This window comes from Hordeum vulgare, chromosome 3H, assembly GCF_904849725.1.
Source record: "Hordeum vulgare subsp. vulgare chromosome 3H, MorexV3_pseudomolecules_assembly, whole genome shotgun sequence".
In the NCBI taxonomy this organism is placed as follows: Eukaryota; Viridiplantae; Streptophyta; class Magnoliopsida; order Poales; family Poaceae; genus Hordeum; species Hordeum vulgare.
This window is the reverse complement of record NC_058520.1, coordinates 15,933,234-16,005,322: the sequence shown is the minus strand read 5'-3', so window position 1 is coordinate 16,005,322 and position 72,089 is coordinate 15,933,234. Positions and strand designations below refer to the sequence as shown.

The 72,089-nt window shown below is 44.9% G+C and overlaps 2 protein-coding genes across 3 annotated transcripts; both read right to left on the bottom strand.

Annotated features, from left to right (window-relative positions):
- Positions 1-38,644: 38,644 nt before the first annotated feature.
- On the bottom strand, positions 38,645-39,459 carry LOC123439283. 2 transcript variants are annotated; one of them, XM_045116016.1, is made up of 2 exons: positions 38,901-39,459; positions 38,645-38,763 (listed from the first exon to the last, which is right to left on the bottom strand). In XM_045116016.1, the coding sequence occupies exons 1-2, from the start codon at positions 39,362-39,364 to the stop codon at positions 38,760-38,762; spliced, it is 468 nt and encodes a 155-aa protein (XP_044971951.1). In that variant the 5' UTR covers positions 39,365-39,459; the 3' UTR covers positions 38,645-38,759. The 2 variants fall into 2 exon arrangements, with proteins under 2 accessions (XP_044971951.1, XP_044971950.1); XM_045116015.1 differs by lacking the exon at positions 38,645-38,763 and having other exon boundaries at positions 38,780-39,459.
- Positions 39,460-62,313: 22,854 nt separating this feature from the next.
- LOC123439282 lies at positions 62,314-63,386 on the bottom strand. The gene is made up of 2 exons (XM_045116014.1): positions 62,585-63,386; positions 62,314-62,446 (listed from the first exon to the last, which is right to left on the bottom strand). Exon 1 carries the CDS (start codon positions 62,996-62,998, stop codon positions 62,585-62,587), a length of 414 nt encoding a protein of 137 aa, XP_044971949.1. The 5' UTR covers positions 62,999-63,386; the 3' UTR covers positions 62,314-62,446.
- Between the last annotated feature and the right edge of the window lie 8,703 nt (positions 63,387-72,089).

Here is a 72,089-nt window from a genome sequence, read left to right as displayed (position 1 = left end):
CTGATGATAGCCCGAGTAGGCATCAAGGAATGACAACCGCTCGCAACCCGCAGTCGAATCGACAATTTGATCGATGCGGGGGAGCGGAAAATGGTCTTTCGGGCAGACCTTATTGAGATGCTTGAAGTCGATGCACATTCGGAGCGACTTGTCTTTCTTGAGCACCATGACAACATTGGCGAGCCACTTGGAGTGGTGTACCTCGCGAATGAAGTTGGCTGCCAAAAGTTTAGCCACCTCTTCTCCGATTGCCTTCCTTTTGTGCGCGGCGGACCGACGCAGGCGTTCTCGGACAGGCCGAGCGGTGAGATCCACATGCAGTCAGTGCTCAGCCAACTCCCTGGGTACACCTGGCATGTCAGCGGGCTTCCATGCGAAGATGTCCTAGTTCTCACGGAGGAATTGGATGAGCTTGGCTTCCTATTTAGGATCGAGGGTGGTGGAGATGTTTGTCAGGGCAGCGGTGACGTCCGTCGGGTGGATGCTGACCTTCTTCGTTTCTCCCACCGACTGGAATGCGGACTCCGAAGCTGGCTTCTTCGAACGCATCAAGTCAGTGGGGTTGACTGTCTTCTTGTACTCGTCAAGCTCGAGGACAGCCATCTGCTGATCGGCGATCCTCGATCCCTGCTGCAGACACTCCTCGGCCCGCTCCCGATTGCCTGTGATAGTGATCACACCTTTTGGGCCTGGCATCTTTAGCTTCAGGTACACGTAACATGGGCGGGCCATGAAACGCGCATACGCCGGGCGGCCCAGAATTGCGTGGTACGCACTCTGGAAGTCCACCACCTCGAACGTCAGCTTTTCCTTGCGGAAATTCTTGTCGGAGCCGAAGACGACATCCAACGCGATCTGGCCGAGTGACTTGGCCTTTCGTCCAGGGACGACTCCATCCCCTTGAGAGTGTCAGCGTACATGATGTTCAAGCCACTACCGCCATCCATGAGGACTTTGCGCAGTCAAACTCCTTCCACCACCGGGTCGACGACCAGAGCCTGCCTCCCTGGGGTGGGTACGTGTGCTGGATGATCCGACTGGTCAAAGGTGATCGCAGTCTGAGACCATTTGAGGAACGTGGGGTTGGTCGGCGTGGCCATGTTCACCTGCCTGTTCACCAGCTTCAGTCGACTCTTGCTCTCAACGTTAGCAAAAACCATCAGTGTTGCATGGACTTGGGGGAACGGATCCTCCTTGTCCTCCTCATCCTGTTCATTGTCCTTTTCACTCGGTTGTCCTTCGCCGAACCCCTGGATCAGGAGGCGACATTGCCGAGTGGTATGCTTAGGATATATGGCGTTGCCCTCTTCATCCATCTTCGTGTGAATTGGACATGGCTGGTCCAGGATGGGGTTTCCGAACTGCTTCTTCTTGGGGGTGAACTGAGCCTTCCCCTTGACCTTGAACTTGGCATTGGTAACAGCTGCGGCATCTGCCTGCGGAGTAGACGGAGCTTTCTGCTTCTGCTTCCGAGTGCTATTCCCATCTCCATCGGCGACTGCTTTGTGCTTGCCGCTATGAATGCGGTCCTCTTCTTCGCCATTTGCATAGCGTGCCGCTATCTCCATCATCTTACTCATGGAGATGTCGCCTGTTCGACCGAACTTCAGGTACAGATATCTGTACCGCACGCCTGCCTTGAAGGCGCAGACTGCTTAGTGCTCTGTGACGTTCTCCACCGTGTGGTAGAGGGTCGTCCAACGCTGAATGAAATCGCGCAGGGGCTCATTCTGCTTCTGGACACAGTGCTGGAGCTCCACGAGACCAGCAGGGCGTTTGCACGTCCCTTCGAAGGTACTGATGAAGACTCGGGCCAGATCTGCCCAGTTGTAGATGCTTGAGGGAGCCAACTGGTTCAGCCACGCTCGTGCCGAGCCGTCGAGCATCAGAGGGAGGTGTTTCATGGCGACGTGGTCGTCCCCTCCTCCGATCTGGACTGCCACTCGGTAGTCGTCCAACCACGTTTCTGGCTTGGATTCTCCTGTAAACTTGCTGATCCCCGTCGCCAATGGGAAGTTGGAAGGGATGTCAGCCGAACGGATGGCTCGACTGAAACACTCGGTACCAGAGACGATGGTCCTGTTTCCACTCGGACGGTCCATATCGTGACCATCGCGGTGGGCTCGGCCCCTGTCGACCCTCCTCTGGGCGATATGCCCTCTCGCATCGGGCCTTGGATCATAAGTGTCACCGACTGAACGCCGATCATCATGATGTCGGGGCCCGTAGGGCCCACCCCACGGAGGGGTGCGTGAGCGGCGACGATCTTCGGGATTCATGGAATGGCTGCCTTCCCTGTGTCGCTGATGAGAACCGGGGCTGTGAACTGACCGATGCGTGTTCGCGTGAACAGAACTATTGTGAATCCTGTTGTGTGACTGGGAGACCGCCGAATTTTGCTGCTGTGCCGTGTGCAGCAGGGCACAGATTTGCTCGATCCCTGTGCCAGCCTCTGAATCAGTCGGCTGGAGAGAATCGGCTATCTTGGCGGCGGCAGCCAGGTTGAGGACGGGTGTGCGGAACACCTCCACGTTGCTCTGCAGAGTGTGCCGACTGGCAGAACGGCGGGGCTGACGGCGAGCGCCGGATGTTTCGCCGACCTCGTGCTCGTTCCGGCCAGTTTGGCGGGGACTTTCATGGGAGTTGGCCATGTGCACTTCAGCTGCAGGCCCACGACCCAAGTACTCGGAAGGAAACTCAGCCGGAACTGAGTCCAAGCGCTAGGACGGCGGCGCAACCACAACCGACTCTAGGACCGCCACTTGTGAGGACGCGTTCTGGCGCGCCTGGGCGTGTTGCACCCAACGCTGGAGCCGCGGACGGTGGGACCGCTTGTTGCGGCGCGCGACGGCGGCGTAGGTCGACACCGGAGCCAACTGCTAGAGAAGAAGAATACCGCGGGTGCCGGCACGGAAGTACGTAGCCCCGCGACTGGGGAGCGCCTCGACGTCGAGAGGGGCGTCCCGAAGGCATGCCGAATCGTCGACGATGAAGGAGAGAGCGCCGAAAAAGATCTCGTGACCCGTGCTCATATCTCCACCGGACGACATGATGAAAAGATGTAGTTGCAAACTCACCGAAAGTCGCTTAGACGCCTGCCCCAAGGTGGGTGCCAACTGTCGTTGGTATAAGTCTGACAGTAAATGTGTAGGGTACGAAAGGATGGACAGAGCCTTAGCTACGGCGATGTTGTATGAGTTCAGGCCCCTCTACGGTGGAGGTAAAAGCCCTACGTCTCAGTGCTCTTGGGAGCTTGTTGTCGAATGGAATATGGATTACAGTGAATTGCTAACCCCTGCACCAGTGGGGAAGGGCGGCTTATATAAAGTGCGCTACCCTTCACAACGGTTCGGTGCACAGGGGTGGAATAGTGGCGAATAAATGCCTACGTTACAGGTAATGTATGTCTTAAATGCTAATAAAGGTACGTGGAAACGTATGACCGTTGCCCTCCAGGGGGGTTACGATGTACAGAGTGGAATCCAGTCGGTAAGTTTGATACGCTCTGAATGCTCATCTCTGACTGGATGATGGAGGATTCGTCACCGACTGGATGATGGGAAGTCCTTAATTTAGTCGAAACTGACTAAGGGCCTTATCCCTTATGAAGGGTAGTCCTTGGGTAGGACCCATGGGGCAGGCCTATGACCCTACCCTAGGACTATAACCCCATGAGTGTACAAAACGAACAATCTCTCTCGAAGTACTAGGGTTTCGAACGAGAACTCATCTGTTACAAAGGGATTTCATTTTTTCGAACTTATTTGAACTCCATACTTTTTGTGTGTTCAAAATGCACCATTAAAAGGCATATCACAAAATTCCAACAATTTCTGACTTCATTTGTTATTTTTCGTGCATTTACTTATTTTTTTAAGCTAGTTGACCCTGAAATTGAAAAGCACCACTAATGAATTCTGAAAATGTTGAAAGTTGGAATGGTATCATCATTTTCACCCTCATAGCATGTCCTAAAAAGTTGAGAGTGTTTCGACAAAAACTGGATGCACTTCGTGTACAAAACGGACAATCTCTCTCGAAGTATGAGGGTTTCGAACGAGAACTCATCTGTTACATAGGGATTTCATTTTTTTGAACTTATTTGAACTCCATACTTTTTGTGTGTTCAAAATGCACCATTCAAAGGCACATCATAAATTTTCAACAATTTCTGACTTCATTTGGTATTTTTCGTGCATTTACTTATTTTATTTTGAGCTAGTTGACCTTGAAATTGAAAAGCACTACAAATGAACTTTAAAAATGTGAAAAGTTGACATGCTATTATCATTTCACCCACATTGCATGTGTTAAAAAGTTGAGAGGGTTTCGACAAAAACTGGATGCACTTCGTGTATAAAACGGACAATCTCTCTCAAGTATTTGTTTTCTTTTTCAACCAAATTTAACTTCTCGACAAGAATTTCTATGTGGGTTGGAATTTCCGGTTCACATACCTCCTAGATTAAAAAATATATATCAGGTTGGTCGTCATAATTGTCATAAACACTAAATAAAACAAATAGTTATAAAAGATAATATATACCACATCCGAATCATAGACACGACGAGGGCCGATGAAGGCGGATACCAAAACCATCGCACTATATAATATTTTTTTTAATGAAAGTAAGTAATTTATACAAGTATGTATTTAAATCAGACAAGTAAGAATTTTTTTCTTTTAAAAAGAAGATAGTAACAAGAGGCTCACCATGGTGGTGCTCGCGACGAGATCGGCGCGGGGCGATCGACGACGATGAGGACGGGCACGGGACGACACCCTACACATGTGCAGACTCTAAGAAGTTAGTTTGAGCATTTGAAATGAGCTAAACTAGCAGTGACAGATGAAAGGATGAAGTAGTTATTCTTTGAAAACACTTGTAGAGTTGGTGCACGTTCAAACCTAGACAAATATTAAGGAAAATGGAGCTTGGAGGTCGAGCTTGGAGAGGAGAAAGCTTAAGTAGTGTGGGTCGGGCATTTCATTGAACACCTCATGTGCATGAACTAGAGTGACAAGAGCATGGCATGACACACCTCAACAGCCAAAAAACAGAGAAGAGGGTGGGAGGGGCGATGGTTTATATAGGCAACACTTTAGTCCCGGTTTTTGCCTAAAACCGAGACTAATAGCCTACCGTTTAGTCCCGGTTTTTTTCACAAACCGGGACTAATGCTCCGCGGCACGCCACGTGACAGTCGCTGGATCTTTACTCCCGGGTTTTGCCCTGAACCGGGACTAATGAGGTGAACCAAACCGGAACCAATGCCCCGACAAACCGAGCCGGAACCAATGCCTGACATTGGTCCCAGTTTTCGTTTGAACCAGGACTAATGGTCTTTCAGCCCCCAGCCCTGCGGATGTCAACAAACGAAATACCTGCCCGGTTTGCCCGTGGTGGCAGCGGCCGCACATGCGGATGTCACTCCCTTCTTGAAGGCATTGTCAAGGCCCTCAGCTGATCCCCACCTCGTGCTCAGGGGAAACCCTAGGTTCCCCGAACGGGATGGCCATGGCGTCTCGACGTCGTCTTCGTATTTGAAGGCGCTATCTTGCTTGCCCGCAGTGTCCCTGACTTTGGCTCTACCAACATCACTGGTTCAGCGTTGCCGCTCTTGGTTTAGGTTTCGTAGGTCCAGCTGTGCTGCGTCCCTTGATTGGACCCAGTATCCCTTGTTTCCCTCCATGCACCATGTTCATGGCTGCCTAGGTTCGTGTCATGTGATGATGTATCCAATCCGTATTCATTATATTCCTTTTATCAATCAAATGATACGCAAGCTTTGCGTATTTGTGAAAAAGGAAAAAAACATAGTAGAAAAAGGGAGTTACCACACAAAGTAGTAAGGCAGAGGCAGTGTTTAGGGGGGTGGCTAATTGATGAACTGCCAACCTATCTAATCTAACGACTATCTAGTACCTTGCGAGAGTGGTAGTACGGTAGTGGTGGTGATCCACAACGTTAGTCAAACCGTCCAACTTTTGGCCGGTAGCCGCACATCCGTACGATTGAGACCCGCAGGCTTATTGGATCACGCCGGTTGCCTAGATTTATTTTCGTCCCCCAAAGCACATAGTGGGCGCATTCCCAAATGCACAACATGGTGACCCGTCTCTACGGCCCGCTGCCATATTCTATGGCCACCACTAGGGGGACGGGGTCTTTAGCCCCGATCGGTAAGGGGCTTTAGTCCCGGTTCACCAACCGGGACTAAAAGGGCGGGACTAAAGGTCTAACCTTTAGTCCCGGCCCTGTTCCAAGTTGGGACTAAAGGTGCTCCACGTGGACGTCTCGTAGCACGCTCAGGGGCAGGCCCTTTAGTCCCGGTTCGTTACACGGACCGGGATAAAGAGTTTCAGATTTTATTTATTTTTGGGTTTAGGGTTTTAGGGTTTATGTGTTCGGGAGATTAACGTGATGCCTCGTTTGGTGTTCGCGAATTAGTTTTCATATAATTTAAATAGAAATAATTATATATATATATATATATATATATATATATATAAGATTAACTTATCTTACAAGCGAGCATATATATACAATTATATGAAGATCTGAATTATCGGGACTAGAGCCCGTCTATTCGATTACATGGACGAACATCAGTAATGGCCCCTAGCTACACTAAATCGTCCTTTGTATTCTATAGCTTCCGTCCTCAGAAAGGTCGCAAGCTCCTCTGCAACAGCAATCGCGCGTTGCTCTGGTAGGACCTTCGTCCTCATGGCCGTGTACTATATAAGAAGAGGAGATGAATATGAATATCAATCATGATAACAAAGAATGACGGATTAAAATAGAGGTGTGAATGTTCATTGCTTACGTCGAATCTGTGATCCTTGTGCTCAGAGGTAAACATGCGAATGGTCTCGCAAACATAGTATCCGCATATATGCGTCCCCCGTGGCTGCTGGTCGCACTTTACGAGAATAGAATATATATGATCAAAATAATAATCTAGCATCATAAATATATTGAAAATAGAAGTATATCATACTACTACTTACCTGAGCCGCTCTAAAGGTCAGCTTCTCAGGCTCGATACCGGGAGTCACGCACTTGAACCGCTTCCAAACCCTGCCCGACAAGGATAATGATTTGCTAAGTTTTTTATTAATTGATATATCAGAAAGTCATCGAAAGAGACCGATAGAGCGCAAGAATGATTGAAATTACCCTTGGAGCATGTCCTGCAGGCTTTGGAACTGTTTCAAGGGTCTCGATAATGGGTCAAAGGCATCAACTCTTTCCTTATCAATTTGAATGTCCAACAGAATCCAATGGAAGCTGCACATGTATGTATATATATATATGTGTGTGTCAGTAACTTATCAATTACACTTACAATTGAATGGACACAACAGAGCAAAGACCCTCACCTAAAGTTGTATGGAAACAATATGTGGTCACAGAAATTTTGATCTGTTAGAAACCTAAGAAGGTTTTCCTCCGTCTCCTTGGGTTTATCAGTTAGCGTCGCTATATGTATTTTACCTGGGTCAATAAACCCAATATTTAGGATGTTCCTACTTTTACAATCCAGAATCTTCATTCTGCATAATAGAGTACAAGTTATATATAGACAATGAATTGAAATAACTAAACAAGTTATATGTAGACAACGAATTAAAAAACTTACACACAATAGCAACTCATAAGCGATTTGTCGAGGGCGTCGCCATTGTACATCTGGAAGATTTCATCAAAGTCGATATGGATTTCTTCGGGGCGGCCGTAGTACTCCCGTGGGACACTCACCACGATCATCGTTCTCACATTCTTTGATTCACTTAAGTACCATGTATGCATGTAATGCATATTTGTTGGGAGATCATCTTTGTTGACCAAAGGCGCTCCCATGACAAACTGTGGCTTAGGGGCTACCACAGCCTTGGGTAACCTGTCGTCTTGGGAAACCAGAATGTCTTCAACCGGGATACCCCATTCAGCCGCCCACTTCTTTGCTAATTCCAAATATTTCCCCTGCACCGAAGGGGGGACATTCTCGGTTAACACCCTGAGGGGTGGGATCGACTGTTTGGCCTGTTGTCCAAGCTGAGGAACGTCTGATTTTTTTTTGCTTGTAGTTGAACTTGATTTGCTCCCACTTGCACTTGCACGTGATCTGCTCTTTTTCATTTCCTTCTGCAATGTGCGTGTATAGTCATCAGGCTTATGGTGTAAGTCATACTATGATGGAAGAGTCGTGAAGTATTTTGCAAATGCTATTTGCTTCTCGGTGTATTCCGGGCGGGGCTCGGGTTCCTTCTTTTTCATCTGCGCATCATGATGTTCCTTTGCTATCCCGGCGTTTTCCTCGGGGGTACGATCATAAGGTCTGATAGGAAGATTAGCATGAGGTACCTTTGGGAGGGGCAACCGTTTGTGCTTTGGGGGGCTCCGTCGCTTAGAAATCGTCGGCGGAGCGTTCTTGCTGGCACGCTTCCGTTTAGTATCCGGAGCGGGCGGCGGCGGAGACGGACGACCCAAGTCCGGCGGCGTTGATAGAGATGGACTCGTGTTGTGCTGGCCGACGTCATGTGGAGGGCTTGGAGGTAATGGAGGTGTAGGTGACCTGCGACGACTCGGAGGCGGTGTTGTCCTTGGGGCCGAGCCTGGAAGCTTGATGTAGTTCTTGTTCCATAGGATGACTCCACCCAGTACTTCTCCGAGTGTCCTCTCATCTTCGGGTCCAGCTATGTCGAGCTCCATATCATGAAACCCCGCCATGATTTCATCCACCCCGACTTTAGCAAAGCCAGCTGGAATCTCACGGCCATGCCAGCGTGCATCAGGGCCAGAAGGTAAAGCTTGTCCGACGGTCATCTTCATGGATATGTTCTTGAATTTCTGATGGAGTTCACATGATGTTGACTCCTTGATTCCATCCACGGGGTAGCCGGGACCGCCCTCTATCATTCTTCGTGCATCGTCGGGTGGGGCCTCAGATTCAGCCACGCTGCTTTTCCGCTTAGATGGGGCGCCGGTAATATCAAATGCAGGATCTTCCTGGCGCGCTACTCCTCTAAGCTCATCAATCTGCTTCTGTTGCTCGTTAATCCTGGCAAGCAACTGGTTGAACTTGTCATTCTCCTCATCCTGCTTCCGCTTCTTTGCTCTCTCTCGGCTTCCGTAAGTGTCTTGGTCTCTCGCAAACCCAAGCCACCACGGGTAAGAAGGACCGAAGCCTCGCGTTCGTCCTCCATGTTCGTCATTGCCGAGGACCAGTGTGAGAAAATCTTTCTCTCTATCTGCAGTGAACTTTCTTTTTCCCTCCTTAATTTCTTTCACTATCCTTTTCCAATTCTCCCTGGGTATCCTAAGACCGTCACTGCAGATGAGGTCCCCTGTTTCTTCGTCGTACGAACCACCATGCGCAAGGAACCAATTTCTTGCTCTCAATTCCCACTCATCACGGAGTGGTTCAGGTACGATGCCTTTAGCTAGCAGATCTAGCTCTTTCTTATCCCACTTTGGGATGGCAGTCTCATAGCCCCCTGGCCCCAGCTTGTGGTGATATTTCTTCTTGTCGGCATTTATCTTGTTCTTTTCTGATAATGCCTGGGCATCTTCTGACTCCTTGTACTCTTGAAATGCCTTCCAGTGATTCGCCTGCTTGGTTAGATACCCCTCGAATACTGGCACTTTCTTTGTCTTCAGATAGTTTTTCCATAGCTTCTTCTTCCAGCTACGGAACAGTTCGGCCATCTTCTTTAGAGTCCACTGCTTGACTATGGCCCTCAGTTTGTCTGCGCCGTCTTCATTCTCACATTCTGGCAGGTTGAAATGTGACATGAGATCATTCCAAAGATTACCTTTGTACCTTTCGGCGACATAGTCACTATCGGCTGCCCCTTTGCGCTTGTTCCACTCCCGAACGCTGATCGGGACGTGATCCCTAACAAGAACTCCGCATTGCTTCTTGAATGTGTCAGCAGTATTCTTAGGAAGCTTGGGTCAACGACGGGCTGGCTCCTCACCAACCTACGCCCCCCGGAAGGTAGCACCTCCCAATACCAGCCGGGCGGAGCCCAGTCCCACACAGGGCCCCTCTGATCAAGCAGGTGTCCTCCGCCGAGTCGACGACGAGGATGCGGGATAGGCATCGTAAAATGAACTAAAAAAATAAACTAGTTCTATTAATTTTCTTGCTAAAAATAAACTATTAACACTTAAGCATATACAATAGCAAAATTAAACTATTAACACTTAAGCATATACAATAGCAAAATTAAGCAATAATCTAAGAAACACTATTAAAATTTAAGCATATACACTATACAATAGCAAAATTAAATGACAAAAAAAATATTTCTTCTTCTTGTAACCCTAAACTAATTTTTCCTCTTCTTCTATTTTTCCTCTTCTTCTACTTCTTCTTCTACTTCTACTTCTCCTCTTCTTCTACTACTTCTCCTCTTCTCTTCTTCTACTTCTCCACTCCTCCTCTTCTAATTTTTTCTCTTCTTCTACTTCTCCTCTTCTTCTGCTCTCCTCCTCTTCCTATTCTCCTTTTTCTTCTTTTCTTCTCCTCCTCTTCTTATTTTCCTTTTTCCTAATCTTATTTTCTTATTTTTGTTCATATTTCTTCTTCTTGTAACCCTAACCTAATTCTAAATATTACTAACCCTAATAATCTAGCACAAACCTAATAACAATAGGAATTAAATGACAAAAAAAATCTTTTTCTTTTTCTTCTTTTCTTCCCTTTTTCTTCTTTTCTTCTCCTTTTTCTTCCTTTCTTCTCCTTTTTTCTTCTTTTCTTCTCCTTTTTCTTCCTTTCTTCTCCTTTTTCTTCCTTTCTTCTCCTTTTTCTTCTTTTCTTCTCCTTTTTCTTCTTTTTCTTATCCTTCCCTTTTTCTTCTTTTCTTCTCCTTTTTCTTCTTTTCTTCTCCTTTTTCTTCCTTTCTTCTCCTTTTTCTTCCTTTCTTCTCCTTTTTCTTCCTTTCTTCTCCTTTTTCGTCTTTTCTTCTACAGGCCGGAGTGTTGGGGAGGAGGGGGCGGGGGGCTTACCGGCCGGAGGTGTCGACGGCGCGCGGCGAGGAGGGCGGCGCGCGGCGAGGAGGACGGCGGCGGCGAGGAGGACGACGGCGAGGGCGAGGAGGACGGCACGCGACGGCGAGGAGGACGACGGGCAGCCTGACGGCGTCGTCGAGGTCATCGGTGTGCCGCGCCGGGCAGGAGAACGAGAGGAAGAAGAAGAGAAACGAACGATTTGGGTTGGAATTTTTCTAACTCCCGCTTATATAGGTGGATCTTTAGTCCCGGTTCGTGGCTCGAACCGGGACTAAAGACCCCCTTTACTCCCGGGTGGAGCCACGACCGGGACTAAAGGCCTCTTTTCGGGCAAACCAGAAGGTGGGAAGCAGGGGCCTTTAGTCCCGGTGCGGAGCTCCAACCGGGACTAAAGGGGGTCTTTAGTCCCGGTTGGAGCCACGCACCGGGACTAAAGCCCCTCCTCGGCAGGCGGCAGGCGAGGGGCTTTAGTCCCGGGTCGTGGCTCCACCCGGGACTAAAGCCCCTCCTCGGCTGCACGATAAGTTTAGTCCCACCTCGCCCAGCGAGGGGGACTAACACTTGTTTATAAGCCCCGTCGTAGCTACTCCATCGAGCTCCTCTCTAAAGCAGGCTTACGGGCCTAAATTAAAAAATTGAAACTATATTTGAAATTGTGGAGAAACTTAAATCTGAATTCAAAGTGAGCTCACTTTGAATTAGGTTTAAGTTTCTTTACAAATTCTCATATAGTTTCAATTTTTTTCTATTTTCAATTAAAAACTATGTTTTATTAAAATTCTTATTGCATATTTGAGAATTTGACAAAACTATGATAATGAAAGTGTTTGAAATTGAATAAATAATTCTAAACTATTTTCTATTTTCAAAAGTAATTATTTTAACCATCCAAACTATTAACTATTTTGTTGTTTTCAATTAAAAACTATGTTTATTAAAATTCTTTTTGCATATTTGAGAATTTGACAAAACTATGATAATGAAAAGTGTTTGAAATTGAATAAATAATTCTAAACTATTTTCTATTTTCAAAAATTATTATTTTGACTATCCAAACTATTAACTATTTTGTTATTTTCAATTAAAAACTATGTTTATTAAAATTCTTTTTGCATATTTGAGAATTTGACAAAACTATGATAATGAAAGTGTTTGAAATTGAATAAATAATTCAAAACTATTTTCTATTTTCAAAAGTAATTATTTTGACTATCCAAACTATTAACTTATTTTTTTTGAGCTAGTTGACCCTGAAATTGAAAAGCACTACAAATGAACTCTGAAAATGTTGAAAGTTGGCATGCTATCATCATTTCACCCACATAACATGTGTTAAAAAGTTGAGAGGGCTACGACATAAACTGGATGTACTTCGTGTACAAAACGGACAATCTCTCTCGAAGTATCACGGTTTCGAACGAGAACTCATCTCTTACAAAGGGATTTCATTTTTTTGAACTTATTTGAACTCCATACTTTTTGTGTGTTCGAAATGCACCATTCAAAGGCACATCACAAAATTTCAACAATTTCTGACTTCATTTTAGTATTCTTCGTGCATTTACTTTTTTTTGAGCTAGTTGACCCTGAAATTGAAAAGCACTACAAATGAACTCTGAAAATGTTGAAAGTTGGCATGCTATCATCATTTCACCCACATAGCATGTGTTAAAAAGTTGAGAGGGCTACGACAAAAACTGGATGCACTTCGTGTACAAAACGGACAATCTCTCTCGAAGTATTAGGGTTTCGAACGAGAACTCATCTCTTACAAAGGGATTTCATTTTTTTGAACTTATTTTAACTCCATAATTTTTGTGTGTTCAAAATGCACCATTCAAAGGCACATCACAAAATTTCAACAATTTCTGACTTCATTTGGTATTCTTGGTGCATGTACTTATTTTTTTGAGCTAGTTGACCCTGAAATTAAAAAGCACTACAAATGAACTCTAAAAATGTTGAAAGTTGGCATGCTATCATCATTTCACCCACATAGCATGTGTTAAAAAGTTGAGAGGGCTACGACAAAAACTGGATGTACTTCGTGTACAAAACGGACAATCTCTCTCGAAGTATCAGCGTTTCGAACAGAACTCATCTCTTACAAAGGTTTATTAAAATTCTTTTTGCGTATTTGAGAATTTGACAAAACTATGAAAATGAAAAGTGTTTGAAATTTAGTACATTCCATACATGCATTACATAAAAGGTTTAATACATTATTACATTATTGCACCAATATTCCTATCTATTATTTCTGTTTTCTTCTGGGTCGTAGCCATGGAGAATCTTCATCATTCAGTAGGATGCTTGGGTCAGTTTTCACTTTGAAGGGCGGAATTTCATGAAACATATTATAATCTTCTGACATGTCTGTCTTGTCATCTACTCCCACGATGTTTCTTTTCCCTGAAAGAACTATGTGGCGTTTTGGCTCATCGGACGATATCTTCTTTTGCTGATTTCTTTTTCTCGTTTTTGTAGACATGTCCTTCACGTAGAAAACCTGAGCGACATCATTGGATAGGACAAATGGTTCGTCCATGTACGCAAGATTGTTGAGATCCACTGTTGTCATGTCATACTTTTGGTCTACAACTACCCCGCCTCCTGTGAGCTTCACCCATTTGCACCGAAACAAAGGGATCTTAAAAGTAGGTCCATAGTCAAGTTCCCATATCTCCTCAATGTACCCGTAATATGTTTCCAAGCAGTGCCCATTCTCATCTGTTGCATCAAAGCGGACACCACTATTTTGGTTGGTGCTCTTTTTATCTTGGGCAACCGTGTAAAATGTATTCCGATTTATCTCATATCCTTGGAAAGTACATATAGTCGAAGATGGTGGCCTGGCCAAACAGTACAGCTGATCTCCAACGGTGTCGTCATTCATGAGATGTGTCTGCAACCAACTGCCGAAAGTCTTCTCGTGTTCGCCTTTAATCCAAGAGTCAGCCTTCCCTGGGTTTTCGGAGCGTAGAATATTCTTGTGTCTCACGATATACGGAGCCACCACGGTGGAATTGTGTAGAACTGTGTAGTGTGCTTGAGAGAAAGAATGCTCGTCCATACATACTTTTGCTTTCCTTCCTAGTGTGCCTTTTCCTGTCAGCCTACCCTCATACCGAGATTTAGGAACACCAATCGGCTTAAGGTCAGGAAGAAAGTCCACACAAAACTCAATGACCTCCTCTGTTCCATAGCCCTTGGAGATGCTTCCTTCTGGCCTAGCACGGTTACGAACATATTTCTTTAAGACTCCCATGAACCTCTCGAAGGGGAACATATTGTGTAGAAACACAGGACCGAGAATTCTAATCTCTTCGACTAGGTGAACTAGGAGGTGTGTCATTATATTGAAGAAGGATGGCGGGAACAACAACTCAAAGCTGACCAGACATTGTACCACATCAATCTGTAACCCTGATAGACTTTCTCGATCGATTACCTTCTGAGAAATTGCATTGAGGAATGCACATACCTTCACAATTGTCAGGCGAACATTTTCCGGTAGAATTCCCCTCAATGCAATCGGAAGCAATTGCGTCATAAGCACGTGGCAGTCATGAGACTTTAGGTTTTGGAATCTTTTGTCTTTCATATTTACGATTCCCTTTACATTCGACGAGAAGCCAGTCGGGACCTTGATACTGAAAAGGACTTCAAAGAAGATTTCCTTCTCTTCCTTAGTAAGAGCGTAGCTGGCACGCCCTTGAAACTGCCCTGGATGCATGCCATCTCTTCCTTTATGACGTTCCTGGTCCTCCCGTGCTTCCGGTGTATCTTTTGACTTCCCATACAAGCCCAGGAAGCCTAGAATATTCACGCAGAGATTCTTCGTCAGGTGCATCACGTCGATTGCCGAGCGGACCTCATGGACTTCCGAGTAGGGTAGCTCCCAAATTATAGATTTCTTCTTCCACATGGGTACGCGCTTATCAGGGCCGTTAGGAACAGGTTGGCTGCCATGACCCTTTCCAAAGATTACTTTTAAATCTTTGACCATATCAAATACTTCAGCACCAGTACGGATGACAGGCTTCCCCCGGGGTTCTGCCTTGCCATCGAAATGCTTGCCTTTTTTCTTTAAGGGATGCTTGGGCGGAAGAAAACGACGATTGTACGGGTACACATTCTTCCTACATTTGTCCAGATATATACTTTCTGTCTGATCCAAACAGTGCATGCATGCATTGTATCCCTTGTTTGACAGTCCTGAAATGTTACTAAGAGCAGGCCAATCATTGATGGTTACGAAAAGCAACGCTCGAATGTCAAATTCCTCTTGTTTGTGCTCGTCCCACACACGTACACCTGGTTCGGCCCACAGCTGTAGAAGTTGATCAACTAATCGCCTTAGGTACACATCAATATCGTTGCCGGGTTGCTTTGGACCTTGGATAAGCACTGGCATCATAATGAACTTCCGCTTCATGCACAACCAAGGAGGAAGGTTGTAGATACATAGAGTAACGGGCCAGGTGCTGTGACTGCAACTCTGCTCCCCAAAAGGATTCATGTCATCTGTACTCAGACCTAACCATAAGTTCCTTGCGTCAGCTGCAAATCTCGGGAACTCTCTCTCGATTTTCTCCACTGCCGACCATCAGCAGTGTGCCTCAACTTATCGTCTTTCATACGATCTTCCATGTGCCATCGCAACAACTTCGCATGATCTTTATTTCTGAACAGCCGTTTCAACCGTGGTATTATAGGAGCATACCACATCACCTTGGCAGGAACCCTCTTCCTGGGTGGCTCGCCCTCAATATCACCAGGGTCATCTTTTCTGATCTTATACCGCAATGCAGTGCATACCGGGCATTTATCCATATTCTCGTACTTCTCACCGCGGTAGAGGATGCAGTCATTAGGGCATGCATGTATCTTCTGCACGTCTAATCCTAGAGGGCAGACAAGCTTCTTTGCTTAGTACTTGCTGGCGGGTAATTCGTTCTTTCTTGGAAGCATCTTCTTCATTAGTACCAGCAACTTTTCGAATGACAAGTCAGTCATACCGGTCTCTGCCTTCCACTTCAGCAATTCCAGTGTGCTACCCAGCTTCTTCTGGCCATCTTCACAAGTTGGGTACAACAATTTGTTGTGGTCCTGTAACATCTGCTCGAACTGCAACCTCTCCTTTTCTGTGTCGCAACCTTGCCGTGCATCAGAAATGACCCGGCCAAGATCATCAGCGGGCTCATCCACTACAAGAAATATGCTCATATGTGATGTTTTTTAAAATGTCCTTGATGAATTCATCATAAATCTATGACGATTTCATCCGAGATCGTTGTAAACCATTTGAGGGGATCAAATCTACATATAAATTACGACGATGTGAGTCCAAACGTCGTAACCGCATAAGATGAGATCGTCATAACTTTTACGACGATTGTAAAAATGTCGTAACATGTTCTAACTATGTTGACATGTCACTCGTGGGTCCATTATATCCCACCTCATCCTAGTTTGTGAAGCAACCTACTATTCTATCATTCCAAAAATTCTCGAAAAATTCTCATAAATACTTTGGATCATATATTTCTCAAATATGTGAAAACCCTTCCTTCCATAGTTCAAAAATAATTCAGCAATATTCATTTTCCTATTCTGTTCAGAATAGCACTTCGTGAAGGAAGTGCTATTTCTATTTCTTTGATTACCCTCATATTTTTTGGGCACACTTTCCTATCCAAATCATTGCCTCATGAAAACTTTTGTAATGATTTGCCTAGTAAATCTTTCTCAGCAAATATCCAAAGTTTGTGTTCAGCTAATAGCTTTGTGAAGGAAGTACTAGATAGGAATATCCTGATGAGTTGAATTTTTTCCACATCATCAATGTGCCCAAAACATAGCTCTCCATAAAATTGTAGCCCCATCTCACAATCCATGTGAGCTCATGATCCAATCTTTGTTTCTGGTAATATTTTCATTTTGTGAAGCAACTACATTTTAGATTGCTTTATAGTTGATGAAAATTTACCACGGGATGACACTGACCATATAACCTTACTCCACCAAATTTTAGCACATTTAATTCAGCCAGTTTCTCTCAATATTTTTCCCAATATTCTGTTCAGTAGAGAGCATTGTGAAGGAAGTACAATTTTTCTTTATCCAAATTTTATGAAATTTTTACAGTACCTTAATGTGCCCAAATTATCATCCTCCTCCAAATTTCAGCTCAATCCAATCATCTATGTGAGTCCAGTTTCAATTACCATTTTCTGTCCAGATTGGCACATCGTGAAGGAAGTGTCACTTTGGCATGTCCAAATGGTATAATTTTTATACAGTGCCTTCATATGTCGAGATTAACATTATATACCAAATTTCAGCTCAATCCATTCATTAATTTGATCCCAGCTTCAACATGCATATTTCTGCACAGTGTGTTACTTTACAAAGCAAGTGCCACCTAGGTTCATCCATTTGAGCTAAAAATTTGCCAATAGAGTGTCCTTAGTAGATGATCATCCTCAGCTAAAATTTAGGCCCATTGTCTATGTGAATTACCCGCACCGCTAATCAAACACTTGGGTGCTAATTCATGTTTGAGCTTAGTTCAGTCTCCTCGTGAGATTCTTCTATTGTATTCTTCTTGCCAACACCTACCGAGGGATTGTCCAACCCACCAGACATGCATATTCCACCTAGAACGCGTGGCAACGCAACGGTCAGGCGGTGACCATGCGGCTGGCATGCAAGTTCATGCACTCTAGAGTTGGGCCCTCGACCACCATCCAAACCTCAACGTCAAGGCACCACACCATGTATTTCTGATTAAATAGATACTTATATACTTATAAATGAATTTTGGGAAAAATAAAGAGCAAACTATAATGCAGTTGCAGTTCAAATTTAACCCGCTTCCAGCTGAATCGACATAAATTTGTCTTTTTCACGAGAGGTGGATAAAAGTTTTTAACATCCAACCATTTTGTCAATTGTACATTAAATATGGACTAGTATTTTATAAAAATGATTTGGTCCAATTTTGAAACAAATATATGGTACGTCCTTCATAAAAAAACTCATTTTGGTCACTTGAAAAATGAAAAATGAATTTTTCATAGAACGAAAATGAAAACTTCCTTAATAAACATTGTTTGCCATTCCAATATGCACCCTTGTGCATAATATTATATCATTTCAACAAAATATGTCATTAATGTGACCATAAGATTGATCATTTGCTTGAAAGCCATTAATCTTCACACATGATAGCCCATTTCTAAGAACACTTATTTAAAATAATTGTCGTATTACTAGTTTATTATTTTTACTGGTAACTTTGTCACATATAATGACACAATGGAATGGTTTTCCATTTTTTTAAATTTGTTTCGAATTTTTCATGGCCATTTCAAAACAGCGGGTATGACCGTTCCTACCTAGTGATTGAATATTGGAAATATTTTGGTGCTTCTATGATTAAATAGATACTTGTGTACCTAGAAATGATTTTTAGAAAAAATAAACATCAAACTATAATGTAGTTGCAGTTCAAATTTGACCCGCTTTCAGCTGATTCAACGAAAATTTGTCTTTTTCACGAGAGGTCGATAAAAGTCTTTAACACTCAACCATTTGATCAATTGTACATTAAATATGTCCTAGTATGTTAGAAAAATGATTTGGTCTAATTTTACTACAAATATACGGTAGGTCCTTCACATAAAAACTCATTTTGGACACTTGAAAAATGGAAAATGAATTTTTCATACAAGGAAAATGAAAACTTCCTTAAGGAGCTAGGGCTTATTTTTTCTCCTCGTGAGATTCTTCTATTGTATTCTTCTTGACAACACCTACCGAGGGATTGTCCAACCCACCAGACATGCATATTCCACCTAGAACGCGTGGCAACGCAACGGTCAGGCGGTGACCATGCGGCTGGCATGCAAGTTCATGCACTCTAGAGTTGGGCCCTCGACCACCATCCAAACCTCAACGTCAAGGCACCACACCATGTATTTCTGATTAAATAGATACTTATATACTTATAAATGAATTTTGGGAAAAATAAAGAGCAAACTATAATGCAGTTGCAGTTCAAATTTAACCCGCTTCCAGCTGAATCGACATAAATTTGTCTTTTTCACGAGAGGTGGATAAAAGTTTTTAACATCCAACCATTTTTTCAATTGTACATTAAATATGGACTAGTATTTTATAAAAATGATTTGGTCCAATTTTGAAACAAATATATGGTACGTCCTTCATAAAAAAACTCATTTTGGTCACTTGAAAAATGAAAAATGAATTTTTCATAGAACGAAAATGAAAACTTCCTTAATCAACATTGTTTGCCATTCCAATATGCACCCTTGTGCATAATATTATATCATTTCAACAAAATATGTCATTAATGTGACCATAAGATTGATCATTTGCTTGAAAGCCATGAATCTTCACACATGATAGCCCATTTCTAAGAACATTTATTTAAAATAATTGTCGTATTACTAGTTTACTATTTTTACTGGTAACTTTGTCACATATAATGACACAATGGAATGGTTTTCCATTTTTTTAAATTTGTTTCGAATTTTTCATGGCCATTTCAAGACAGCGGGTATGACCGTTCCTACCTAGTGATTGAATATTGGAAATATTTTGGTGCTTCTATGATTAAATAGATACTTGTGTACCTAGAAATGAGTTTTAGAAAAAATAAACATCAAACTATAATGTAGTTGCAGTTCAAATTTGACCCGCTTTCAGCTGATTCAACGAAAATTTGTCTTTTTCACGAGAGGTCGATAAAAGTCTTTAACACTCAACCATTTGATCAATTGTACATTAAATATGTCCTAGTATGTTAGAAAAATGATTTGGTCTAATTTTACTACAAATATACGGTAGGTCCTTCACATAAAAACTCATTTTGGACACTTGAAAAATGGAAAATGAATTTTTCATACAAGGAAAATGAAAACTTCCTTAAGGAGCTAGGGCTTATTTTTTTCATGCGTGTTTCAAAAATGGAAAATGAATTTTTTGATTTTTTTTAGAATTTTTCATGCGTGTTTCAAAATGCGGTTCAAACGGTGGGTATGACCGTTCGTAGCTAGGGCTTGATTCTTGCAAATTTTTTGGTGTTTCTATGATTAAATAGATAATTATGTACCTAGAAATGATTTTTGGGAAAATTAAAGAGCAATCTATCAAAGAGTTGTAGTTCAAATTTGACCTGCTTCTAGCTGAATCTCCCCAACTACTCCGGCTGCGTCCCCTCCACCATCCTCCACAGAAGAAAGGGGAACGAGCGACCACAGGCGAAGGTGGCGGAGGAGGATGGGGTTCATACTACGGGTGAGGCTGGCCTCCTTCTTCGCTGGCGCGGCCGCCGCCGGCAGCTACTTCCTCTACAAGGACTACAAGCTCGCCCACGACTCCACCGCCCTCCAGGTACGGACCGGCCCTCCTCCTCCCCTCCCCTCCGCGTCTCAGATCTCGGACCGTGTACCACTCCATGGATCGTGTTATGAACTGGAAAACTCATTTTGAGCACTCGAAAGATGGAAAATGAATTTTTTGTCCAAAGAAAATGAAAAATTCATTTGAATACATCTTAATAATGTGTTTCTTTCATGACAAAATCAGGTGTAAACAAGGTCCTTCACAGAAAACTATATTTGTCACTCGAAAATAGAAAATGTTTTTCTGAAAAAGAACTTATTTTCAGTTAATTACAACCAATTTAGATGGTCATAGCGTATTCATAGTGTTTTACTCCGTTCTGATTGGCTCATGAGGATGTCACGCAGATCATGCATTAAGGACCGTTGGATGATCCCGGATCCAACGGCAGCCCTCTACTCTGTAGATGAAACCCTAGTTTTGTCCTCCTCGCATTTTTCATCCACCCCCCCGCCTCCCTTCTTCCTCTCTTCTGCTTCCTCCCTTCCTCCCGAGCTCCTTCCTCTCCAGCTCCCCGATCCAATCCCTTACCCCACATCGGCGCCGCCACCCACCGCCCCGCGTCGTCAACTCCTCCGTCAGGGGCTTCTGGCAGCGCAGGGGCCGCCCGGGGCCATGGCCATGGCCTGCCCGAGGCCGCCGCAGCCCTCTCCTCCTCCGCCCGCTCATTCTACTCCTGCGCCGCCCTATCCTCCTCCGCCCCCTTCCCCTACCACCGCGCCGCCCTTCTTCCTCCTCCTACGCCTATCGCGCAGAGGCCGCCGCCGCCGCCGCCGCCGCTGGCGAGGAGGCGCCCCCTACTCCTACCACCGCGCTGCCCCCTCTTCCTCCTCCTACGCCTATCGCGCATAGGTCGCCGCCGCTGCCGGCGCAGCGTCCTCTCGCGGCGCGCAAGAGGTGGGTCAGGGGCCTGGAGGACCCGCGGTCGCGGATCTGAGCGAGGACATGGCGGCGGCGGCAGTAGCAACAACAGCAGAGCATGCGCCGCCTCCACTGCCTGCGCGTTCGGCGTCCTGAGCCGCAGCCTCGCTCGTCTTCGAAGCCATGGAGGGGGGCCGTGGTGAAGGGGCGGGAGGACCCGCGGATCTGAGCTAGGACATGGTGGCGTGCGAGCAGCGCATCGCGCAGGGCCGCGGCCGTACCGTGGAGGCCGCCTCTGCCTTTGACGGCGCCATCGTCTGCGCCCGTTCGCTCGCCCAGTACGGAGGTACGCGCCTCCTCTGCTCGTCGCCCCTCTTCCGTTTGCCGCTCGTTTGCTGTTGGTAATCATATCATTTGCTCTTCTTTTGTGTGGTCACGCTGTGCGGCAACATTGTCTTGCTCGAGAGGAGGGCAGAAGGGGTCTGCTCCTCTGCTTCCATGGCGACCAAGAGGTCCTGGCCGAGCCGCCGCTGCCATGGCTGTAGCTCCGCCCATGGATGGACATGGACGGCAGGGTCGCTTCCTCCCCTGCCTGGACGCCATGGAGTGGCTCGATTTGTTCATGCATGCTGCGACCGTCGTCTCGACCTCTGCATGCTGCGACGCTCGACCTCCATTGCTCCGACCTGGCTACCAACGTCGTTGGACACTGGTCGCTCCCCTACTCGATACTGTAGGTCTGCATCAGCTTCACCCTGTCAATTCATCATCCCCAACTCTGAAACTAGGTTTATTCTTTGTGAAATCATCCATTCATCTCATCATATGAATTTGTTTCTTTTGCATTTATGGTTCTGGTTCTGGTTCATGCCACATCAAATTCACATATGGAATTCGTGATAGTATAGTAGTATTTACAGTTCGTGATAGTAGAGGTAGTATTCACATATGGAATCTACTGCAAGTAGAATACTTTTATCTCAAGTTTTTACAGTTAGTATTTCAATGATCTGATAGATGATACATAAGTAATTGAAAACAAAATCAAGAGATGTCAACAACACCACCCTGGTGGCTGACACCATCAACAGTTTAAGTGGTAGTGAAAATGCATCAAAACCTGCACTCAGACATAATCCTGTTGTGCCTGAACTAATTGATTTGAACAAACTACTCGGGGCCCATCTAAAATTAAGTGAATCGCAGATTAGCACCCCAACCAACGTGATGAGATAAGATGAAAGTACTTAATTTGGGGTCTCTCTCCACGCCTTGGACCGGATTCAGGATGTTGCCTCCTCGCCTGTGCTGTGCTGTGCTACGTTCAGCTCCTTATGAATTCGTTGCTTTCATGTATCTTGTGCACACCTGCTACTATAGACGTGTTCGGACTCCCTCCGCTCCGCGACTCCGCGCCGGAGCGGATTGGCCGTCCAGTGTTAAATAGAAGAGTTCCTAAAATGCAGCTCTGCATACTCCGCTCCGTGGAGGGAGTCCGAACAGGCGCTATGTATGGCCTCTTCCTAATGCTGCTGCATTCTGCTGTATATCTTCCTACATCATTAAATATCATAGTGTGTATTTGCTTTATTCTGAGAAAACAATCTGATTTTGTGGTAATGATGTTTAATTCTGCTGTTATATCTGGGACAGTAGGTTTTCACCATGATCACCATTTGAAACAAATGGTCATAGTAGTACTTATCTTTTCTCAATAGAATAAATTAAAGTTTACATGCATTGACAGAATGTCATTCCTGCATGCAAGGACTTGAAACCTGCCGGTGTCGCTTGTTCCTCAAAAGGTACACTTCCTCTCAAGTTATAAGGTCCCAATCCTGATGATCCCGGCTCCTCCTCTGTAGTCCCTGTAATTATATAATAATATGTGGTGCTCACTTTGGAATAATAACTAAGTTGTAGTGGTGGACGGGTTATGTACATAAGCCTGGCACTTTTTAACGGTTAAGTATCGAGTCATGCATCTGTGTTAACGCATCTCCCCCTATAAACTTAGGGGTTTTTTAACGGATTACAAAGAGACTGCACTTGTTCTATGACAGCGATAACTGATAAACGATAAATATGTTGTGTAGTATCATGTAACTTGACTACATACCTCACTCCTATCACCCAAAATAACTAGACTGCAATCTTCTTGTTCTTAAAAGATTGCTCTTTGCGTTCTTTTGTGGATTTTAAAACTGCACTACCACATTGTCACAATTTTACAAGTTTTTATTCCTCCCTGATCAGATTCTGGTCAAAAGTTCTTCTAAATCGAAACTTTTTTTGTCACGTCATTGCATACTTGTTGGCTACATATGCTATCTAAATGACAGATGAAAACTGGTGCCTTATTTTCTTCAGAGTCCTGCTAGTTGCTCTTACCATTGATGCATTAAATAGCTACTGAGAATGATTTTTTCTCACAGGTTCCTTAATTCTTAGTACTGTGTAGTACTGCTAGTTTACATGTCCCCTGTTAATAATTGGCAATAGCACCTGACTTTTCATGTTCGTCTTGCTGTGTGCACGCCGTCAATCATCAGCAGAGCTTCAATCATGATATAAGCATATATAATAAAAACTACTAACGAGGCGTTGTAACCTGTTCGGTTCTACAGCACCCTGTTTTGTCTGCAGCTTCATGATTCTGTACTACCCTGTTTTGTCTTTTGGCGTTGCAACCTGTTCGGTTCTACAACACCCTGTTTTGTCGCAGCAAAAAACAGATACTGATATTCTTGCTGCCTCCAAACAATGTTGCAGGGCCGGTGGAGTTCGAGGCGTTGTGGAACTGCCTCGGGCAATGGCGGGTGAGTGCTACTGCCAATTTGCTTGCCAGTATCGTTTAACTTTGGGTCATGAAAGTATGTATGCTCGTGAATGAAACAGAGTGCGCACATTCAGTTCCTGATGCTCTCTGTTTTCGGGGGGGGGGGGTCATTGTTGGTTGTTGTGGGCGTAAGTACATATGTGGGGTTTCTTGTTGTGCAGTAACTCTAGATGAGGAAATTTTGGTGCTCTCTCATTTTGGCAAGTTTCTTGGCACCGCGTCAAGATAGCTATTTGTCATATATGTAGTGTTCGTTCGGAATAGCTCGGCTTTTAACTTGCTGAGCAGCGTTCAGTTCCTAGCCCGGTTCAAGTTTCGCACCCCGAATGAGTGCTGGATCGTGTTTTCAGTTCTTGGTTGCGCCCTTGAAAAGTGAATTCGGATGTGATTCCAGCATTGTTAGCTTTTAATTGATTGCTGGTTAAATATGTTGAAACTTATTCATCCTTGTGCTTAGTAGGGAGATGTTTGTTACAATGCCTATGCAAGTTGTTACAATGCTTATGCACATAATTTGCTCTGCGTGTTCTCATATCAGTAACAATGCTTTCTTTTTTCTTTCTCTTGTGCTTCGACAGGCTGTCCAACTCGTTTCTCAACAGCTCCTTCCTCAACAACTTGTTCCGAGGCAAAACCTGGGAGAACATGTATTTGCTATATTCTGTCCGTTGTTGCTATATTCCTGTGTAAGGAAATGTATCCATGAGATGAGTTATTGTGTTATGTAAACCTGGGAGATTTATTATGTGATGTTATACGATGGATGATTTTAATTCAACTTGGAGTTTTCTTGATTTGAATATGAAATAGTGTTGGATTTAATATTGGACAAATAATTGGGTTGAAAAGGCCCAATAAATAGAAATGAAACCAAGTTCTGGTATAAAAAGTTGTTGCATTCAAAAATGAAAAAAGGCCAAAACTCAAACTAGACCGAATGTATTTGGACACTAAAAGGCCAGGGCCCAAATTATAATGATACAAAAAAATTCGAAAAATATATATTAGAAGTGGTTGTAAATAGGCTAAGGCCCAAAAAGAAGCCCAATAAAGAAAGCCCAAAAAAATAAACCAGCCCATGTGATCAATTAAAATGGGTTGGGCTGATTTTAACCATGATGTTTTGATTTCGTCGTAATTTTACCATGTAGGACAGCCACGTAGGACTGTGTTAGATTGCCAACGATGATTTAGGATCGTCGTAAAGGTTACGACAATCCAGGAATCGTCGTAAAAGTTACGATGATTTTGATCAAAACATCACTGTTGTTCATTTCTGACGCTCCGTTTCCGACGCTTGGTTTCTCGTCATGAGATCGTCGTAATTTAAAAACCGTGACGATGTAGCGACGAAAATATAGCGTCGTGTATTAGCATATTCCTTGTAGTGATCTGGTTCCCGTTCTTCATCCTGATCTTCTTCTTCATTGTCTTTCATTGCGGTATCAGCATACTCAGGGAACATAGATCGGTAGTTGTCATCATCGTTCTCTTCTTCTTCATCATCGTCTTCCATCATAACCCCTCTTTCTCAGTGCTTGGTCCAAACATTATAGCCCGACATAAAACAGGACCGAAGCAGGTGGCTCTGAATGACTCTTGAGGAAGTGTAATCCTTCTCATTCCGACATTCAACACATGGACAAAACATATAGCCACCACCATGCTTGTTCGCATCGGCTGCATCTCGAAAAGAATGCACGCCTTCTCTGTAAGTGGCTGTGCATCGATCACCGTACATCCATGGATGGCTCATCTGTGTTATACGACAGTATATCAAATACAATCACGATCCTAAAAATTAGTACCGCACGGTCCGAACGAGGAAATATAATTGCTAACCTTTTAGAATAAGTAGAAATAAAGAGGAAGAGGTTTAAGCGTTGCTCAGGCATCTCATATCGTAGTTGTGTTCGGTGAACTGAAGCGGCATCGCTCTAACACACATTTCAACAAACACCTCTAGTGTATCAAAAAAAAGTGGAGAGCTAGCACACACCCACAATCCTCCATCCAAGTAAAATGCAAGGAAGATGGGAGAGGGGTGTTGTGCTATATATAGGCAGAGGACTTTAGTCCCGGTTTGAGACACAAACCAGGACTAAAGGTGACGCACATGCGGACTGCCCACCGGGTAGCCCTTTAGTCCCGGTTTGGGACACGAACCGGGCTAAAGGCTCCTTACGGGCGGGGACTAAAGCCTCGAGGGAGGCATTGAGAATTGGGGCGACGTGGCCGGGCCTTTAGTCGGCCAAAGGCCCGCTTTCCACTAGTGCACTGTCTCCCCTTCCCATCACACATCCCCGCGGCTCGCCGTTGTTGTTTGCGACAATGTCGCTTGTTTAAGCATGCATGTCTACTGCGGGTCATAACAAATTTGTTCCCCGGTCGCATGGATTCTATAAAAAAACAACAAAATGCGTCAACTAAATTTTTAATGGTAAATTTTAATAAAATATTTTAACCTCCAGTAGAGCCATGATGTCCCCAAGCTCCAGGAGAAAAAGCAATTATGCCGGTTGTTAGAAAAAGAGTGTTAAATTGTGATCCAAATTCTACCGTATTGGACTAGACGTAGTACAAACGGTGTGGGCCTTTGCGTTGGTACCGACGCGTACGAGTACAACTCGTTTACTTGTCCTACAAGGATTCTCATGTATTGCCCCTCATATATACTCCATGTAGTCGCACCTAAAGAATGTATGTCGTCTCGTGCTTGTAATACTCCTCCTCATAGTGATTGCGCCTTCGTGCGTCCGTGGTTTTCTCCCGCAAGTGTTTCCACGTAAAAATCCGTGTCTCTCATGTCTCGTTGATCTCGTTTTATCTAACAAGTGCTAAGGTTCATTGATGCGAGATTTGAGACGAGAGCCAGGGTTGTCCGCGTCGCCGCCGCGTCGGGCGATCCGCTGATCCGAGCCGAGTTCGACGCGACCATCCGAAACCACATCGAGAAGCCAAGTTCAGCAGGGATTCAATCGCTGCTAAGCCGCCCTACAAATTGCCGCTGTGTCGTTTTGGCCGAAGCCGTGCGTCGATCCGTCGAGTACCGAGGCCGCAGCTGTTCCTACGTCGTCGAGCCGCTGTTCCCTGATCCCGATTCCTGTTCGCTCCACGCCCTCGCCTCGGTTTCCTCTAGTTGCTGCTGCTGCCGCTGTTAAAGCAAGTTGCTGCTGCTGTCCACGTGAAGATCGAAGTGCTACAGGGCCAAGGCTGCAGCTAGTACAAAATACTACTCACGTGGAGGAGCAGGCTGGTTACTAGTTTGACTTTGTCATCTCCAATTGCTACATCCACTGCCCAATACTACCAGGTGCTATTTTTTTAATAATTCTTTGATCCGCATATTAATTTTGTCAAGAATTTTTCTACCGGCTTGTACTACTTTGTGTACACAGATTTATCTACTCATGGCATCCATGAAGTACGATCTTCCGCTGCTGGACCGTGACGCAAGGTTTACCCTATGGCAAGTCAATATGCGGGCGTTGTTGGCGCAGGCCGACTACGATGATGCACTGGACAGTTTTGGGAAGAATAGAATTGAGGATTGGACTCCTGAGGAGAAACGAAGGGACCGTAAGGCTTTGTCACAAATTCAACTCCATTTGCATGATAATATTTTACAGGAAGTTTTGAGCGAGAAAACTGCCGCCGCTCTATGGTTAAAGGTGGAAGGGATTTGCATGACAAAAGATCTCACCAGCAAAAGTAAGAACGGTCAGAGGGGCCGGTCGCAATCCAGAGACAAGAAGCAGCCTTGCAGATATTGCAAGAGAGACGGGCATGACATCTCAGAATGTTTCAAGTTGCAGAGCAAGGAAAAGAGGAACGACACATATAAACCGAAAGGTAACAAACAAGGTGAAAATTCTGCTAATGTTGCTCGTGATGAAAGTTCCGATGATGCTCTTGTTGTTATTGTTGGATGTGCTGAGACCAATGATGAGTGGGTACTTGACACTACGTGTACTTTTCATATGTGCCCGCATAGAGATTGGTTTACTACTTTTGATTCTACTACTGCTGCTGGTTCCGTTTTGTGTTTTGATAATTCACCATGCAAGATTGAAGGCATTGGTTCCATTCGAATCAAGATGTTTGATGGCACAATGAGAACTTTGACAGATGTTCGGTATATTCCGAAGATGAAGAGAAATCTTATCCCTGTGAGTGCCCTTGATGCAAAGGGGTACAAGTATTCAGGTGGAGATAGTGTTTTGAAGGCCACCAAAGGTTGTCTCATTGTGATGAAAGGTGACTTAAGTTCGACCAATGGCCTTTATTACCTTCGAGGTTCTACCGTTTCAGGTAACGCTACTCCAGTTATTTCAAAGAATTCTGGTTGTGATGCTTCTAACCTTTGGCATATGCGTCTTGGACATATGAGTGAACTTGGTTTGGCAGAGTTAAATAAGAGAGGTCTTCTTAAAGGGTACCAAACTGGTAAATTGAAATTTTGTGAGCATTGTATCTTCGGCAAGCACAGGAGGGTGAAGTTCAACACTTCGACTCATACAACTGAAGGTATTCTTGATTATGTGCATTCTGATTTATCGGGACCATCTCGCAAGAGGTCATTAGGTGGTGCTCGTTACATGTTAACTATTATTGATGATTATTCGAGAAAGGTTTGGCCTTATTTCTTGAAGCATAAATGGCAAGCTTTCTCAGCTTTTAAGGAGTGGAAGATTATGATTGAGAGACAAACTGAAAAGAAGGTAAAAATACTTCGCACTGATAATGGTATGGAATTCTGTTCTAAGCAATTTGGGAATTATTGCAAGTCTGAAGGCATTGTCAGACACCACACCGTTCCTTATACTCCTCAACAAAACGGTGTTGCTGAGCGTATGAACAGGACCATTATTTTCAGAGCCCGTTGCATGTTGTCCAATGCAGGTTTGCATAGGCGTTTTTGGGTTGAGGCCGCTTCCACTGCTTGTTATCTCATCAACCGTTCACCATCTATTCCTCTTAATAAGAAAACTCCAATTGAGGTATGGTCTGGTTCACCTGCTGATTATTCACAGTTGAGAGTTTTTGGTTGCACCGCTTATGCTCATGTTGATAATGGAAAGTTGGAGCCTAGGGCTGTTAAGTGCATCTTTCTTGGTTATAAATCTGGTGTTAAAGGTTTTAAATTGTGGAATCCTGAAACACAAAAGATTGTTATTAGCAGGAACGTTATCTTTAATGAATCTGCTATGTTACATGATGTTCCATCTACTAATGTTCCTGTTGAGAGTGAACAACAGTCTACTGTTCAGCAGCGTACTGTTCAGGTGGAGCATGTTATCGATTCAGGTGATACTTCTGAGAAGGAAAATGTTGATGCACATGATGAACCCGTCTTTGATGATGAACATGTCACTCCAAATCAGCCTATTGTTCCACCCGGTTGGAATCTCGCACGTGACAGAGTTAGGCGGGGTATTAATGCACCTGAAAGGTTAATTGAGGAGTGCAATATTGTTTCTTTTGCTTTATCTGTTGTAGAAGAAATTGAAGGTAATGCTGAGCGTTCTTCATATTCCGAGGCTATTATTTTTGGTGATAGTAATAAGTGGATGACTGCTATGCATGATGAGATGGAATCACTTGAAAAGAATGGCACTTGGGATTTGGTAAGATTACCTAGAGAGAAGAAACCTATTTGTTGCAAGTGGGTTTTCAAAATAAAGGAAGGTGTTTCTCCTAATGATGAGCCAAGATATAAAGCAAGGTTGGTTGCTAAAGGTTATAGACAAATTCCACGTATTGACTATAACGAAGTCTTTTCTCCTGTTGTGAAGCATAGCTCTATTCGCACTTTACTTAGTATTGTTGCCATGAATGATTTTTAGCTTGAACAATTGGATGTTAAAACTGCATTCTTTCATGGAGAATTATAAGAGGATATTTATATGGAACAACCTGAAGGTTTTGTTATTCCTGGAAAAGAAAAGCTTGTCTGTAAGTAAAAAAAATCTCTTTATGGATTGAAGCAATCCCCTCGAAAGTGGTACAAGAGATTTGACACCTTTATGCTCTCTCAAGGTTTCAATCGGTCTAATTATGATAGCTGTGTTTATTTGAAAATTGTCAATGGTTCAGCTATTTATTTGCTCCTTTATGTTGATGATATGTTAATTGCTGCAAAGAGCATGTCAGAGATTGATGAACTAAAGAAGCAATTGAGTAATGAATTTGAGATGAAGGATTTGGGTGTAGCAAAGAAAATACTTGGCATGGAAATATCCAGAGATAGACCGTCTGGAAAATTATATCTCAGTCAGAAGGGATATATTGATAAAGTTCTTCGTCGTTTTAATATGCATAATGCCAAGCCAGTAAGTACTCCGTTAGCTGCACACTTCAAATTATCATCAGCCTTATGTCCTGAGTCAGATGCAGATATTGAGTACATGTCCAGAGTTCCCTATTCGAGTGCAGTTGGTTCACTTATGTATGCCATGGTTTGTTCTCGTCCGGATTTATCTTATGCACTGAGTGTTGTTAGTAGATACATGGCTAATCCTGGAAAAGAGCATTGGAATGCAGTTCAGTGGATTTTCATATACCTACGAGGTACTTCTAATGCTTATTTACAGTTTGGGAAAACTGGAGATGGACTTGTTGGTTTTGTTGATTCTGATTTTGCTGGTGATTTGGATAAGAGAAGATCGCTCACAGGTTATGTTTTCACCATTGGTGGTTGTGCTGTGAGTTGGAGAGCAACTTTGCAGTCTATTGTGGCTTGTTCCACTACTGATGCCGAGTATATGGCTATTTCTAAGGCATGCAAAGAAGCTATCTAGTTGAGAGGTTTGTACACTGAGCTTTGTGGAGATTCATCTTGCCCTGCCATATTTTCTGACAGTCAAAGTGCTATATATCTTACAAAGAATCCAATGTATCATGAGAGAACAAAACACAATGATGTCAGATTTCACTATGTTCGAGATGTTGTTGCTAAAGGTGATTTGAAGGTATGCAAGATAAGTACTCATGATAATCCAGCTGATATGATGACAAAGCCAGTTCCTACCAATAAGTTTGAGCTTTGCTCAGGCTTAGTTGGTATTTCTCACTAGTCCTTTTGGACTTTGACGCATAAGGTGTTTATGCTGGTTTGGATGGAGTTATTCACTTTCTTCGACTACTGGAGGGAATTTGGCTCAAGGTGGAGATTGTTAAATTGTGATCCAAATTCTACCGTATTGGACTAGACGTAGTACAAACGGTGTGGGCCTTTGCGTTGGTACCGACGCGTACGAGTACAACTCGTTTACTTGTCCTCCAAGGACTCTCATGTATTGCCCCTCATATATACTCCATATAGTCGCACCTAAAGAATGTATGTCGTCTCGTGCTTGTAATACTCCTCCTCATAATGTTGAAATTTGGAGGTGGGCCTTAGGCCCATTAGAGAATTTCAGAAAATCTACAAGGGCCCATGTAGGTGGTGGCATGGCAAGGTGGTGGGAGTTTAGTCCCACCCCGCTAGTGGAGGAGAGTTTGGACCCCTTTATAAGGGTCTCTCTTCCACATGCTATTGGAGAGTGAGAAGAGAAGGTGCCCTCGCGCACTCCTCCTCCGCCGCCCGCCTCGCCACGCCACGCCTCGTCACGACGCGCCGCGCCGCGCCGCGGGAATGAGCCGAGCCGAGCTCATACCTACGCGCTTATTTTTGCCGGTCAGGAACGGAGAATACGTAACGGACAAGGAAACGATCCGAGACGTCGGATCGTGATCGTTACCGACTCGGACTCTCCACCCAGCCGCCTTTATAAGCACGCGATCGCCTACCCTAGACGTCACAAAATCAGATCACATCTGCCTCACGCGTTCGTTCCTTGAACTGCTGCTGCCGCCGGCGACTCCGTCCCGTTTACCGCGTACACGGTCGACGGGAGAGCAGGCCTCCGAAACCTCGCCTCTCCGGTTCCTGTACGGGAGAGGGGCGATTAGGTTTTTGGGGAGCGATCACGCGACTGCTCGCCTCCGTCCGTCTGCTTCGTCTACGTCCGCGTCGCCCTCGTCATCGCCATGTCTTCACCAAGCGAAGCTGATCGTCTCCGCGAGGAAGCCGAGAAGAAGACGGCAGAGGATACTGCCTCTGCCGCCGCTGCTGCTGCTACGGCCAACTGGCCGATTGGAGGGTATGACTCGTTTATCCTCTTGCTCGTATTTATTCTAGCAGTACTACTTGTTTGCATAGATGTATCCACTATATGCGTAGTATGTGCTAGGTTAGCTCAAGATCAGTATGTCATTACTCTAGTCAATGCCATGCTAGTTATTATTTTGTGGATTAATCTACTCGGAAAATTGCCTATTTACTCAACAATCCAAAAACCTAATGTCTGTAGGAATTTTTCGAGTAATGGTTTTGCTGCTGCACTGAAACCGGATAAGTTTACCGGTACTTTTTTCAAGCGTTGGCAAACGAGAACCACCTTATGGCTCACGGCTATGAACGTGTTCTGGGTAGCCGGTGTCACTCCTACGGAAACTATCACTCCTGAACAGGAGAAGATGTTTAAGGAGGCCACCGTCCTATTCCTTGGAGCAGTCATTAGCGTGATCGGAGATAAGCTGGTTGATGCATATTTACATATGCATGTTGCCAAGGACTTGTGGGAGGCGCTCGAATCTAAATTCGGGGCCACCGATGCTGGGAGTGAGATGTATGTTATGGAGCAGTTCCACGATTACAAGATGGTTGACAACCGTTCTGTATTGGAACAAGCTCATGAGATAATATGCATAGCTAAGGAACTTGAGGTTCTTAAGTGCAATTTGCCGGGCAAGTTTGTCGCGGGCTGTATAATTGCTAAGCTCCCTAATTCCTGGAGGAACTTTGCTACTACTCTGAAACATCAGAGGCGTGAGTTCTCAGTAGAGGACATCATCGGCCATCTGAGTGTTGAGCAGAACTCGAGAGCGAAGGACTCCAATGGAAAAGCGGTGGAAAGCTCTTCTGCTGCCAATATGGTACATCAGAGGAACTTCAATTCTCACAAGCCCAAGGGAAAGAACTCTGTCCAACAGAATACCGACTTCAAGAAGAAGGGGAAGAAGCCCTTCAAGAAGAATAAGAAGGGAGATGGCTGCTATACTTGTGGTTCAGAGGAACATTGGGCGAACAAATGCCCAAACAAGTACAAAAAGCCGGCGCAGGACTCCAAGTCTGCAAACATGATTGTGGGCAACAATGAAAGTGGTGCATCTGGGTACGGTAATTTACTTACTGTATTTACAGTTTGTCAGTCCACCGATTGGTGGGTGGACACGGGTGCAAATATTCATGTGTGTGCTGACTTGTCATTGTTCTCTTCTTATCAGGCCACCGGTCGCGGGTCCGTATTGATGGGGAATGGCGCGAGTGCTTCTGTTCTTGGTGTTGGCACGGTCGATCTGAAGTTTACTTCGGGAAGGATCGTGCAGCTGAAGAACGTGCAGCATGTCCCCGCCATCAAGAAGAATCTCGTTAGTGGCTCCCTTCTGTGTAGAGAAGGGTTTAAGTTGGTGTTCGAGTCTAATAAAGTAGTAGTTACGAAATATGGACTTTTCGTTGGAAAAGGTTATGAATGCGGAGGTCTGTTCCGCCTTTCTCTAGCAGATTTTTGTAATAAAGTCGTGAACAATATTCATTCGAGTGTTAATGAATCTGAAGTTTGGCATTCACGTCTTTGTCACATAAGTTTCGGTGTTATGTCGCGGCTAGCAAAACTGAATTTAATCCCAATTTTCACTTTAGCCAAAGGTTCTAAGTGCCACTCGTGTGTGCAAGCAAAGCAACCTCGCAAGCCTCACAAGGCTGCAGAGGAGAGACACTTGGCACCATTAGAACTCATACATTCTGATCTTTGTGAGATGAATGGTGTGTTGACTAAAGGTGGAAAGAAATACTTCATGACATTGATAGATGATTCCACTAGATTTTGCTATGTGTATCTGTTAAATACTAAAGATGAGGCTCTACACTACTTTAAAATCTATAAGGCAGAAGTTGAGAATCAACTTGAAAAGAAAATTAAACGAGTCCGGTCTGATCGTGGTGGAGAGTACTTCTCAAACGAATTTGATTCATTTTGTGCGGAACACGGCATTATTCATGAGAGGACGCCTCCCTATTCACCCCAGTCAAACGGGGTTGCCGAGCGGAAAAACCGTACTCTAACTGATTTGGTTAACGCCATGTTAGATACATCGGGTTTATCCAAGGCATGGTGGGGGGAGGCTATATTGACCGCGTGTCATGTCCTGAATAAAGTTCCTACAAAAGATAATGAGGTCACTCCCTACGAGGAGTGGTCGAAGAGAAGGACGACACTCTCGTACTTACGCACTTGGGGCTGCTTGGCGAAAGTCAATGTGCCGATCCCCAAGAAGCGTAAGCTTGGACCAAAGACTGTGGATTGCGTTAATTTGGGATACGCTAAGAATAGCGTAGGCTATAGATTTCTAGTAGTGAAATCTGAGGTACCTGACGTGAAGGTCGGTACAATAATGGAGTCGAGGGATGCTACATTCTTTGAGGATATATTTCCCATGAGAGATATGCAAAGCACTTCTAGACAGGAATCTGAGATAACTCCTGAGCCTGCCATTCCTATGGAATATTATGAACAAACACATGATGAAAATCCTGAGGAGGATGACGAGGAAGCCCGTGGTAGGGGCAAGAGACAAAGGACTGCAAAAACCTTTGGTGATGATTTCTTCGTATACCTCGTGGATGATAATCCCACTTCTATTTCAGAAGTGTATGCTTCTCCAGATGCTGATTACTGGAAAGCTGCGGTCCGTAGCGAGATGGATTCCATCATGGCTAACGGGACATGGGAAATCACTGATCGTCCCTATGGTTGCAAACCATTGGGATGCAAGTGGGTGTTCAAAAAGAAGCTTAGGCCCGATGGTACGATTGAAAAGTACAAGGCTAGGCTTGTGGCCAAGGGCTATGCCCAGAAAGAAGAGGAAGATTTCTTCGATACTTATTCACCTGTGGCTAGACTGACCACCATTAGAGTACTACTCTCATTGGCGGCCTCTCATGGTCTTCTCGTTCATCAAATGGACGTTAAGACGGCTTTCCTGAATGGAGAGCTAAATGAGGAAATCTATATGCAACAGCCAGATGGCTTTGTGATAGAAGGTCAGGAAGGAAAGGTGTGTAAGTTGCTGAAATCTTTATATGGTCTGAGACAAGCACCTAAGCAATGGCATGAGAAGTTTAATACAACTCTGACATCTGTTGGCTTCGTTGTTAATGAAGCTGACAAATGTGTATACTATCGCCATGGTGGGGGCGAAGGAGTTATATTGTGCTTGTATGTTGATGACATACTGATATTTGGAACCAACCTCAAAGTAATTGAGGAGGTTAAGTCTTTTCTGTCTCAAAACTTTGAGATGAAGGACCTTGGGGTGGCTGATGTTATCTTGAACATCAAGCTGTTGAGAGATGATGAGGGTGGGATTACACTTCTGCAATCCCACTATGTTGACAAGATTTTGAGTCGCTTTGGATATTCAGACTGCAAGATTTGTCAAACACCATATGATCCTAGTGTGCTTATTCGAAAGTTTAAAGGCACAGCTATAGATCAATTGAGATTCTCTCAAATTATCGGTTCACTTATGTACCTAGCTAGCGCAACGAGGCCTGACATCGCGTTTGCTGTGAGCAAACTAAGCCGGTTTGTTGCAAACCCGGGCGATGTTCATTGGCGTGCTGTTGAAAGAATTATGCGCTACTTGAAAGGTACTGTCAACCACGGGCTTCACTATACGGGATTCCCATCGGTACTTGAAGGGTATAGTGATGCGAATTGGATCTCTGATGCTGATGAGATGAAGGCCACTACTGGGTATATGTTTACTCTTGGGGGTGGTGCTGTTTCCTGGAAGTCTTGCAAGCAAACGATCTTAACAAGATCGACAATGGAAGCAGAATTAACAGCATTAGACACATCTGGTGTCGAAGCAGAATTTCTTCGAGATCTTTTGATGGACTTACCTGTGGTTGAGAAGCCGGTTCCGGCTATCCTTATGAACTGCGATAATCAGACGGTTATTGTTAAAGTGAAGAGTTCAAAGGACAATATGAAGTCCAACAAACATATAAGAATGAGATTGAAGTCTGTCAGACGTTTGAGAAACTCCGGAGTGATAGCGTTGGATTATATCCAAACGGCTAAGAATCTGGCAGATCCCTTTACTAAAGGGCTATCACGTGTTGTGATAGATAGTGCATCGAGGGAGATGGGTATGAGACCCACATGAGTTGCCATGGTAGTAACCTAACCTATATGATCGGAGATCCCGTGAAGTAGGACCTGGGAAAACAAGCCAGTGGTGAACTGAGGAGAGTAACTTTACTAACCCACTCCGTTGGAGATGCAATACTCTCGGATACTGTATGGTAGGATGACTACTGTCTTAATGTGTTCTAAAGCTTATATGTAAGCAAGATGCTGTCCTACAGAGCGATCTTTGGAGGAACACACCTATATGAGCTTGACTGCTGGTCACAGTCTATGAGATTTGGGTGATCTCTAGTAAACTCATGAATAGGCCAGGAGTGTGACTAATATGCTCCACCCGAGGGGTCACCTTCGGCAGCCTAGTACTAGTAAGACTTGTGGTGAAGCTCCTTTACGCCAAACTGACAATTCAAGGCATAGTCCATTGTTCAGTTGTGAAGGGGTGTAGCTACTTGTTCTAGGTGAAGCTCAACCTTAACAGGTCTTCACTGAAATGCTGGTATATTAAAACAGTGATTGAAACGAGGGAACACGATGTGCCCTTGAGATCTGGTGGGGGATTGTTGAAATTTGGAGGTGGGCCTTAGGCCCATTAGAGAATTTCAGAAAATCTACAAGGGCCCATGTAGGTGGTGGCATGGCAAGGTGGTGGGAGTTTAGTCCCACCCCGCTAGTGGAGGAGAGTTTGGACCCCTTTATAAGGGTCTCTCTTCCACATGCTATTGGAGAGTGAGAAGAGAAGGTGCCCTCGCGCACTCCTCCTCCGCCGCCCGCCTCGCCACGCCACGCCACGCCACGCCACGCCTCGTCACGACGCGCCGCGCCGCGCCGCGCCGCGGGAATGAGCCGAGCCGAGCTCATACCTACGCGTTTATTTTTGCCGGTCAGGAACGGAGAATACGTAACGGACAAGGAAACGATCCGACTCGGACTCTCCACCCAGCCGCCTTTATAAGCACGCGATCGCCTACCCTAGACGTCACGAAATCAGATCACATCTGCCTCACGCGTTCGTTCCTTGAACTGCTGCTGCCGCCGGCGACTCCGTCCCGTTTACCGCGTACACGGTCGACGGGAGAGCAGGCCTCCGAAACCTCGCCTCTCCGGTTCCTGTACGGGAGAGGGGCGATTAGGTTTTTGGGGAGCGATCACGCGACTGCTCGCCTCCGTCCGTCTGCTTCGTCTACGTCCGCGTCGCCCTCGTCATCGCCATGTCTTCACCAAGCGAAGCTGATCGTCTCCGCGAGGAAGCCGAGAAGAAGACGGCAGAGGATACTGCCTCTGCCGCCGCTGCTGCTGCTACGGCCAACTGGCCGATTGGAGGGTATGACTCGTTTATCCTCTTGCTCGTATTTATTCTAGCAGTACTACTTGTTTGCATAGATGTATCCACTATATGCGTAGTATGTGCTAGGTTAGCTCAAGATCAGTATGTCATTACTCTAGTCAATGCCATGCTAGTTATTATTTTGTGGATTAATCTACTCGGAAAATTGCCTATTTACTCAACAATATATACTCCATATAGTCGCACCTAAAGAATGTATGTCGTCTCGTGCTTGTAATACTCCTCCTCATAATGATTGCGCCTTCGTGCGTCCGTGGTTATCTCCCGCAAGGGTTTTCACGTAAAAATCCGTGTCTCCCGTGTCTGGTTGATCTCGTTTTATCTAACAAAGAGAAAAAAAGCATATCGTGATACAAATCCATACTCGGGAGTCTGTACCGAAGTCTAGATCCTTTCTCTGAAAAATATCAATATACCTATTTTTAACTTGGTGACATGTTGAGCAAGTATCATGGTTCAGGATTAGTACAAATTGTGGTGGGCTATTTCAAGCACTAGATAAGGTGCCAACAAACGAAATAAAGATGTTGGCTGCTCTTGCGAGACATTGCGTTCTTCAGCGCTTCAGAATGGGCAAGAGATGAGAACAACCAGAATGAATAAATATTCATTAAAGACTGAAGAAAAGACTGCAAAAGAAAAGAGAGAGAAACACATAGCAATGGTAGAAATGGGGAATCATAGATCTTAGCAATTCTTTCTTCCAATAGATTATACTCCCTCCGTTTCAAAATTCTTGTTTTAGATTTGTCTAAAAATGAATGTATCTAGTATTTAGATACATCCATATCTAGACAAATCTAAGACAAAAATTTTGAGACGGAGTGAGTATGATACAAGAAGAAAGAAGCCACAGCAAAATTACAGGCTAGCAACTACAGAAAGAGACTGGTAAAAGTTTTCTGGATCTGGAACTTGTACCGCACATCCATGGCCAAATACATGGAGGCTCTGATCATAATCCACAGACCTTTAATCCATGTGCCTTCTCAGTTTCATCTGATCAATACCCAGGGAAAAACGAAAAAGAGAGTAGAAAAGCAGAGCTACCTAACAGAACAGAAGGAGAGACAGTAGTGTTTTGGATTGATAAACTGCCATGCTAGCTATTCCTATTCCTAACAACTATCTAGTACCTGACGAGAGTGGTAGTAGTGGATGGGTAGTGGTGGTGGTAATCCATGGCGGCGTGCTCCCTATGATCAGCGGCAGCTTGGTGGAGACGCGCGGTGTTGTCGGCGTAGCCGGCGTCGTCGCTGGCCTTGTTTTGCGACGAAGGAAGCTTTGGCTTCTCGTGGGCCTTGTCTGGCGCGTAGGCAGCAGAGTAGCCGTGGACACTGGCGCCGGCGACCACGGTGGCGTGATCAGCTTTCCGCGCGCCATCGTGGTTGGCCTTGCGCCCCTCCTCGTCAAGAGCCCGCTGGTGGTCGTAGGCCGTCGCCAGTTTGTGGTCGTCGGCGGCCGCGTTGTAGCCGTTCCCGTTCTTGCGGTACCCCCTACGGGCGCGGTGAAGGCCGCCGCAGCCGCTGTGGTTGGACCGCTCGCCGCCGTAGTCGTCCTTTCTGCCGCCGCCGAAACAGGAGCTGAACTCGAAGCACATTCTTGCTGGCTGCCTCTTTCTTTTTTCTTTGTTTGCACTTTGCACTTGCACTAGACTAACTACGACCACTAGACTGGATTGGAGCTGCACCGAGGAGTTGGTGCTGGTGGTGGTGGTGGTGGTGGTGGGGGTATATATGCTCCGGGTGCGGACATGACCAGCTCGTGCTGGACGCGACGTGTGTGCAAAGCCAAAGGGAAAGTGGCTCCTGAAGCGTGTCTTGTCTTCACCGGGCGAAGGCACGCCGCGTCTTCGGTCCTCAGTCTCGGATTGAGTACAGTGACGGTGGCCGGCGAGCGCGACGCATCGCGGCGGGCGGTACCGCGCCGCGGCAGCATCAACGGGCGGTACTGTTAGGGTTTGGAAATGCGGTGCCTCATGGCCGGCAAGAACGACTGTGATCCATGCTCTCTCTCCCTCCATGTTCATTCACCTCAAGGCAGGTAGAATTATGACCTACCGTTGAAAACAGCGACAGACTGACCGTTCGAGATTTTCAAGACGAGCAGAATTTGGTTCTATCAAATACTCCGTACTTGCCAAGCAGACAGACTAACAAGGTTCACTGTGAACAAAGATTCTTTGGCCGGAATTTTCAAGGCAAGCCAAGCACGGTCTAGATAGTGAAGATGCATGCTACTGTGGAGTACCAAACATCTGTGCAACGCATTCATGCCTCATTGTGTTCTTCCGGAGAATATTTTTGTTCTCGGAATAATAAATGAGTTCATGAACATTGGACTGGGTCATGAGTCGTGGAATGCTAGAGACCGACCGAAAATTTATGCGTCCACACTTCAGTCGTTAATTTGAACAAGCTTTTTCATGCAAGACCATTGACCTGGATTGGGACTAGTGTCAAAGTCTTTAAGATAACGCTCTCTGATATTCTGGGTCATGCCTTACTTTTAGTTTACTTAACACTTTGATTAACTCTGTCCATCCCTCCAATTTTGTTTATTAACACTTCAATTAACTCATCTTAAATTCCAAGTGCGAAATGACGTCACCAAACTCCAAGAAAATAAACAAACTTGACGTCAGAAGCATATGACGCCAGGAAATAGAAAGCACGTGGAAACATATGAGTGCATTACTTTAAAAAAAAAGAGAGGATAATGACCCCCGGCCTCTGCATCTGGGAGATGCATGCGGTCATTTTATTGATTATTCTCGAGGACCTTACAAAACAATACAACAATATGTCTGAATCCGTCATCTTGGCAACATCTGTCGCTACTCCTATTCATATGATGAAGGGGTGCAAGCTGGACCAAATACCCAGACCTCTCACCTAAGCCTAACATCTAAAGCCGGAGACCCTGACCGAGCCACATACCGGGTCCGGGGCACAAACTGATCCGACGCACTCACTATGAGTGCATTTCTAGGCATATATCAAAAAGGATATGGAAAATAAAATGACCTTTGCTGCTGCATTCCATATGCAGGTGCCTTTATTCTCTTACAAGCCTGGTGGAATATGCTGCTCTTCCTCCTCTTCTATCACGATGTGGCGAAATAGCCACGCAGCGATATGCTTAGACACGAAGAAACCAAAAGGAGGGTATATTCTTGGTAGAGAACTTAATTGGACCAGGGACAAATTGCAGCCGGCGAGCAAGGATGGACATGGATATGTACCGAAAAGTTAACTAGATCTCAATCTGTGAAGGTGCTTGTCCACCGAAAGTTTGAATTATTAGACACCGATGCTACTTCGCATGCTGTATACATTCAGGTAGGGATACCACAAACATCGGAGGCGACAAACTGAAGATCCGAAATTTCTGGAGAGGCGACTCTGAGGCGACAGGAGGGGTTGCCATGCGATGGGCTCCCCGCCGGCCGGCAGGGGACTCGGCCTCGTCGGCGGACGCTTCTGGGCTCTGCCTAACGACGACGACGACCTGCAGAACGCACCAGCTGCTTCTCCAACCCCTTCCGACATAGTATGCGAATCCATTCTGGTGGGATACTCGGAGGAGCAGATCGCAGAATCCATAGATGGGTTCGTCCCCGAGTCCGATCCTGCCTGGGAAGGGCTGACTGCTAACGCCGAGGACAGGGTGGAGGTGCTCCGACGGGTCGTGCACCGGCGAACTACCGCGAACGCGATAAGACCATGGAAGGGACCTCTACCGAAGGTACGTCTTCCGGCTCTTACGTTGGCAGATTTCTTTCACTCTTGTAAAGAAGTTCCGGTCAGGAAATCGCGTCGATCGGCGTCGACAGCACGAGAGAAGACACATGATTCAGCCAAGACGGATCTTGGGATTCGTGAGGCAAGGGAGTCCTGTTTGAATTTGATTTTATGCCAAGATGGGCTGGAATCTAAACCTATTGACTTGCACACGACTGGGTATATGGCCCAGTCTGTTGCACAATCGCATCAGATACCAGAGTCTCCGGGTAGGACTCCTACCGAGATTGTTGTGGTTATGGATGTGCGTAAGGGTAGGACTCTTTTGTTCGCTGACTCCCCTCGTCATTATATTAACCGTGGAGTTCGATCGGCAAAACCTGGGGGGAGCAAAGCGGTACCAGGGTTCCCGACGCGTTCTGGTACAGCGAGAACGATCCCTGTGTTGGATACTATGGCGGCGAGGCAAGCTGTGCCGTCTGCGCCTGCGGCAAATGCTTCTGCTGGGATTGCGTCCATGGTGAATACTCCTGCCGCCGCAGGGCCTGATGCTGGGGTATCTGCTCCAGCGGTCGCTGGCGTGAGGGAGAACCGACCTACGGTCACTGCTGGTCAGGGACGTGGGTCTGCTGGTGTTGGAAGAGGTGGTCCGGGAGTTCATAATCGCGGTGGCGGAGGTGGATTCCATGGGCACAGAGGTCATGCAAATCAGTGGAACGATTATCCTGGTGGACCAGGTGCTGGCCGGTCTAATTGGATTGCCGGAGGAGGTCCTGGGGGAGGATACAATCAATGGCATCGCCCCTTCCAGCCACCCCAAGGCAATTTTGTCGAAGGAGCTCGCGGAAATTTCCGGCAAAGAGGCGGGGGCGGGATACGCAATTATGGGAGGAACAACTCTGGGCCGATATGGAAGGAAGTAACCCAAGAAGATGGAGGGGAAGATGGCATCCCGCCCACACAGAAAATAACGACGGAGGACAGGGAAGTAGCACGAGCTAACAAGGCGGCCAGAAAAAAAAGAAAAATTGACATGCTATAGATGTGGGATACCTGGACACTTTGTTGTGGATTGTATTACATATTTGTGTGATATCTGTCAAAAGCCTGGGCATATCGATGCGGCGTGCCCATTACTTTTAGCTCCTAAGCCTGTCATGAGCATCTATGGGGTATGCCATAGCAAACTAATGTTTTTTGAAACACCGGGTTCCAGTTCAGTTCTAACTCCACCTCGTCTAGAGAGCTCAAGAACGGGTCTCGTCAAAGTTACGAATGGGGATTTGACTGCTGAGCAAGTTTCTCAACAGATGAGAAGGCTTGTTTCGGAGACATACAATTGGGAACCAATAAAGGTGGAGCAAAATACTTACCAAGTGGAGTTTCCTAGAAGAGAGGATCTTCAACGTCTACTCACTTTCGGGATGAGTAAGGTTAGTGGCAGCAAGTGTTTACTTGAGTTTGAGGAATGCATAAAACCAGCACCGCAGGGTACTAGGTTGCAGAAGGTATGGATTCGGTTTGAAGGTATTCCAGAAATTCTGCTTAATGATTTCCTAATCGTATGGAGTCTTGGTTCGTTGATTGGGAAGACTGAGAAAGTAGATATGCCCTTTACACGCAAAAGGGGGATAGCCAGATTGCTTGTAATGGTGCTCGATGTTGACCAGATTCCAGATTTTGCTCCATGGTCTTATGATGGCGTGCATTATGACCTTGAGATCGAGGTCGAGAAGATAGCACAAAATGAGCCAAATGATGCTGATACCCTTATGGCCGATGGGGAGGATAGGGACAAAGGTCATGAGGATGCGAATGATCAACACTCTGATCAGTTCAGAGATAACAATAATCCTCAGGCCTCTTCTAATAATGAGAAACCACTTATTGGGGGAGCATCTTCCACATCAAAAGTACCCATGGAGACACTACGGTTTGGTTCTTTTGATGTCCCCAGTACACCATTTAAGCTTGGCAGCAAGTTTGGTCAAAACGAGGCGAATGAGCAACCTCCTTTTGTGTCAATCCAAAGATCGGTTTCCACATCTAGGCTGGAAGAAGCCAAGCATTTGATTACTAAGGAGATCAGGAAAACATCCTCGGCAGTACAGCCGCCTAGGAGGGCTGAGCCTATGCATACATCTAGGCTGGAAGAAGACACGAATTTGATTACTAAGGAGATCAGGAAAACATCCTTGGCAGTACAGCCGCCTAGGAGGGCTGAGCCTATGCATATGACGCAGCAGGACTGCTGTCCAATTTCTAAGACATTCCCTACTGACAGGGATGTCACTTCGATCATGCGGGATAGCAAGAAGGAGGCAAGTCGGCCTTCTACTCCTGTATCTCCTCATAGCTTCGCCAACAGTAAGCAGCAAAATATATCTTCTAAGTACGATAACATTGTTGAAGGAACACTTTCTCACCAGCATGTTGATTCTATGCTAACAGGGAAGACCCACAATGAGATTACTAATGATGATGTGATCTCATTTGGGGGGATCCCGGATCCTGCTTCATGTCATAGACGTTTCAGTCAACGCATCCAGGAGAAGCCTGATGCTGATGAGATGTCGATAGGGCGTGCCATGCGAGCTGCAAAACTACGAGATGCTGAAAAAAATTCAGGTTTGTCTATTGATCAAACTGCATCTATTTTAAAATTATCCGAATCTGAAATCTTGAATAATGCTAGTGACATAGGAGTTTCTATGGGTACGACTAGTAAAAATATAGCTAAATCCATCAATGATATTCTTGATTTAGAAGTGGACAGAACAATAGAGTTTATCAATAATCTAGCAGCGGTTAAACCTATGAATGATTCGGATATGAGTGACTTAGGAGGTGCTGGACTTCAAACTCTATGTGATAACATTTTTCATATAGACGGGGAAGTAGACGACGTGGATGATATGGGTTTGGAGGGGTATATGGCCTCTTCAGATGTGAATAATCATCCACAACCTTTAGATACACATAATGATTTTAAAAGTATTCACGAAATAACGAGGAGACCTTGGAAAAGGAAGGTGTATCCTGAATCAGCGATTAGGAGGAGTGCGAGAGTTAAACAAAAGAAAAAATTTCATGATGAAATATGAAAGAGATTTTTTGGAATAGCAGAGGTCTCGCGGACTTGGCTAAAAAAAGGTTCCTTAGAGAAGCATCGATACAATATAAACTGGATTTCATGGCTTTACAAGAAACTGGGAGGGATAATTTCACAACCCAATTTTTAAATAGTTTATTAGGAGGGGTTGATTTTGATTGGCATTGTTTACCACCAAGGGGAGGATCAGGTGGGATCTTACTTGGGGTTAAATGCGAAACTCTAGAAGTGATGAGTGTGGTTTATGGTGAGTTCGCCGTCAAATTTCGTGTAAGGTCGAAAGCTGATGGTTTTAAGTGGACTCTAGTTGCTGTCTATGGGGCGGCGCAATTGGAGTTCAAGCCTGATTTTCTTGCAGATCTAGTGAGAATCTGTGGAGATGAAACACTACCAATTATGGTGGGGGGAGATTTTAATATCATTCGTAGACAGGACGAAAAAAATAACGACAACTTCGATACACGATGGTCAACAATGTTTAATATGGTTATTGAGAGTCTAAACCTAAGGGAGATTCATCTCTCTGGTAGACAATACACTTGGGCAAATTCTTTACCGATACCAACATATGAAAAGTTGGATCGGGTTCTTACTAGTGTTGAGTGGGAACAAAAATACCCATTAGTCACGGTACAAGCATTACAGAGGGCAATCTCAGATCACACACCTCTTCTAGTTGACTCAGGGGAGGCCAATCATAGGGGCAACAAGAATGTATTCTCGTTCGAACTAAGCTGGTTTGAAAGAGAAGGGTTCATGGACCTAATTACAAGGGAATGGGGTACACACTTAGGTGGATCCACCAATGTCGAAATTTGGCAAAACAAGATTAGAAATTTGCGCCGAGTTCTTAGAGGATGGGCGAAAAATCAAAGTGGTATTTATAAGAAAGAAAAAGAAAGACTAACGAAGCTGATTGATGAACTTGACGTCAAAGCTGAGTCAGCGCAACTAAATTCTATTGATAGGAATACCAAAACAGATGCTGAGATTAGATTGCAAAAATTATTGAGAGAAGAGGAGATGAAATGGGCACTAAGAGCTAAGGTGATGAACGTGGTTCATGGGGATGATAATACTAAGTTCTTTCACATGATTGCGAATGGCAAACATCGAAAGAAGATTATTACTCAGCTAGAGCAAGAAGAGGGAACTATAATAGGACATGAAAATCTAAAGGTATATATTTCAGAATATTATAGGAGTCTCTTTGGTGCACCAGAGGAGAATATGATCTATCTGGATGAAACCAATGTTCAGGATATTCCTCAACTAAATGAGCAGGAGAATGAGGTTCTATCCGCTAGATTCACAGAGCAAGAGGTATATGAGGCAATAGTACAAATGAAACACAATAAAGCACCGGGACCAGATGGGTTTCCTGCAGAATTTTACAAAAAGTGTTGGCATGTTATTAAGGGGGATCTAATGGCTATGTTTCATGACTTATTTAATGGTCGGTTACAGCTGTTTCACCTTAACTTTGGAACAATAACGTTGTTGCCAAAAAATGTGGATGCCATGCGTATCCAACAATTTAGACCTATCTGTTTACTAAATGTTAGTTTCAAGATTTTCACTAAGACAGCCACCAATAGATTAACAAAGATAGCCGATTCAATTGTCCAACCAACACAGTCAGCGTTCATGCCTGGGCGACACATTTTGGAGGGTGTTGTTGTTTTGCACGAAACGCTTCATGAAATCCACACAAAGAAACTAGATGGAGTTATATTTAAAGTGGATTTTGAAAAGGCTTATGATAAAGTTAAGTGGTCCTTTCTTCAGCAAGCCTTACGAATGAAAGGGTTTAATGAAAAGTGGAGACAGCAGGTTGACACGTTTATTCAGAAAGGGAGTGTCGGAGTCAAAGTTAATGATGACATTGCCAATTTTTTTCAAACACATAAGGGGCTAAGACAGGGGGATTCAATGTCTCCAATACTCTTTAATATAGTAGCAGACATGTTGACAATACTTATTGAAAGAGCCAAAGAGAAAGGACAAGTAGGTGGTCTCATTCCACATCTCGTAGATGGAGGTGTGTCCATTCTACAATATGCGGATGATACAATCATTTTCATGGAACATGACATGGAGAAAGCGAGGAATATGAAATTAATTTTATGTCTTTTTGAACAACTATCGGGGTTGAAAATTAATTTTAACAAAAGCGAACTCTTATGTTTTAGGAAGGCAAGAGAAGAGCAACACGCTTATCGACAGCTATTTGGTTGTGAGATGGGTTCTCTACCTTTTAGTTATCTTGGGGTACCTATTCACCACAGACGGTTAACAATTAAAGAATGGAAATGTATTGAAGAAAGGTTTGAAAAGAAACTAAGCTGCTGGAAGGGCAAGCTTATGTCATATGGAGGAAGATTGGTATTAATAAATTCTGTTTTAACAAGCCTACCAATGTTTCTTTTGTCTTTTTTCGAGATACCTGTAGGGGTACGGAAAAGACTGGATTTTTATAGATCTCGTTTTTTTGGCAAAATGATGAGAATAAGAAAAAATACACATTAGCACGCTGGGATATGATTTGTAGACCCAAAGACCAGGGGGGTTTGGGCATTGAAAATTTAGAAGTAAAGAACAAATGTCTGCTCAGCAAATGGTTATATAGAATTTCCACAGAGATAGAGGGTATGTGGATTCAAATTTTGAGAAATAAGTATCTTACATCAAGAACTCTAGCTCAAGCTATAATTAGACACAATGACTCACCTTTCTGGAAAGGGTTAATGAGGATAAAGATTAATTTCTTTAAGAGGGTGAAATTTATTACAGGGGATGGTACCTCAACAAGATTTTGGAAAGATACTTGGCTTGGGGATTCTCCACTTACTTTACAATATCCCATGCTCTACAACATTACGCAACGTAAGCAAGACTATGTGTCCACAGTCTTACAATCGATACCTATAAACATGCACTTCAGGCGCGCTCTAGTAGGCGCACGTTGGGAGGCATGGATGCATCTCGTAAGAAGACTTATGCAGGTACAACTATCTGATCAGTCGGACAGTGTTAGATGGACTTTAACTGTTAATGGGGTACTTTCAGTTAAATCCATGTACACAGATTTGGTGAATTCCGGACCCTTAGCTAGATCGTTGCATATCTGGGATATTAAGGTGCCGTTAAAGATAAAAAAATTTATGTGGTTTTTACACAAAGGTGTGGTATTAACCAAAGATAATTTAATTAAGCGTAGTTGGAGAGGTAGATCCAATTGCTGTTATTGTGATCAAAATGAAACTATCAGACACCTGTTTTTGGATTGTCCCCTCGCAAAATTACTTTGGCGCACTATCCACATAGCATTTAATATGATCCCACCTACATGCATCAATTCAATGTTTACAACGTGGCTCAATGGAGTGGACGTTCAATTATCTAGACTTATTAGAATAGGGATATGTGCTCTTTTGTGGGCTATATGGAATACCAGAAACGACATAATATTTAATGGTCAGAAATTCAACAATTTTTTGCAGGTCATTTTCAGAGCAACGTCTTGGATCCGTACGTGGTCATCACTCAGTCTTGTGGACAACAGGGAGCTTATGGGTACTGGGTGCAACCGGTGGGAGACGGCCGCACGGGTTATCTTCAACCGGTTTGGATGGCGTGTTAGTAATAGACTAGGTGTATAGGCATCGTAGTCTGTTATTAGTTACGCCGGAGGAGTGTACTTCTTAAGAGTTTGTTTAGCATTTTATCTTCAGCCTTCAGGCTTGTCTCGAACTATCTTGTTACTTTGGATATTTAATAATATGGCTGCATGCATCGATTGATGCAGAGGCCGGGGGCTCGTTCCTCCTTTTAAAAAAAATGTAGTATCAATTAGTTAATTTCTGTTGTACTCGGTCAAACTCTTAACCGGTAGTCCTATGTAAATAAGGTTATCTCCTGTCGAGATGGAACAATTGGTTTTTCCATGATGAAGATTTTTTTTTAATATTCGGCGCGGGAGAAATATGACTGAATTTTGAGTAGCAATTGCCTGGGCTACACTAGAAACGTTTGGTGTACTCCCTCCGTTTCTAAATATAAGTCTTTTAAGCGATTTCATTAAGAGACTACATACAAAGCAAAATGAGTGAATCTACACTCTAAAGTATGTCTATATACATCCGTATATAGTCCTCTAGTGAAATATCTAAGAAGACTTATATTGTGGAACGGAGGGAGTAATATTCTCCAAAGAGAAATTGTCCCTTTGTTTAAAATAGTGTAGTGCTTTATGAGCTCCTCTTCCGTTAATTAACTAGTACACAAACTTCTTCAGTTAATGAAGCTTTATGTATACGTACACCACCTAATTAATGGCCACAAAAGGAGACATGTTGAAAGTTTTCTGCTATTTTACAATGGTCCGTGTACTATAAAAATATGTGAGCAGTATTAAAATAATGGAACCACTAGTAAGATATGTTTCTTAAGAAAAAAGAGGATGACCCCCGGCTTCTGCATCTAGTCGATACTTGCAACTATATTATTGATTATTCACAAAACCTTTCAAAAAAATACATTAATGAGTCTGAAGCAATCATCTTGTCAATATTTGTCGCTAGTAGGATATGGTGATCACTATTTTGATGGTGTATCTATGTTTCTTCATAAGATATGGTAGTTAGTAATAAGTTCAGTTGTACACCCCTAGTTTCACAAACACACATGACATAAGGACTACATTTTTAACACATGCACTTATCTAATTAAGCACCTATGTGCATGCTCTGAGAACAGTTTTTACTAGGACAAGTGTTCTCATTTTCGACAGAGGGAATATATTAATATTACGAAGATATCATTTGCATCCAGCCTATGCACCCACAAGATATCGAAAGACATTAAAGATGCACACAGCCAAAAACGAAAATAGAAAAGAGAGAAATAAAAAACAAAGACCACGTTGCAGCGGTGAAACACTCACAACAAAAACACTCTAATCACCACCAAGGACAACAACCAGACTACAAAAGAGGTTCTCCAGAAGCGATACCTCCAAGAAAGAAACAATGCACAAGCGTTGTCATCGTCCGATCAAGGATCTTGAGTTTTCACCATGGAGAGAGTCCAAGATCCCTAAAACAATGTCTTGGCAAGACTTTTGCCAGGTACAACCAATGAAGGTCAGACCTTGGTACTCGTGAAGCATCCCGAAAAATGTTGTCCACCTGAGTTGCCGCCCCCTCTAGCCAGGACCACCACTGCAAGTATTCAACACATGACACACATGAAAAAACATGTGTCGCCAATCTTCAACGCAACAAAAACTCCTCTCTGCCGTTACAAACCTCCGATCGCAGCCATCGTGACTTTTTTCATCATTATCAATGTCGTGGAAATCTATACTTAGACATGTCCCATGACACTGGCAAGGCAGCAAAGCTTCGCGCCACGTCATCATGAAACCTCTCTAGCCGAAGATAAGGGCACATCCGACCGGATCAATTATGATCTAGATATCCAATGGTGCCATGCCCCAGAAGCTGAGAGCTCTGAAGGAAAGACCAGAACCCATCGGTGTCCAGATCAAGGAGGTCGACATGAAGCAAAACAAAGTTTTGGAGTACGATCAACAACATGGCAGAGCACCGCAGGACTCCAGTGGGTCCCGACGGTCCGGATCTAGGCAGTGCCGCCGTTGACCGCCGCCAACCTAGGAGAGAGTTGTCGCCGCGACTATCCCTCCACGACAGGGACGAAGAACCGAAGAGCGGCCGCCTCCGAGCTTTGCCCAGCGCCACCGTGCCCTAGACCAGCTCCGTGCCTCCGCTCGGGATCGTCGTCCCACGCCGAGCCCCCATATACGGAGACGAGAGAGGGCACCGCCGCCGCCAGCTCCAGTTAGGCTTTGCCTGGCGGTGCGGACCCGCGGCGAGGGTAGATGATGGATGAGGAGACGCTTCTCCGGCTGCGGCTGGGTAACCTCCGTGACGCGTCTGCGGGGCACGTCGTCGGAGCGATCCCTTTTTTCCGTTTGCCGCCCCACGTGTTGATAAGTGTTCACATGATATATCCCATCATGTATCTCAAATCTATCTCCAAGTTCCTTTTTAGTTTGTTCGTGAAAGATGTTAATTATAAATCCTATAAAAATATGGTCACTTCCCGTGGGAGATATAGTAGTTGGATTTCTTAATGAAGATTTCATTTGTATATTGCCGGAGAAATTGGCCCGAACATTGCCCAGTATTTCTTTAAATAGCTTGTGTTCTCGAGCTGTTTTCTTGTTGATTAATTATACATGCTCCAATATTTCTTATTGAGGAGAAAATTTTGCAATCAGATTCATTTGTTTCCCGCTTCGCTGCATTAGAGAGTGTACGTCCATGAAGCACGTGAAATATAAGAGACGGGGACCTTTTATAGGCTATAATGACCTACATGGAGAAATTTATTGTGCCGATTGTTAGGGCATGAGCAATTTATTGTTATTGCTCAGCAAACATGTTAATCGTTAATCCTATGTAAATTGGATTTTTCATGATGGAGTTTTCTTTCGTATATTCCACGCAGCACAAATTGGATTGAATTGTGGGTAGCGATCGCCTTAGCCAAACTAGAAAAGGCTGGAGCAATATTCCACAAAAGACAAGATGTCCGTTATTGAAATAGTGTATAGTTCTTTCTGAGCTCTTAAGTTAATTAATTTATTACATAAACTTTTGCAGTTATTCTCAAAGGGTATTTTTTAAGCCCCTAACATAAAAGCACACTTTGTCTATATGTACTATCAAAGCTTGTAACCACGATTAAAATTATGGAACCGCTAGTAGGATACAAATGATATATGTTCTTATAGTGCATCTACTATAGTTATGATAGTTAGTTTGTAATGAAAAGTTATGTTGTACATCCACACTTCTCCAAGTTCACATGCCAAAAGAAAATCATTTCTTTACCAAAGTACACATCTAAATGAGCAATTGTGTACATGATCTAAGAACGATTGTTATTGGCACAAGTGTTCACAGGAGAAAAGATCATCAATCTTAACAATTCGTAAGTTGCCTTTTGTTTCTCTTGTGCAAGATTTCGATCTTAAATCCTGTGAGAGTAAGATCATTTCCCTGGCAGATCTAGCAATCAGATTTCTTATGATGAAGATTCCTCTTGTTTATTCTATGAATGAGGGTATGGATCAAATGCTGCGTAGTCATTGCACGGCCCGACCTAGGGTAAGTTGTAAAATCCTGAAAAACAGAATGTGTTTGAAAATGGTAGTGTTTCATTATCGGTTGCAAAAGGTGATGGCAACGTATGAAACCAGGTTCAGTTCGAATTGTCGTGAGGTGACCTAGAGCTCAGCTTTGACCATTTTGGCTCGCCTCAGACAGCTTTGTAATCAAGCAAACTAAGCCATTGATAGTTCTATTTTCCAATGCTCTGTTTTCAGGGAGATATTTTGGTTATGTGAATAATCAATTAATTCACCGGACGTATTCATGACTCATGATATGAGAATGTATTGAAAAATATTAGTTTCACATTTTCTACATTTGCACATGCTTTTCAGGGAAGACCATGACACATATCGTTTTCAGACCATAATTAATACATGCAACTCATACCGTTCAAAAAAATATTTTAACCTTCAGTGGAGGCATGATCTCATTACACTCCAGGAAAAAAACATCAATTATGGCGTCAGAAACATAAGTGCCGCTTGTTAAAAAAAGCATTTCGTAATACAAATTCATCTCGAGACATTGTACCCAATTCTTGCTTCTTCTAATGGATATCAGGGTGAATCTTTCTTTGAAAGAAAATAATATACATATTTATAACCTGGTTCGATGTTGAGCAAATAGCAGGGACGGAGCAACGGCTATGTTGTAACAAAGTCTCATGAGCAACGGCTATGTTGTAAAAAAAATCTTAGGGTATGGTCTAATGGAGATGGAATGGTGCAAACATGCCCTTTCTTCTTTACTCATTGCAATCACATGATCAAAACATAAATAAAATTGATAAATGACAAAATAAACTCACAACGCTAGAAACACAAGATGATTTCATGAAATAATAATTTGTAGTAATGTAACATGGGTATATAATACATTACCTTATCTCATTATTATTTTTGGAATCGGGGAGATGGACCTCACTGATTTAACTCAGTCCCAAAACCATAACTGGGAAAAGCATGCGATTATGTGGAAGCAAATAAAGAAGAGTGTTATAGGGAGACTGGCACCCCTTTGACCCCATGAATCCGTCCCTGGTTTTGATGGCTGAGAGTTTGAACCTACTGGTTTGAAAAAATATGAATTAATTCTGCTCTTGTTCTTCTTCATGATGTTTACATAAGCAGAAGTAAATAAATGGGAATGTGAGAATGTGAAAATCAACTACCTCATCCCCTTGTTTGAACCTACCTTAGTTGTTCTTAATGACTATAGTCTGTGTGATTATACTTCTATAGTACTTTCTAAAGGCACCAACTAATCTGATGTGAAAATCAACTACCTTCTCCCCTTATGTTGTTGCTGGCTTGCTGCTCATCCGTGTGCCCGATCTGCTGGCAAACGGCATCATCTCCGTGCATCAATAGTTCAACACCAGCATGTCCCACGTGGCGGCATCCGCTTCCCTTCTATGCTACTCTATAGATGCGCGATGGAGAGATGAGAGATCCGATCGAAATAGGCATCCGTCTCGATCGTAGCGGCAGCTTGGAAACGAGGCGACAATATGTGCGTACGTACTGCGTAATCGTGGCTCCGTTCTGCAACTAACAAAGGTATTCCTGGATATGGCCAGTTCGTGGATTAGGCTGGGCAGTTTGTGGATTTTGTGCCTGTAGCCAATGGACTATGAGCAGATGGGCTGATTCTTCACGTTACTAACAAAGGCCCAAGAGAGATAGGGGGGTCATTTGATGTTCTGGTTGATTGCTTTGTAATACAAAGCGGGGAAAAATCCTTTTTCGTTAATTTTTTATAAAACATATCGTACATACACATATATAACTGAAAATGATTCTAAAACATATCATACATACACATATATGACTAAAAATGCTGGTACATGCTTGAAAGAGTAAGCAGCAGCCCACCCGAGGCCAACAGACCAATAGACGAGTAGGCAGTAGCCCAGGAGCATATGTCGTCCTCACCCACGAGAGACTACTCAGCTCCGCTTCAGTCCAAATCCATCATAGCCGGACGAGCATTCCCGGTCCGCTCCTCGTAGCAGGATCTAACTTCCTGGTGCCTCTGACTCCTACATCTAGAGTCCAAGATGAAACTCCATCCCAGTATTTTCAGAAATTGGACTATTGATTTCTTCTATTTAACCGATCATAAAGGTAAAAATTGGTCACGATACAAAACTACCAGTGAGCTTCAGAATATGGGTGATGCGAGTGCATTCATATAGCTATTGGTATAGGCAATAAACAGGTCCCCTTTTAATGATGTTGGATGTAGCAATTGGTACGGGGTCTCAAATATTAATTACATCATTTATCAGGAACCAGACTTGCTGTTCTGGTGACCTGGCGGTAGCTGAACTCATGTGGCATAGATGCTACAAACATAAACATAAACACACTGTGTTTGATCGGGTTATTAATTAGATTCATATGGTACCGTCTCTTTATAATATTCTTCAACGCGAGCAAGAATTGTTAGAATTGTGTCGAATATTGTGTACACGGTAGGTTACAGTTGGAGTCTGAGTAGTATTGTGTTTAGACAGGATATGGGGTCGTGCCCTGATAGGACACTTGTATCCTAGGCCTCTCATATATAACGGGGTAGACACGATGTAACCTATGCCAACATAGTAGCACAGGTACGCGGGGGAGCCGGCGGCGTGTGCCGGCGCCCGGGCTGTCGAGGTGCGGTATTGTGACGGTGTCACGGGGAGGAACGACCGTAGTCATGCCCCGGAGATGTAGCCATATCGATGAACCTCGTTAACAAATCTCGGAGTCGTCCTTGTGTGATTGCTTGGTCCTTGATCGACGAAGTGCCTTGGATTAATTCTAACAAGTGATATCAGAGCCAAGGTTCGATTTGAGATTGTGGTCGTTGATCTAGAGGTGATGATGCCGAAGTCTGCGAAAGAAATTAGTTCGATCCATGGCGTGTCACGCGACCGGGAACGATCTCGTGGTAGTCGACGGAAAAGCTAAGAGGATCGATGAAATTTTCTCAAGCAGCACAGGTCGGCGAGATTCAAGAAGCAAGGTCAGAGAGACGCGACGTGCGTGATAAGATCGGGCGAGCGTACATGAAGCAGCGGCGACGCGCCGCTCACGGGGCAGGCAGACAGCAGGTCGATCGACCGACGACACTGACTGCGGGAGCCCGCGTGGGCAGCGACCCAGGAGCGTACAAGGCTGCAGGCAGATCATGCGCTCGATTGGACAGCTCATGTACGGTATGCAAAACCAAAAACGGGATTGTTTTGGAAACAAAAACAGGCAGCAGATCGATTCAGCGGAAAAAAAATCCATCGATTGATGTGCATTCGTTGGAAGGCAGGGACGGGACAAAGCAAATACTGAGCATCGGTGAGTTGAGCCTAGAAGTTGCACCACGTGAAAGCAACAATTGTTTGGTTAAATTGCTATTAGTACTGGGAGGTGACGACGCGGTTTGCTTCATGTACTATTGCATCGTGAGAAGTTCAAGTGGCACAACAGGGATGCTTGAAGGTGCTGCGGAAAGTCACGTCAGCTAAGATGGAATTATCATGCGATGGCTGAAAATTCGTGGAATATGATCTGGAAGCCTGGAGCGGGTCGTTTAGCCGGATAAGGTCGGCTTGGTTGGACTAGTTAGTCTGACGGATCGACGGGGATGTCGGTCAAAGCAGAAGACGGTGGTGGGATCGGCAACGACGACATAGGAGCGTGATGCTGATGGTGACCGACTTCTGGGCATGGAAACACGCGGCGCGGGCTCTAGGGCTTGTGTGGCTTCGACAAGACTATAGCGCGGGGTTGATTCAAGGTGGTGTACACACGGAGCTTGAAGTCGACGGGGCGCGGGGTGGACTGATCATCTAGCATGGAATCATGTTGAAGGTGGAGCTGGATTGAGAGGCTACGGTGTAAGGATCCGGAGATCGCAGCCTATTCAGCGGGAAAAGCGAGTGACACGCAATTTGGACTGGAGCCCAGTGGTCTGATGGAAGCGTGAAACTCGTCATCGGTCGGTGATGATCGGTGGTACTCTGCAGTGGGGGTTGAGCGGTGTGGGTTCGCGACCCTTGAGACTCGACCGGAACAGCGGAGGGTCGATGCGGTAATAGCGGAGAGGCGTGCGATACGCACGGGACATGGAGATAGGCCAGGGCTCTGGTGGTCATACATGTGGTGAGGCAACTGCGAATTTGACTCGGGATGACTAGAAGCAATGGTGAAATTCCTTCAAGTTTCAGACGGGCGGTCAAGGAAGAGCGATGATGTTGAGTTCAGGTAACTCTTATCTGCGACACCCAATATGAGTTGTTCACTTTCACGCAGGTCAGTGATCGGTGTGTGATGGTGTTGGATACTCTAGAAGTTGGGAGCTCAGCTAGAGTAATGTGGAGCTTAATTTCATTCGAGCGTTGACTATGGTCTGAAAAAGAAGGAACTACAAGTTGAAGGTGGAGTCACATGAAGTCTTTGGAGTAGCAGCGGTGCTCATAGATAAGCTCAAGTCCAATGTACATGGAAGTTTGACGCATAGACGAATTCAAGATGGTGGAGAATATTCACCAAGGTGGAGTTTGTTAGAGTTGTGTCGAATATTGTGTACACGGTAGGTTACAGTTGGACTCTGAGTAGTATTGTGTTTAGACAGGATATGGGGTCGTGTCCTGATAAGACACTTGTATCCTAGGCCTCTCATATATAGCGGGGTAGACACACGATGTAACCTATGCCAACATAGTAGCACTGGTACGCGGAGGAGCCGGCGGCGTGTGCCGGCGCCCGGGCTGTCGAGGTGCGGTATTGTGACGGTGTCATGGGGAGGAGCGTCCATAGTCATGCCCCGGGGATGTAGCCATATCGATGAACCTCGTTAACAAATCTCGGAGTCGTGCTTGTGTGATTGCTTGGTCCTCGGTAGATCGACGAAGTGCCTCGGATTAATTCTAACAAGAATACGTTAGGGCAGTTTAATATCGAATTCATTAAAAATCGAATTACTACCTTGATCAACTGCACAATTCATGTCACTTATAATTAAGCAACACCAATGAGTATTTCAAATTTGTGTGTGAATTGGCTGGGTTGTATTCATCACAAGTTGAATGGCCAAATCCGTGTTGGAGTTTGTGCCATTCTCTCGGCAACATTTAATCCAGAATGACTTTGTTTTTAGCTGATCCTCTACTCCTAATTTCTTGCACATTATCTACTGGGATATAACTTTAATCCGTATGTGGTCATCACTGCAGCATGTGGACTTGCAAGCACTTCTGGCCTTTGGGTGGATTAGACTGGAAATGGTTGCGCAGGTTTATTCTACGGTTTTGACTGGCGAGGACTCGTTCATTATGTGGATGAGCTATGTAAACTCTAATATGACCGGTTGTGGTCGTGTTTTCTCTTTATTTGTCCTATTTACTGGCACTCGGTGACTTGACTTGTTTCAAGTTTAATAAAAATGGTTGTGTGCATCTTGTGATGGAGAGGCTAGGGCACTCTCCTTTTTGAAAAAAGCACTTATGCCAAAAAAGTCGGGTAGTATAACTTAATTCCGCATGACTGCATCACTAACTACCATATGATTTAGTGAAACTTGCATAATCAATGAAAATGGTTATAGTTCCATAACTTTTAATAGTTCCCACATGTTTTTTTAGTTAACATGATTGTAAAAGCTTGAAAGTTTATAAAATGTGTTTGTCTTTTACGAGCTTTACTTGTACGATCTTTAATTAGCTGATATAGATTTGTAAATTACACTTTAAGAAAGCATTAAACATTTACTCCTTGAGAGTAATCGTTCTACCATGTTCTAAAAAAGTACTAGCTATTTCAGGATTTTACAGCTTTCCCTTGTTAGGCCGGGGCAATCAGTAGGTGGAGTTTGATCTGAATTCTCCTGTGCAGAACTTTACAACATAAATCTCCATCATAAGAACTCCACTTGCATGATTCTATATTGTTAGGATTTATATTCGACATCTTGCACGAGAAAATAAAAAGCAACTTGAGAATTGTTAGGATTGATGATGGAGCTTTATTCATCGACCAAAACACGATATCCTACGAACACTTGTGCCAATAAGAATCATTCCTAGTGCATGTACACAAGTTAGTTAGATGGGTGCTTTTGTAAAAAAAGTATTTCCTTTTGGCAAGTGACCTTGGAGAAGTACGGGCGTATGACATTACTTTTCATTACAAACTAACTAACATAACTATAATAGATGCCCTACCAGTACCTGTATCCTACTTGTGACTCCATAAGTTTAATTGTGGCCACAAGCATTTACAGTACATATCCACAATGTGTGCTTTATGCCGGGGCTTAAAAATACTTTCTGATAATAACTGAAAAAGTTTGAGTAGTAAATTAACTACTGAAGGAGAGCTCGGAAAGCACTACACTATTTATAGTGACAGCATCGATTTTGCCGAATATTGCTCCAGCCTTTTCTAGTTTGGCTCAGGCGATCCCTACCCACAATTTGATCCAATCCATGCTGCATGGAATATGCAAAGAAATCTCCATCATGGAAAATCAAATTGTTCGATCTCCACAACAGATGATCTTATTTACATAGGATCACTAATCAAGATCTTGGGCGGGCGAAAACTAAAAATTAACCACTTGGTGGCATCAATCTACAATCTACAATAATTAGGACCTTCAGTGGACAATTGACTTGAGACTGAGATCTAACTAACTTTTTTGTGCTCATTCATGTCCATCCTTGGTGGCACCTTGCAATTTGTCCCCAATCCATTCCCGGCTACCTCTTTTCTACCAAAAAATGCACCCTTTGGTTTCTTTCTGTTCAAGCATATCATGGTGTGGCTGAACAATCATTTCGGCATCTCCAATTAGTAGAGGAGGGAGAGAGCAGCAGATGCCACCAGACTTGTAGGAGAATAAAGGCAGTGGCATATGGAAAGCAGCAGCAAAGGGCATGTTATTGTCTCCATTTGTTTTTTCATATATACCTAGTAATGCACTCACCTACGCCCACGTGCCAGATCATGTGCTTTCTTTCTTTTTTCCTGGCCGGTATGTGGCTCATAAATTTTTTAGGTCAATTTTAATTTATTTTCATGGAGTTGATGATGCCATTTCCTGCTTCGGCTTTAAGATTGGTAAATTAGAGTTTTACATAAACAAAATTGGGAGGAACGGATGACATGGTGTGCTTGTTTTTTTTTTTTTTTTGAATTGGTCCGTAAACTAAAAATAAGTCGCGACCCTTACTATCAGAGAGCTGCAGCAATTATCATAGTAACTCTGGCACTAGTCACAGTCCAGGTCAATGGTCTTCCATGAAAAAGCATGTTCAAATTGATGAACAATGTATAGACTGTTAAACTTTCGGTCTCGGCCATTCTAGGACTCATGACCCACTCCAATGAACAGTTGAATATTTTGAAAACCAAAATATTCGCCTCAAGGGCATCTTCAACGCCGACCATAGAACTACCCGCATACGTTTAGACTATGTGGTCCGGATGTGTTGTGTTATCCAACGCAGATTTGTATCGATTCTATAAGTGCATCTACTATATCAACTTTCACATTCGCAAAATGGCATGGACGTGTTCTTCCGAGCAAACGAGAGACAAATTGTGGTGGGGTTGGGGGTGGCTTTGCGGCGTCCGGACCGCTACCATGGCCGCTCCTGATTGGCCTATCCCACAAAAAAATGCCACACACCTGTCCCGCGCTTTCCATGGAACGCTTACGCCACTTGCCGTGTCTCATTCATGTTGGTCGAGAGCATGTAATGGCCGGAATTGATGCCCTAATTTCAATGGATGGGAGGGCGGCCCAGACGTCCCGTCGGGCCTCGCTGCTTCAATGTCGACATCACGTCCCAAGAACAACTTCGGCTGGTGCGCCGCATTGAAGTGGGATGACCACCCCTTCACTGGCCTAGCCGCGGTTATGTAAGCCATGTGTCGGTAACGCACATAGCCGCACTCCTGCTTCCCGAACACTGTCCTTTTCCTCCCTCACACGTCGAGCCGTTCCTCCTCCCGAGCCCAGCGGCGATGCTGAAGTCTTGGTTCTCCGCGCCAGCATGCAACCCCGGTGGGATTTTCTCTTCATGCAGATTGTCGCATCGTCGTACTTGCTCTCCGGGACTATCGACATCCATGACGACAGGCTCCTCCAGCAAGGAGGAGCAAGTCATCTCCTCTAGTGATGAGGAAGACCTGCCGCATCAGCAGCATCGTCTTCTCTCAGAGGAGGTTATGATGGACGACAAATTGGGCCATCAGATGGACCCGATGCCACCGTCCTTGCCGTGCCTCTGTGTGAGGTGAGAGACCACATCCCCACTCCTGCAAGTGAAGGACGATTCATCGGCCCCGCTGCCAATCATGGATTCCACATCGGCGTCAGTGTGAAGCAGGAGCTGGCGTTCCTCAGCGCCTCCGACCCATGAAGGATGAGCTGGAGTTGCCCTCGCCGCATAGCAGCTATGCCTGGATTGACTGGCTCTCGTCGGCATCACGACGCCACCGCGACCCAAGTAAAGTGGAGCTGATGCCCACGGTCGCGAAGACTCGAGGCCGCATCCTCCACTACCTTGGGGGAGGCAGTTACGGGGGTACCTCGGGCTCTTGGACCGTGGTTTCGGAGGCGAAGCGCGCGACGAGGCAAAATGATAGCTACGACATGCACAATATCAATCACTGTTCCGCATTACTCAGGACTAATGTGGCATCGGAATGAGTCCGCAACGGCCTGACCTTGACGCCGCGTAAGCGCTCGAAAACTCCGTCACCATAACCATCACGGAGACAGTCACCATGCGCCGCCGCCGCCACCTTGACGGAGAGATTGACAAGATAGGCGAGAAGTTGTCCCTTATTGACTGCTCCTTCAACACTGGTAAGGGCAAGGCTACTGTCAGGGCTCTGCCGATAGTTGCGAAGGCGGCCCTCCGCACCGCGCAACTGGAGGCGGAGCGGCAGACATCCGCCGAACAAGATTGTCAACGACGAGGAGGATGGCACGGACAACGATGACAGTGCGGTAGGACAGGGTGGCAATGCTTACGAGGTGGTCGCTCGATATAGGGTTTGGTTCTTTTCATAGTTTTAGTAAAACGGTCAAAAAACGTCCATTTATGTGAATTATATCCGAAGCTTAAATCAAATCTGTTCGGTTTGCACGAATTTTATTCAGTTAGTTTAATTACTTGTTGAAATGTACGCGGGCAGCATTGAACGACGACTTTCGACATATGTATTAACGGACTAGTCCGCCCTCTGTACGTATAAATGTCGGAGCAATTTTGTGGGTCAGCGTTGGAGATGTCTGAAGAACGCAAAAAGGACAATGGGCATCTAGTAGATTGGTCACGCAGTCCATCATGCATTAGTGCATTACCTGTTGTTGCTCGATTGCTTAAGTTTGGTAGCATCTTCAGGATCTGGACTGTGCTTGGCTTGCCCTGAAAATTCCGGCCAAAGAATCTGTGTTAACTATGAACCTTGTTACTTTGTCTGCTTGACAAATATTTAGTAGAATGACAAGAATTCCATGACTAAATTCCTCTTGTCTCGAAAACAAGCACTTCGCAAGGCCATGGATATCATGAACACAGAGGGAGCATGGGCAACGGTCAGTATGGCAGCAGTAAGTATCTCGCTGTCCTCAATGCAATAGCTGATGACCATTGTGGAAATACACATAAATTTAACTGTGTCTTTTAACCCATGACGAAGGTAGTATATTAATTAGATCACTTTTGTGGGCATCGACTTTGTGTTCTCATAACCTGGCGGTAGCTGAACCCATGTGGCAATGTGTGCCCGTCTCTTTATAATATTGTTCAACACTAGCAAGACTACGTTAGGACAGCTTTAAGATCAAATTCATTAAATATCCAATTTAGATGAGCACTAATGGGGATAAATGAAGTGTGTGGGTGCATTTAAAATGGCGGGAGAAACGATTTCGCGGCGACCTCTCCTAGTAGCTATAGCGGCGGCCATAACAGGCAACCACGGCAGATAGCATAAATGTTTCTAGTGGGAGAGATGATTTCTCGAGAGTTTTGCTTATTTCTGGTGGGAGAGATGATCCCGGATGATACATATCTTCCTAACAAATGTACCAGACGGATTGAATTGTAAGTTCAGGTAGTCTCTTCAATTCATACTCCCTCCATCACAGTTTATAAGGCATGCATATGTACCTAGGTCGTTAATTTAATTTATATAAAATATATTATTTAACATAAAAATTATATCATTAGAAAATAGAACATCTAAATTTTCTAATAATATATTTTTTGTAATATATGCCTTTTATTAAGTTGGTTAAATTGATGACTTAGATACACGTGCCGGACTTATAAACTACCACGGAGGGAGTATTAGTTATCTTTTATTTAGTACAACTGTGTACTAAATCAACGACAAATTATATGAATGGAGCATCAATTTACTGCAACAGAACAATCTTAAACCCTGACTACAAAAAGGAGAGCGAAGACCTGGGATAGCAAGAGCAGAAATGGGAACTCATCAGAGATTTCACAATGCTTTCTTTCACTTGATTATATGATACAAGATGAAAGCAACCGCGACTAAAGTACAAGCAACTACAAAGACCGACTGATAGAAGCTTCCTGGAGCTGGAACATCCATCTACAAATACGTGGAGGCTCTGATCAAAATCCAAAGACAGAGGAAAAACAGAGGCAAAAAAGAGAGCTAACGAGCAGAAGCAGAGGCAGGTGTTCAGATAGAAGGGGGAGGGACCTCGACACTAGCTAATCTGAGTACCTAGTACCTGCCCTGCCTAGAGCGGTAGTAGTGGTGGTAATCCATGGCCGCAGGTTCTTGGACTTGGAGGCGCCCCGTGTAGGCGTCATCGCCGACCTTGTTGTGCCACGCGGGAACCTTCGGCGCCTCGATGCCGGCCTCGAGTTGCGGGTAGACGGCGTACCCGCCGGCACCGACGTCGACGTGGTCGGCTTTCCGGGCGCCGTCGTGGTAGGCCTTGTGTCCGGCCTCATCGACTGCGGCGTGCGGCAACGGTTTGTGGTCAGCAGGGCCGCCGTTGTGGTGGCTAACGTGGTTCCACGTGCGGTCGCGGCCACGACGGCCGCGGCCGTGCTCCTCCTTGCGGTTCGGCCGCTCGCCGCCGTAGTCGTCCGTCCTGCCGCCCCCGAAACACGAGCCGAACTCGAAGCACATTCTGATCCGGCCACAGAGGAGGCGGGGAGGCTTTATTGGCTGGATTACTCGACTAGTGTTGTTGCTGATGCTCCGAAATGACAGTGTGGTGTGGAGGGTTTATACGGTATCCCGTCTACACCAAGCGCGTGAGTTTGAGCTTGGGAACAGTGGTGCTGTTGGTGGTGTGTCGGTTTCGTGCTCCCACAACCCAACCCAAGTCAACCGTGCGTGCACCTCGCCGGAGAGCGCGAGCCTTGGCGGATAGGGGTGGTGGTCTGTGAGAGCGACGACTGGTGGCAGGTGGCAGCATGGACGGTCGATCCGGAGGCAGGAAACGGTTGTTGGAAATGCGAGGCTGCAGTGCAGTGAGGAAGAATAGATCTATATATGTTGTGAAGATATGTGCCAATAAGGCAATAATAATCATTCTTGGAGCATGTACACATGTACGTTTTATTAGATGAGTGCTCACGTAGAAAATGTTTCCGTTGGGGTGATCGTACTGTGAGACTGATATTCCATTACAACAGTGATCGTCTGTATCCAACTAGTTGTTCCCTTATTCTAAATTGCCCGGATTCTTTTTAGGTACAGATCATTGTAAGCTATAGAGAATTTCCAATATGACCTTCCATTAGTTAGGTGTTATACGTCTTCACAAAAGCATGTGTGCTTTATGCCAAGGCTTCAAAATACTCTTTCAGAATAACGGCAAAAGAATCTGTTTCAAGGGACCCCATCCCCCGTATCCCTTTATCTAAGGCGACTTGGGGGAACCCCAGCTTCCTCCACCGCCGGCCCACCTCTCCACCCTCCCTTCCCCTTCGCCGCCGCCGACGTACACGAACGGGCAAAGCCCGGGCAGTGCCGGCGGCGGCGGGGCATCTCCCTGGCGCGTTCCTCTCTCTCTCTCTCATAGTGTAGGCGCGAGGTTTCCCGGCAGCGTGGTGCGGCAGAGCTCCGACGCTGGCTTGATCTTCTGGCGGTATTGGAGGGCAGGGCACCATCCAGTGGTGTTGCCTCCGCGATTGCTGCGGCCTCGGGACCTTGACCCCAATCTTCGATCTGGATTTGGTGGTGCTCGTACGTGTCTGGGCCATGGCGGCTTGGAAGGTGTGGTGTTCGTCAAGGCTTGGCGGCCTCAGGGTACCATCGGGGTGCGGACGACTGTGCTTGTCCGTTGTGGTGTTGCTGATGGTGGTGGTGCAAGGCAGAGAGCGCGGGAAGAAGCCGTGCACGGTCGCGAGGTGGAGCTGGCGATATTCTTCTTCGAGCACTGTGACGGGAGCAGGAGGACGCGACGCGGGGCCTTGGCAAATGCGGATCTGGCCAGGTGTGGCGTTGCCGGGATTCGCTGTGATGGCCGGGGCGCGCGATGCGGTTCCAGTTGACGCCAACCCGCCTTGAGGAAGGCTTCCCCTTTGTCGTGTTGGGGATGATGCGGCCATGTTCGGTGTTGGTGCCATGCCGGAGGTCGGAGCGGGGGCTTGCACAGAGGAGCATCATGGTGGGCGTGCATGGTCGCGTGGGTGACTTGGCACTCCGGTTTCCGCCCTGTGTGGCCTCGGGTTGCAGCAGCATGGACTGCGAACCCACGACCAAGGTAGAGACGGCGAGGATGGATGGGTGTTGGCGAGGTGGATTCGCGACCATGTAGGTGCTGGTTGGTGGTCGGGCTGCTCTCGACCGTGCAAGGTCGATGCACCACAGTGAGCTGGACATGATGGCGAGGTGTTGCGACAACGGCGATGTGATTCCTTCAATTTGGACTAATCCGTTGATGGGGGCGGGCTATGCACATGTGGGTGCCGTTTTTCTCCTTGGAGGCGTTGCCGAGGTGTGTCGGCATCTCCCCTCCTTGATAAAATTGTGGACTCCGGGTGAAAGCCTTGTCCGTTGCAGGACCGTCGATGGCGGCGGTGTGGCGTCCTTACTCCGTTGAGAGCATCGCAGGTGGAGACATGGCCTGCATTTGTGTCGGTATTTCTCCAGTGCTTGCGACTGGCCGAGTTGATATTATTGGGCGCTATGTATGCAGCTGCCAGTGATTCCAAGACGATGAATTTCTCGGGGTTGATCGAGTCCCACTATCCATTCGTCGTCTCCTTTTACACATTCAAGAGTGGGTAGTGCGTTGGCAAGGGAATTCGGGCTGGAGTTGTTGCTCTTCGAGGTGAACGACTTTTGTTGTGACGCGGCTAGATGATTGGCTTAGGGCTGACCCTTTTTCTTATGTTTGTATTGTTGTTGTGGAGTGTGAAGTTTCAACTGCACTTGTTGTTCGTAACAAGTTGTAGTCTCCCGTAATTGATTTCTGTCTTCTATAAAAATATGATACGGCTAGACGTACTTTCAAAACAAAAAAGCTGCATAACTATGTTCAATTAATTAACTGAAGAACAACTCGAAAAGCACTGCACTATTTCAAAGATGACACAACTTCTCTTTTGCAAATCTTTACAATTTAATTCTTGTTTGCCATGGGCACCATGCGAAGTTCGATCAAGTTCCATCAGCATGGAATATACAAAGAAATCTCCATGATGAAAAATTGAAATGTTCGATATCCCAGTGAGATGATTTTAATTACATATGATCACGAATCAAAATCTTGCGCGGGTAAACCATAAATTAACCACTTGATACTACATAATCCATAACAAGTGGCATCAATCTTCAATAATTAGAGCTTTCGGTGGACAATCACCGTCATAGATTAAGTTCTCATTAACTTTTTGGTGCATATCGTCCATGCACATCCTTGGTGGGGCCCTGCAGTCTGTTCCCTATCCAATTCTAGTTCCCTACTTTCTACCAAGAATGTACAATCCCTTTGGTTTCTTCTTGCTTAAGTATCTAGTGAGAACATGCGAGAATAAAAGCAGCAGCAAAGAAAAGGTGAATGATCCATTTGATGTGCTTTTTTCTACCCAAAAAGTAAAAGATGTGTTGTTTTCTATTTCGTGGCAAGTGAGTCAGATACTCCGATGTTTGTGACGTCATATTTGTTGTCTTTCTTGTAAGTTTATGACATCGCTTTCCTTATGGAGGTCATATGATAAAAGAAAGAAAAAGAAAAAGTAATTAACACTGTAATTAAACCCGAAAGATTATTAAAAAAAATATCGGAAAGATATTAAAGCCTGACACTTACCATCGGAGATCATTATCTGAAAAACATAGACACGGGTCGTCTGGTCCTAGTCCAGGTAATGGTCTTCCATGAAAAGGCATGTTCAAATTAAGGAACGAAGTGTAGTCACACAAATTTTCGGTCCCTAATCACGAGTCACTGTCATGACCTTTTTTTTCATCGTAATACGTGTCTCATCTATAGAATAAGATTAAGTTACAAAACACGTAAACACCGACCTTACAAGACTGGAAATATAGAATTATCTTATGCAAAATACCAATGCCTGTCTCTCTCCTTCGACACCGTTAAAGTGGCCACCAAAAAGAAAGAAGCCAAATCACCTCGTTATCCTAGCTCGATGCGTTTCCATCGCTAATCTACAGCTTTATAGACGTCCAAAGTAGTTTGCTAGAAGCAAAACCATTGCCATTGAAAGAATCAGACTGGAGCAACATGTCCGGCCGGGACACGCCATCAAACTCCAGATCTGGCACCCCGCAAGACGACAATATCTGAGTAGGAAACCAGAACTGCCATCCACCAACCACAAATCCAACACAAGATGCACTATCTTCCAGCTGTCACTTGCGTAGACAACCGTCCGCGTGTACTCCTGAACGACAAAACCTTCCTGCTCCACCATGACGTTGAAGACAACACCGCAGCAACCGGGACAGAGCAGAAGGACAGACACGCGTGATGGAGTCGCCGTCGCCGCCTCGCCGAGACCATCCATGAACCCTAACGCAGCCGATCTGTAGGATCGGCAAAAACCCGATGACATCAACTCCTAGACGTCCTCATGAAGGACAACGCCGGTATGGGTGTGAAGTTGAAGAAGATTTATTTGTCCGGACGCCGCTCTCACCACCCCAACGACGCACCACGACCTACAGATCCAACCTAACTACACACCGGAGGGACGGGGTTCCTGTCATGACCCTGTCCACCGAACTGATCAATTATTCGGCAAACCAGAATACTAGTAATGCTACATGTACATGCATTTTTTTACAGAAGATTACGGAGGTGGTGATTTGAAGACCTACTATTAAGTTGGGGATGGCCCCTCCACCTGAAAATCAGGGGGTTGAGAGATTATGGACGAATCACAAGCAGTCTTGTTCGTAACAACTTTATAAAGCTTTGTACGTCTAGAATTATTGCCAAAATACTCTGCATAGGAACACAAGGATTACAAAGAGCACCTCTGAGAGACCCCTTATAAGTGGTTAAACCATTATACTTTTTACGTTTTAGGGTGAAAAAAGTGTCTCAGCGTAAAAGTGGCCCAATTTGTAAAACTTTTAAAGGGCACCGAAAATTCACACCGGGACCTTTATATTTGAAGTTTGGGAGGCCGAACAGAGAGTGCCCCGTGTACCAGTCAAAACTCGTCTGAGAAAACACGCCGCCGCAAAATTTGCCGGTATCCGCCCTAAACTCGTCGGAGTTCATCACCGCACACCGAAAAAGGCCACTGGATACCAGAATCGATCACCTGCCGATTCGAATTGGACGAAATCGACCTCGTAGTGGCCTCCCGTGACCTCAGCCTAGCCACCGAAATCCTCCCGACGCGCCCGGCAAAGGGGCACAGTCGACGGGCAACGGAGCAGGGCGCAGCCGGCAGGCGGCGGGCATGGTCGGGCGGGTGATGGGGTGCAGTCGGTGTGGAGATGGAGTGCGACCGGCGGGGAACAGGTGCGGTCGACAGGCAATGGGGTGTGGCAACCATCACCCGACCGACCAAGCATCATTGCCCCAAGCCCAAACAGTCATTGGGAAGATCACTTGCACTTCATCTCTAGCAGAACAGCAAAAGCGATATTTGCAGAAAAAGTTATGGTTTGGGGATTAAGATCCAGCAAGCAGATTCCCAAAACCATTTGGGCCTCTCCAGCACCAACCCCCCAATTGCCCGTGACTGTCCGCATGGCACGATCCACGCGTATTTTATCGTCCAACGCGACCTGTATGGAGTAAGGTGGAGGGAGAGTTGTGGGCGTTAAGACCGGGCCCACTGAAAAACCCAAACTCGAGCCTGCGCGCTTTCCCGCCCGAAGGCTGCGGCACACACTCATGACGTTTCAGAGCGGGTGTGACCGCCCTTTGGAGCTGACATTGAAGTGGATCTCCGGCCGAGAGCACTGCCCGCTACTCACCAGCTGCACCATTTGCTGGCTAACGCTGTGTTTCGGCAAATCTGTGGTGGGCAATGGTACATATATAGTCGGTGTCTTTCTATATAATCAAGTAAGTAAAGCATTATGAGATATCAGACGAGTCCCATTTCGGCTCTTTCTATATATGTTCAATTGTTCATGTGTGGCGCTTCACTCGACTATATAAGGATGAAATGCATATGTGTGTAAAAATTGAGGATGAAATGCTTTTAAGTGCGACATGTAAAAAAAGATAAATTTCTAGACTTTGAGGATGAATAGTATCATATGTTAAAAAGTCTCAGATTTTTCTGTTTTGCACACCACTTATTTCAACGTATTTCGTCATAAAAATTTACACACTATACGTCCCCTATGTATCCTTGCCCACAATTTCTCAAAATTTTCATGTGAAAATTCGGAATGCCTGTGAGTTGGAACTTGTAGGCCAAAACTAGTCAACCATGATGTCTATGCTCGGTAGTTCCATGGAAGTCACGATGACGAAATAACATGTTATTGTTGGTTAATTGCGAGTAGATGGTCAAAATTGTTAGTAATAGGAGACACCACAAACGGAGGTTTCAAACATGTATCTTATTTATATGGAAGTTCTCTTATGGTAAAGGTCGTGTACTATACCTAACACTGCCCTCTATATAACAAACCAGCCCATCCCCATCCTGTAAAACAAGCTCCTAAAACAATAGCTCATCCATCGACTACCATGACCTAACCCCGCCCCCCACCCGGCACACACCTCAACCTAAATATGCACCCACCATGGCTCCACACATCAACACCCAACATCTCGTCCAAACTTTTTATATGGAACTTGGTCGAAATCTTGATCAGTTCTGCCCGATATTGCTTGCTGGATCAATCAAAACATAGTATTTTCAGAAATCTCAACATAATGCCAAATGGATTTTATTTTCATAGGATTAGGAAGCACGGGGAAGTCTGCAGCATCATGGACAAGCAAAGAATGAGCAACTGTGACTCTCCGTGCGAAAAATTAAATATCATCTGACAAGGCCACCAAACTTGGTTATTGCCAGGAAATGAAAATTACTACAAATTTCTTTCATGGAGTATTAAAAGAAACGAGTATATAGGTGGGCTCCAGGTGCTCATTGTACTATTTACTTAACTCCTCTATCAGTAATAATGTTGATATGTTGTTTCCTCATGAATTTTTTTTATGCTACTGCATTTTTTGTTGAAAAAAATAGTTCTATCAACCATACTTCCAGTACTATGATTATGTAAAGCATAGGTATTCAAAGCGGGAAAAAGAAATCCTTGGCAACTTTGGAAATTACAAGATAAGCAATACCTAAAAATGATAAGTTATTGGCATAAACATAGGACATGCAACTGTCCTTTCGTAAGCTTTATTAATAGGCTAGTCTTACTAAAAAAATACAAAACAACAAACAAAAACTAAAGAGATAGCATGTGATGAAGATCACTTTATAAAGTAGAGATTCGGCTCGGTTATCATGTTTGGCCTAGAAAATGTGGTCATGAGATAGCTTAGATTGACATCCTTACAGTGCAGTCGTTCATTCCTCCTAAGTTTTTCCTGGAAAGATAACACGCCTACATTCAGTGTGGAATCTTACGGCGCGGCTTGCTCCACAGCGCACCATCGCCATGTACCGACCATGAGGTAGGATCGTCACGCCCGTGATGGCATTCAAAGTCCAGTCACATGAGGTGGTGTAAGCCGCTAAACGTTGTCGCGCCATATGCGGTGGCGCTTCAAGTGCTTCCATGTTTGTGTGTGTTTTCAACGGTGTATGTTTTCAACTTCTAGTTGATGGGTTGCGTACGTCTTTTGACTGTAGAGACAAGACGGTAGAACATTTTTACAACGGTGTCATTTTGATGCAGCAATAACATCATTAAAAGCTTTCATCATCAAAAAAACCTTTATTTATTATTTCATTTACGAGCAAAACATGTCTTTTAGGGATTTTTTTGGCCGCAGATTTAGCGGACCACCGAAAGATTCCGACGTCAATGTTGCCGCAGATGCGCCGTGTGTTGAAAGCTTGAAACTGAACACGGTAGACACCGGCCAATCCAACATCCTGACGAGACCTATTATCCACAGCCGGCCCACAAAATTGTAGTCAACGCAAGTCCTTCCTTGGTCCTGGGCACTAGCTACGGATCGACTCTTTGCCGTCCCCCGGCACCGTCCTCACTCCACTATTGGCATGGTTGACCCTGGATGGAAACGGAGAACGTCAGGGGCCACACAACATCCCAACACCCTTGACACCTGCTAGATGAGCCTGATGGATCGGGATCTAAATCCAACCTACGGAGCTTCGCTTCCCTTCGTACGCGCATGTCGCGTCCAGCACGAGCTCTTATCACCCACTATATTGTAAGTTTCCGGGCCATCAACACCACCACTGATGCGCCGCTACTTCGAGGATAATGCTGCTTGCCACTACCAGTAGCCCCTAGCATGCACGAGCAAAACAAAAAGGGAGCACTCGGTGCCGAGTCACCAGTAGCACTCGACACCTATAGAATGCGTTTGGCCGCAGACGGGACGACTATGGTGTCCACCGCCACAGCAGAGCCCGCGGCCGCAGCATTAGGGAGATCAGCGGTTTAGTCTCCACCAATCTTTAACGGAGTCCTTGTAACCCCAATCTACCAAGTTCACATCATAGAGACCAAGCTAAACCTTCTCTTTCTCTGTTTGGGTTTTGGTCAGTTGTCCTCCAATCTGCTGAAACTGAAAGGCGCTAGAGTGGTGTGTGATGTGTGAGAGGAACATGAGGCTATAGATTTTGACAGAGAGCCTCCACATTTTAGTCGATGGATGTGGGGCGGATGGTTTTGTTGGCAGATGGTTTTACTATTAGCTGTATGTTTGTGCAGTGTAGTTGCTTGTAATTCAGCAGCAGCTGCAACAGCTTTGCCTTTATCATACATAATAATCAAGTGAAAGAAAGCATTGTCAATCTCATATGACTATCCATCTCTGTTTTCCCTATGTGCGTATGTCTTCTACGTCTTCTTTAGTTCGGACACCTCTCACTTGCCAAGCATGCCTTGGGAGAGTAACAGCAAATATGTCTTTTTGCTGGCTGGCAACTCATCTACTCTTTGGAATAGAGCTCAGCGCAATCTTTCACAGAATCAGCATAATTTCTCAACATACCAGCTGCAAAAATCGTATATAGACTATTATAATTAGCTGACCGTTTTCCCAAAAGAACTGTCCACCCACTACATTTCGGCACTGGTGTGACATAATGAGTACTCCCTCCATTCATACTTATAAGATCTTTTCAATATTTCAGTATGGACTATATATAGACTAAAATGAGTGAATAAACACACTAAAAATATCTATATACATACGATTCAGATAGAAGTTAGAACATCTTAGGTGTATCCTGTATCAGCGGTTCGGAGAGGTGTGAGAATCAAACAAAAGAAAAAAATTCCATGATGAAATATGAGAGAAATCTTTTGGAATAGGAGAGATCTAGCAGCCTTGGCTAAAATAAGATTCGTGCTGGAGGCATCACTTGAGCAAAGACTCGATTTTCTGGCGTTGCAAGAAGTACGTAGAGACAACTTTACGTCTCAATTTCTTAGCAACATTACATGAGAAGTTGAGTTTGAATGGCACTGTTTACCACCGAGGGGTAGATCCGGTGGGATCCTTCTTGGGGTTAAGTGTGACACATTAGAGGTATTAAACGTGGTGTATGGTGCGTTTGCCGTCAAATTTCATGTAAGTTCGAAAGTTGATGGCTTCAGATGGGATCTG

Bases quoted from the DNA above. Each gene is read 5' to 3' on its own strand.
- LOC123439283 (XM_045116015.1), bottom strand. From the start codon at position 39,364: ATGTGCTTCGAGTTCAGCTCCTGTTTCGGCGGCGGCAGAAAGGACGAC.
- LOC123439282 (XM_045116014.1), bottom strand. From the start codon at position 62,998: ATGTGCTTCGAGTTCGGCTCGTGTTTCGGGGGCGGCAGGACGGACGAC.